This window comes from Arachis hypogaea, chromosome 20 (genome assembly GCF_003086295.3).
Source record: "Arachis hypogaea cultivar Tifrunner chromosome 20, arahy.Tifrunner.gnm2.J5K5, whole genome shotgun sequence".
Classification (NCBI taxonomy): Eukaryota; Viridiplantae; Streptophyta; class Magnoliopsida; order Fabales; family Fabaceae; genus Arachis; species Arachis hypogaea.
The window spans coordinates 127,887,593-127,959,681 of record NC_092055.1 but is presented as its reverse complement, the minus strand read 5'-3'; the positions used below and the strand labels follow the sequence as shown (position 1 = coordinate 127,959,681).

At 34.7% G+C, this 72,089-nt stretch overlaps 3 protein-coding genes, 1 long non-coding RNA gene and 2 pseudogenes across 6 annotated transcripts; 1 reads left to right on the top strand and 5 right to left on the bottom strand.

The window, feature by feature from the left end:
* The first annotated feature begins 9,830 nt into the window (after window positions 1-9,830).
* LOC112786334 (epimerase family protein SDR39U1 homolog, chloroplastic-like) lies at window positions 9,831-12,242 on the top strand (annotated as a pseudogene).
* A 12,973-nt stretch (window positions 12,243-25,215) lies between these two features.
* On the bottom strand, window positions 25,216-29,200 carry LOC112786333 (cyclin-A3-4-like; annotated as a pseudogene). The gene is made up of 10 exons (XR_011879028.1): window positions 29,002-29,200; window positions 28,656-28,878; window positions 27,805-27,964; window positions 27,567-27,606; window positions 27,268-27,345; window positions 26,487-26,563; window positions 26,339-26,372; window positions 26,035-26,184; window positions 25,823-25,956; window positions 25,216-25,635 (listed from the first exon to the last, which is right to left on the bottom strand). The product of XR_011879028.1 is annotated as a cyclin-A3-4-like (transcript).
* A 2,786-nt stretch (window positions 29,201-31,986) lies between these two features.
* LOC112782389 (uncharacterized) lies at window positions 31,987-34,903 on the bottom strand. Of its 2 annotated transcripts, none has more exons than XR_011878680.1 (4): window positions 34,183-34,903; window positions 32,977-33,140; window positions 32,364-32,875; window positions 31,987-32,244 (listed from the first exon to the last, which is right to left on the bottom strand). It is a non-coding gene; the product is annotated as an uncharacterized lncRNA (long non-coding RNA). The 2 variants fall into 2 exon arrangements; XR_011878681.1 differs by having other exon boundaries at window positions 32,977-33,137.
* A 13,850-nt stretch (window positions 34,904-48,753) lies between these two features.
* Window positions 48,754-50,455, bottom strand: LOC112782746 (omega-hydroxypalmitate O-feruloyl transferase). Its single transcript, XM_025825302.3, has one exon. It carries the CDS (start codon window positions 50,255-50,257, stop codon window positions 48,833-48,835), a length of 1,425 nt encoding a protein of 474 aa, XP_025681087.1. The 5' UTR covers window positions 50,258-50,455; the 3' UTR covers window positions 48,754-48,832.
* Window positions 50,456-50,621: 166 nt separating this feature from the next.
* Window positions 50,622-54,131, bottom strand: LOC112782747 (uncharacterized). The gene is made up of 3 exons (XM_025825303.3): window positions 53,520-54,131; window positions 51,983-52,241; window positions 50,622-51,462 (listed from the first exon to the last, which is right to left on the bottom strand). The coding sequence occupies exons 1-3, from the start codon at window positions 53,841-53,843 to the stop codon at window positions 51,095-51,097; spliced, it is 951 nt and encodes a 316-aa protein (XP_025681088.1). The 5' UTR covers window positions 53,844-54,131; the 3' UTR covers window positions 50,622-51,094.
* A 3,509-nt stretch (window positions 54,132-57,640) lies between these two features.
* LOC112786332 (uncharacterized mitochondrial protein AtMg00810-like) lies at window positions 57,641-58,069 on the bottom strand. Its single transcript, XM_025829721.1, has one exon. It carries the CDS (start codon window positions 58,067-58,069, stop codon window positions 57,641-57,643), a length of 429 nt encoding a protein of 142 aa, XP_025685506.1.
* Between the last annotated feature and the right edge of the window lie 14,020 nt (window positions 58,070-72,089).

Genomic DNA, 72,089 nt, shown 5'->3' with positions numbered 1-72,089 from the left:
CATGGAGAAACTTTCTTGATTCTCCCTTTTAACTGTAGTGATTGTCAACCCATCTTCACATATTGCATAAGAATGCTCTGTATTCTTTTTTGCTAATGATCTTGCAAGACCTTCCCAACCTTCTTCGATCTCATCCACCCCCATAAAGTATTTGCAGTCTCTTGTCTGGAAAATCAAAATATCCATGCCCATCCAACTATCAACAAAAATTCAAAAAATAAAAAAATTGGAACCTTCACAAAAAGAAAAAGAAAAAAGAAATATGCTAACCCATTACCTTCCAAAGAGGACATCGGATGAACCATCTATATTGGTTTGTTACCATGCCAGATTCCATTAACACAACCTCCAGTCCACAGAAGCATCTCCCATCAAGCTTCTTTTCCTTTTTCTTTCTCGAACTCGAAGTATTGCTGCAACTTACATTACTTATAGCAGAGTTAAATCTGCACAGAAGCATGGCCAGGGGTTAGAGGATTTTTCTTTGTCAGTGTTCGTGTTTGAGAAAGAAACAAAAATAAAATGGTTTTAATTTCTAGGTTAGGGTAAACATTGGAGAAGAAAGGAAGAAGAAAGGCATGCTAGGGTTTCAATTTTCGTAAAGGTATACATTGGATTACACGTAGATAGGTTTGGAGTGGTTTTGTTGCCACGTAGGTTCGGATATTAACGGATCAATTGTGTAACCAACGTCAGGATACTTTTGACCCACAGAGGTCATCTTCTGTGGTTACAAGGTGAGTTTCCTTCTTTTATGGGTACATTTGTCAACGTTTATATCTTTTATGGATACAAATGATCATTTACTCTTCGAAAAATTTGTTCTATAATATTGTGAACGGTGCTTATGATTCTATTTTTTTTTATTCTTTTTCAAGCTTTTAAGATAGTGCTGCATACAATTATATAATTTTTTTCTTTGCTTGCAAATCCTGTTTCTTATTTTTCAAGACTTACTTATTCAAGGACAACTTTGTTATTTTTTTTATTTATGTTTATGATTCAAATTATCTTAGCATTATCAAACATAGGGCTCCACATGGATCGAATAATATCCGCATATTCATGGTAATTATCCACATCCGATCCGAATTTTGCAGATATTATCCGATCTGCACTATGGTAGGATCGGATTGCGAATTTAGCAATGATATCCGCGGATCCGATCCGCAAATCCGCATATTCGCACGTCTCATATAAATAGCATAGTTTAAGAAAGTAAACCCTAATGTGATATGAATTTTAGTGTGTTGTTTTATGAATTTTATGATATCTTGTTTTTAATTTTTTATGTTATACTTCAATTTAGAATAATTAAACTTAAATCTTGTGTTATTATTTTTTTTTATTGTTAAAGAAAATTTTTATTGATAATATTATAAGAGTAAATAGGCTCAAATAGGTGAAAAATGAATTTTATGGATATTTTTTTGTAAAAATAGCCAAATAGAATCTTAAAATAGTTTTTTTTTTAATTATGCGAATATACACGATATCCGATATGCGGATCGGATCGAATCTGGCCTAAAAAAATGCGGATATCGTATCCGATCCGATCCGATGAGTACAGTACGAATCGGATAAAATTTTAGACTATATCCAATCCGATCCTATTCGTGTGCAGCCCTAATCAAACAAGAATGACATAAAATTATATAACTCATTTTAAAAAAATCGCCATAATATCAAATCTTCATCCAAAAGACCAATTGCATGCTTTGAAAAGTGATTTGTACTGGGGAAAATTCCAAAAAACAATTACAGTAGCTAAGTCCAAAACTTTGAGAATGCTAAAGGATAAATAGAAGGGTTATGTTAGATAACCAATGATTTTCTTGAACAACATGAACAACGGGTTCTAAAATTGACCCAATTAAAGTAAAACACACTACACTCCAAAATATTTATCTAAATCTAAATATTAGAATAACCATCCGCACACCTAATAAATTAAACATCCAATATATCAATTGTTCATATTATTTAATATTTTTATTATCTACTTATACTTTTCCTAAATAAAAATCGAAAAATTTCAAAAAAACTCGTCGTTTCGAGAAGTCTGCCAATAACAAGGAAGATGATTGCAATTGTGACAACAAGAAGAGGCTTTGTCATTTAACCCCACATTATGAGTCCAAATTTGAACTTAATCACGTTCCTTCCATCATTTTCTTTAAGGGCCTTCTTCTTCCTTGTGTCGGTCTCCGAATTGTATTTGACACACGATTTATAATTTTTAATCTCTTCTATATTATCTTTTTATTTATTTTTAATTTCTCATATTCACAGTGTACCTAAAAACAAAGGTACGTACGTCATACATGTCAATTTAAAAAGCACGACATGAAAGACATCGAGCATTAATTTCTCATTATTATTATTATTATTAAACAAGGCAAAACATGCATTATCTACTAGTGTCTGTAAATACGACAACTTAACGAAACTTTCCTTTACTTCATAGAGGTGGTTACGTTGCATTTATTTTTCTTGTGATCACTAACAAGATATATGGAAATACTACTGCTTATTAGCTTTTAGACGGTTACCGACTTTTGTGCTTTATATACATATCTATATAGATGATTAATCACGTAAAATTATCTTTATAAAAAAAATTAAAAATTATTAAATAATTTAATATATTTAACCAATCGGTGTCGCTAAAAAACTAGTTAAAAAGTTAATTAACTAAACCCAACTAGTTAAAAAAAAAACAAGAAGTCTGTTATATGTAAAAAAAATAACAAAACTCTACTATTTTAATTTTTAAAATTTTAAAATAAAAAAAAATGACTTATGTTATAATTGATTTTTGGAATTTATTCTTAACTAAATTATAATTTAAGAGTTTTTAATTAATTTTTTTATTAAAGATAGAAAGACTCAAATTCACAACTTGCTTAAATGAGTATTTTTTTTTAATGTCTCCCACTTAGATAAGTATGGAGAGACATGCCATGGCTAAGAGTTTTTAACTATTATTTGCATATAAAAATAGTTTTATATGAATAATCATCGTATATATATACGATAATATTTGTATCGGAATGCATATCAAAATCAAACACGGTTACCCTTACACCCACATTCATGTGCTAATAAAAATTTTTTGACGTTGACTCAAATAATTTGCCAAACCTGTCTCTGTTACAACTTTTTTATTTATATTTATTGTGTATGTTAGGTTCGAATTCTGATTACGATTGAAAGTAGTGTCCATGTTCCTAATTGGGAAATGGCAAAGCCACTAAAAATCTATTTATTTTTCTTCTTTAATTTTGTTTTGGGGCCTGGCATGCATGCAATGCAAATGCATATGAGAATTAGAAATCAACACTTGTCTCTATAATTAAATTATTTCGGTGGAGTGTATACCAGATAACGTGCAATCATTAACTAACATACCCTCTTTTTTATTTCTTTTAATATTTAATTTAATTAATTTAACTATCTGATTTACTTTTCTTGAGTGATTGATTACTTTACCTTGTAGTGTTTAATTTCTTTTGTTTATGTGGTTGACAACGAAGAATTACTTATGATTAAAGAGGAAGTTATCCTAGTCCAATGGTTATATATAGTTCAATTGCGATACAATTAGTTTTTTTAATACATATGTATTAAAAAATAAAAAGAGAAATGTTTAATTTGGTGATTGAAGTTAACCCTAAATATCATAAGCAAGTTAAATGAATTTCACTCACTAAACCAACCTCGTTCAATTGACATCACATTATTATCAACGTTATATGCATATATTATATTATTTAACTATACTAATTTATATACTAAAATCAACTATCAATCTAAAAATATATATTAAAATATAAAATATATATTAAAAATAAATTAAATTATATATATTTATTATATATAAATATATAATAACTGATTTTAATCTTTAATTTTGAGTACAAATAATATTTTTATATATTATTTTCTATCACACTCACAAAGATAATAAATTAAAGCACGTAACGACAAAATAAGGATATATAATTTTAGTTTTATGGGTTGATTAGAGGCAAATCTTAATCTGTTTCGAAGAAAGTGAAGAACACTACTACTGCGCTTTTTTATTTGAATTATAAAGTTTAAGTTTTAAATATTAAATTTTAAATAATAAATTTTAAATTCTAAATCTTAAATTTTAATTTTAGATAAATACTCTTTTCGATTTTTTATATTTTTTTCGTGAGATATATCGTATCTTAATCATCCTTAAACTTTAACTAGGTTTTGATCTATTAATAAAATTGGACAAATCGACTTTCTGGTCGGAGTTGACACCTAAACACTTGACATTGACATTGACATATCATACTCCACTTGACATGTCAGACGAGCAATCTGTTGCTAACCGATTACAGAGTCAATTTGTCCAATTTTACTTATAGATGAAAATTTGGTAGAGATAGCAATGGGGCAGGTAGAGATAGATTTTTGTCCTATCCGACCTTGTCCCACCCTACAATAATCCGCATCGAACCCGCCTCCACTTCTACCCATGGGTAGTAAAAAGTTAAACTGTAATATACTCCTATAATTATTAAAATCCAACAAATAAAGTTAAATTTTAAAATTTATATAATTATCATTACATACATAACACAAATAAAAATAAAAAATTTAAATATAATATAACATTATTAATAATTTTACTAATATATATATATATATATATATATATATATATATATATATATATATATATATATATATATATATATATATATAACCTAAACGCAATCTCGCTCCGCCTAAGAACCCGTCCTGTTATCCGCCCCAAGCGGGTAGGGACAGAATAGATACCCACATGTATAGATACCCACATGTTTAAATAGCGTTATCACACCTAAAATCTGATAGATGATTAGAGACGATATGTCTTACAAAAATAAAAATTAAAGATCAAAAAAAATATTTAACCTTTAATTTTTTATTTTGGATTCTAAGCCATTATAAAAAATTAAAATTTATTTAAATAACAGTGTAACACCCTTTATTTATTACATTCCTTATTATTAATAATAAGCGTTTAGAAATGAGTCTTGATTAAACAATAATTATTTGAATAGTAGAAAATTATTTTAATTCCTCAATCTAAAACAAGATCTAATGCTGCCACATAATCCTCCAACCCTAAAAATAAATAAGTCAATGCCATGCACTGAATGCCTATAAAACCCCTGGCCTTCGATTCTGGTGGCAGATGGAAATATAGAGGCATATCAACATCATTCATTTCTGAAATGTTGGGTATCATATTAAATAATTTAATTAAATATATTTAATTACTTAATGATTTTTAACTATCATTTTTATATATAAATATATTAATATGAGTAATTATGTTTTGAAATAGAATGCATATTTTCTAATAGAATAATTTAAATGTTCAAATTCTATTATTAAAAATTTAATTAATATAACTCAATTCAATGGAAGTCTTATTAAAACATAAGAAATTCTATCATTATTATTATTTGAATTAATCAAATAATTATTACCAATTTATATATAATTATAATAATTACTAAAAAATATTTTAGTCAAATATACTAAAATATATGTTATTTTAATCTAATAAAAAATATATATTTCATAAATAATTCAAAAAAAAATATCATTTAAATATTTAGTAAGAAAAAGATATCATTTTTTTAATTTTAATTCATACGATTTAAATTTATTTTTTTAAAAGACCAAAGTGACCTACATTGACCAATGAACTATAATTCAAATGGCATAATCTCTTTATACTTACCTAAAAATCGCAAATTCGAGTCTCACTCTTAATTTTAGAAAAAAAAAATACCCACATTGTTAAGCAGTAATACAATTACAAAATGAATAACATTAGTGAAATAATAATTTAGAGATATCTTATTTAATTTAATACTTATAATTTTATATATATAATATCTAAAGTTACTGATTTATTATATTTAATATTATGTATTTATTTTAGGAATAATTAATAAATATAAAATAAAATAATTTTAAACTGATTTGAATTAATTTTTATTGTGTTCAACTCATTTGTTCTATGACATATACGGTACCATATACTTGTATGTAGTTGCATTAATGCAAGACAGTTGAGAGAATGAAACAACAAAAAATGAATAAAAATACATAAAAATCCAAATCATGTGGCACATAGCAAAAGTGACAGATAATGGTCCGCAACTAATTTAGCTTCTCATTGAATATTCATGTATCATGCCATCATCCATCAATTCCAACTCAATATTTTTCAAAAAAGCAATACTATGCCAATATATACAGGAGTATAAATAATTAAAAGATAAAGTATATTTTTTATTTTTAATATTTATAATTTTTAAAAAAATATTTTTAATATTTAATTTATATATTATTATTTTAAACATTTTTATTCATTCAAGTTTTTTAATATTTTTTATTTGTGTTAAAATTATCTTTTAGATATTTTTAATTTTGTCTCTAATATTTTAAATAGAAATAATATTTAAAGATAATTTTGATATAAATTAAAAATATAAAAAATAAAATTAAACTTTACAAGTATTTTTGAAAAATATCACAAATATTAGTAATAAAGAAACGTAATTTATTCATAATTAAAAATATAAATTAAAAAAAAAGAATGTCTTTTTTTCTTATGGGGCTCCATGCATCAAGCTAAGGAGGGTAGGTATTAATTTGTTGAACCATATAGCCCACAAAGGATACTATTTAATTAAGATGATGATCTAACTTGGCTATATATAGTGTGTTCATCTTCCTCATTAAGCCACCTCTCACTTTCAATTGTTCATACCGACAAGTCTTGACTATTGCGAAATTGACTCTTACTTTTCAATTAATTAGTATTAGTTTATGGATAGAACTAATAAATAGTTATTTTATTACATTTTTATTTTAGAAGACCATGATATAATATATAGTTTGAATTTTTTTTCCATCAACCAAATTGGTAGCTAATTATGTAATTGATAGTGCTGTGTCAAAGATGCATGGTCACGCCAGAACTTTTTTTTTTGTTTTATCTAGAATAAACATAAGGTCAAGTATGTGTGTATGGTGTATATATATATCAATTATTGAACAAGCAAAGTTAGAAAAGGTCGTGGCATGTGGCATGTAGAATGTAGCATGTTCTTAAACGAACTTGTAATTATATTTAGGATTTTGTTATTCTGTATTTTAATTTTTAAGGGTATTGGTTAAACATATTATAAAAAAATATTTTAATATTATTTATTGCAAAAATAAATTTTTTTATAATATGCTTATTGCTTAACTAATGTTTTTAGAATATATGATAACAAAACCCTTATATTTATACTAATTAACTTGGAAGTTGGAACATTCTAATTTGTCTTTTGGCATACATGTGAATGATGTGATGATATGTCTTTAATAATTTGGTCCATTGTTATTTAGTTAACCTGATAATAAACTGATCTCTATTTACCTTGCAATTAAGTGATTTAATTTGTATATATGTGCGTATTTTTTTTATCTTCAAAATAATTTATTTCATGATTTTTTATATAGCTAAAAAATTGAAAATTTATTTTTCTTATTAAATATTACTCTGTTTGATTAACTTTTTCAAAATAACTGAAAATAGAAAAATTTAAACTTTAGTTATTTTATGAAATTTATACTCACATGTAAAAAAAAAGTAATTTGTAACCTAACATACATAGGAATTTGATGATAAAATAACACACAGCAAAATCAATATCGAAGATCTTAAATAAATATGAAATGAAGCAAGTTGATCCGGTCACAACAATTATGCAATCCCAAATACATCCTCAATGACGAAATGAAAATAGAGAAATATCTAAGCAAATTAAGAGTACTAGCTCCAATCTTAGTTAGGTATATAATTATTTATGTATTTTTTTTATTAATTTAAATTTAAAAAAAAAATAATTTTATGATATAATAGAAGAATTTCTATGATTCAAAAATCTAAATTTTAATTTTTGTTGACTCTAAAAAAATTTTAATATAAAAAAATTAAAAAAAGTCTATGAAAATAAATTACATAAATCCAAAAAAATTCTTATATAAGAATATTATATATATATATTTGGATAAAATATATTTTTATTCTTAAAGTTTATTAAAATTTTTAAAAATATCCCTAAGTTTTATTTTGTTATAATTTTGTATCAAAAGTTTTTTCATTTGCATCAAATATTCTCCTAGCAATTAATTTTTTAAAAAACTTTGGACAAATTCAACAATAATTTCACAAAAACAATTTCAACACAAACAAACCAGACATAGTTGTTATGTATTATTGCTAGATTGACTCTAAACTTTTTGAAAACTTACCTATCAAGAATATATTTGATGTAAATAAAAATTTTTTAAAATAAAATTAAAATAAAATAAAACTTAAAGATATTTTTAAATTTTTTGACAAATTTTAAAAATAAAAATTATATTTTATCCTTTATTTTTTTATTAGTGTAAGTTTTTAGAAACAGCATAGGCTGCGTATAGCTTCTGCTTCAAATTTTTTGCTCATCTTTTAAATAAAAATAATTTTAATCTTGCCGGAAGAAAGTGATGAAGAGAGAAAAAATAAATAAATAAATAAGGGAGAAGGAGAGAAAAGAGAGGGGGTTGCCTTTGATTGCTTGGAAATGGTTAATTGGTTATGCAACAAGTTATGATATTGCTGCGTTAGGAATTGAACAAATCCATGCATAGTGCATGCATATGTTGGGTTGCTATATTTTTCATCATTACCAAAAATATTTACAAATATTCCCGACAACTGATTTTATTAATTCTGGCCTCCTAGAGACATGGATATTGAAACATGAATATACTGATATATGTTGATCATTATTTGTTTATTTATTGAGACACATTTTTTATAAATATATTAGTACATAAATGTACATATAATATATATATTTTGTATTCCTCTAAAATAATGAAATACAAATATACAATTAATTAGACATAATATTTTATATTTTTATTTTTTATTAATTTTTAAAATATTAATTTTATTTTTAATAACTCTAATTCCTCTTTCTTTTTCTTCTTTTTTCATGTATTTTTTGTTATGCTAACCATCCTCCTTCTTCTTTTTTCTATCTTTCTTCCGTCACTCCCTTTCTCTCCATTATTGCTCTCTCTGTCATTGTTACTGTCCTCGTCGTTACCGCCGTGTCTTCTCCTCTTTCCACTATAAGAAAAATATCCATTCATCCACATTTTTTTAAGCTACATTTGAAAAGCGTAGCCTACGCTTTTCTCCGTGTTGCCTTTTCATGAGAGAAAAAGATACACAATTGTGACATCATTTAAAAAGTGTAGCCTTAGGTATTATAGAAATCACTTATAAAACGTAGCCCTAGATTGATATATACGGGTTCACTTTTCATATCAAAGAGAACGCTTTTAGAGGGTAGCCTATTTGTTAAGTTGTGGGTGCACTTAAAAAGTGATGCCTAATGTATCTAGAGCAAAAAACTTGACACTTGGTAACTTTTTTTCCCCTCTTTTTCCCGAAAGAAAACTTACACTTAGTGAAATTTTTGTAAATTCCCTCTGAAGTCATCACTCACCTCCACAGCGCTTTCATCCCTGCACTGATCGTGAAGAAACCCTCTCACCACTCACCATCGCCACTGACCACTCACCATCGCGCAGAAACCCTCTCACCACCGTGAAGAAACCCACTCATCACCACTCACCACTCACCACTGACTGTCACTCCTGTTCGCCCTCATCTCTGCGCTTCTCACCTTCGCCAACCCTGTTGCGCACAACCCTCACCTTCGCCATTCTCACTGTCGCTGATGACCGTCGCTATTGCTGCACTGACCATCGCTCTTCTTCTCCGTGCCCTAATCACTGATGATCGTCGCTGTTCTGACCATTGCTGTTGCTGCGCCATCGCCACCATCGTCATCTCCGTGCTTCTCATCATCGTCTTCTCTGTGCTCACATCGTTGAATATGTATGTATTGATTTCTATTTGGTTTTGAAATTTTAGAGGTTTAGGGTTCCGATTTTAGGGATTTTAATTTGGGAATTTTAATCTGTGAAACTATAGGTTTGTGAACTGTGATTTGATAACATGCATGCTGTTGTTGATGAAGATGTGTGATATTTTAGGGTTCTCAGTTAAAATCTTTTTCAGTTAGATATCAAAAAGCTCAAGAAAAAAATTGGCATGTAAATGATGGTTATAGAAAATATGAACTAACTTCAATAATTTGAAATTGAGGATTGGATTTTGACGATGGAACACTTAGACACTGTTAGAATTTTTTTCTGTAGAGACAGAGAAAGAACATAATATTTCCTGGCCTCACTTTTAGGAAGTACAAGAAAATACAAGAATTTTCTGTCTTGGAGGATAAATTTTATAAATTTGAATAGTACAACTCAACTTGTAAACTTTTAAGAATTTGGTGGTAATGCCGTAAGCTCAATTTGGGGACTAAATTTGTAAATTTCAGTGTGACAACCTTTAACCAAAAGGAATAGAACGTGATAAATAAATTTCATGTGTTTTGATGTGAGAATGCATACAGTAATTTAGGTTTTACTGAGATTTGATTAATAGTATCATAACAAGTTGGGGTTGGGGTTGAGTACCCATTAAATATAAGTTATATAACTCTACCATGTGAAGTGCTACTTCATAAATCATACTCATTCTTAAGCTTATTATGCGGCATTTGGTTTAAATTCATACCTAATTCAGATCCCTTCACTATTAAAAGTCTACATTTATCTTCCTTTTAAAAAAATAAAAAGGTAGACAGATCATGCACTTTGGATTCATTGGTTAACTTTGCCTTGTCCTTCCAGTGAAAGACTTTTCAGGAATTAAGATTGCAGAGGAGTCGGAATGGAAGAATAGCATTTAGGGCTCAACAGGGGTGGTTAACTTGGCTGGAATGCCCATAAGTACCAGATGCTCTTCGGAGGTTATTGCCTTGTTTCTATCACTGTCATTATTGAATTGTATTGACTTAAAGATTCATAGAGTTTTGGTTATTTCCAAAGCTCATCTTAATTCTACAGATAAAAATAAAAATCAAGCAAAGCAGGATTAGAGTAACATCAAAAGTAAGCATATGATTCCTGATGGTACAAATTGAAAATGAACCTTTTTATATGTATATTTTTCTTGACAAATATATGTGTATCAAGTTAAGCAAGTTTTACTTACAAGAAATTGCTTATTCTTCTTCTGACCTATCCATTTAATAGCAAAGGTTGTAGAATTGATAAACAGTACGCCAGAGGATATTCAACCTAAAGTTTTCGTTAGTGCAACAACTGTTGGTTACTATAGTATATTCATATGCCAAATCTTCTTCTCTACTGGTCGATTATTTTCTTGCTTATTGGTTGTTAACTGCTTTGGTGCACTCTTTAGAATCACTTGAATTGATAGAGAAGTATGCATGATTTTACATATAAAATGTCTTTAACTTCTTTTCACTGTTCAGGCACCAGTGAAACACAAGTGTTTAATGAACAAATTCCATCAAAAAATGATTACTTGGCCGAGGTAAGAACATATGTTTGTTGATACTGTTGCAGAGAATGCAAAATATTAAAATTATAGAACCTCAAAAGAATATTCTGAGTGTTACTCAGCAGGTTTTATGAAGATATACAGTCATTTACATTTTCACCTGAAATACTATTAAACTTGAATACTAACTGATTAGCACATCAGTTGTTATTCAAATTAATGGAGCATTTCGCGATATATACCATCTCTTACGTTATAGGTCACATTGACGGATGCTGTCTTATCTTTTCAGGTATGTCGAAAATGGGAATCAACAGCCTTAAAAGTAAACGGGGATGTTAGAGTAGCTCTAATTCGCATTGGTGTTGTTCTTGGTAAAGATGGTGAAGCACTAAGTATTAGCCTGTAACTACTTGAATTTATGATTTAATATCAAATATTATCTGAAGTTCCTAAAATTCATTATATTTTTGTGTTTAATCTTCTACAGCTAAAATGATACCTCTCTTCAAGATGTTTGCTGGTGGACTTATAGGCTCTGAAAAACAATGGCATGTCCCACATCTTCTAGCTATTATTGATTGGTTCCCGGCTGCATCTTAATTTTAGAAAGGCGCTATAATTAAGTTATTTTTCTTTCTTTTTGTACAGGTTTTCCTAGATTCATTTGGATGACATTGTTAATTTAATATATGAAACACTGATAAATCCCTCCTATAAAGGTGAACTCTTAACTCTCATATCTCCAAAGCGAAATTTATTGAAATTTTGAAAAAAAAAAATTAGTGGATATAGAACATTGGCTAGCATAGATAGTTTGGATGGTGCAATTCTCGATTCTGACTTGTGTGATTTGATTACCATGTTCATATATATCTTTGCAAGTGTGGCCAGCATTTAGTAAAGAACAAAGAAGGCAGAGGTAAATTAATGATATTAGTCATTGATAGTTTTGAGTTTGATTTTTAATTTTTATAATTGCGAATGTCATTATGAATATTTTTCTAATAATTTCTTTTCTATATAATTATGCAGGATAATGTTGAGGATGATAATGAAGATTAAGCTGATTATTATTGTGGTTTATTGGCAAAGATAGAGTAGTGTTGGTCTGTTGGAAATGGATACATGTATAGTTGACTACTAATGACTTTTATTAGAAGATACTTATGTAGGATATGTTTTTCGTAGAGTATTAGTAGTAAATTTTAAGTGGTATTATGGTTATTTTGATATTACTATACTTACTTTAGTGTGAGATGTATGAATACTCACAATTAACTTCATTCTAGTACTTTTGGATCATTATTATAAATATATTTTGGTTAGAGATAATTTTTATTATTTAAAAAAATTATTTAGTATAATTATGTATTTATTATTATTTTATAATATTTAACTCATTTAATTAAAAATACAGAATTATTATACATGTAATCATATTACTAAATATTATGTTGTATTAATAATTATTATAATATTATATATATATATATATATATATATATATATATATATATATATATATATATATATATATATATATATATATATATACAGAAAAAAAAATAATAAGGGACCTAAGGCTACACTTATATATAGTAGCTAAAGAATACAAAAAAAATAAGAGGGATCTAAGGCTACACTTATAAACGGTAGCCATGGTATACAATGTGGCTATGCTTCAAAGGTGATGCATTAGCACTGAAAAGCGTAGCCTATTCTAGTAAAAATAGAAGCTGAAAAACGTAGCCTTTGATCCTAGACAGCATCACTTGAAAAACGCACCCTATTCCCAAACATCAAAAGCGTAGCCCTTGGTGTAAAAAACCGTAGCCTTTGAGAATAGGCAACGGCCGAATAGGCATCCCCCACTAAAGCGTCTCCGTAGCCCGAGAAAAGTGTAGCCTTAGCCTAAGGCATCATTTTTTTCACTTTTAGCTACATTTTTCAAGTGTACCTGAATGGGTGTTTTTCTTGTAGTGCTCGTCTAGATCCGTCGTTGTGCGCAGTGTCCCCTCCTCCTTCGTCCAGATTCGTCGTCGTCATGGCGTCTCCTCTTTATTCGTCTAGATCCGCCGACTTTTTCTCTTCCTCCTTCACGTTCGCCTCTCTCCTTCTTCCTCTTCGAGTTTGTCACGGCCGTCTCTCTCCTTGGTTTTGGCTCCACCTCCATCTCTGTCGTCTTTTATCTCTGCCACTTTCTTCTTTTGTTGCCTTCTTTTTTCACTTTCGCAATTCTGTTTCTCTGTCGCCTTCTTTTCTCTTTTCTTTTTTCTTTCTTTTTTTTTTGAAAATAAATAGTGTTCTTACTTATTCTTGTGAAATCATTACTGACTGATTTATGGTGGTGAAGTGTTTGTGATGATGAATCTATGGTAGTGAAAGTGGTGGCAGCAGTAGTGAATGATTTATTTATTTTTTTAAAAAAATTATTATGAAAATAATAATATGTACTTTTTAAATTTTATTTTATCTTGTCCAATATTTTATCAAACACAATATATACATACTAATAATTTGTGTCTATATCTCTAACGTCCTTGTCTTTGTGTTTCTGTTTAAAGGCATATATAAACCAAATGCTGCCTATATATACATAGGTGTACTATATTTTAGTAACATGACTCTTAGATCCTTATTATATATATGTCCATGTATACATTATATTAACAGTTCTTCTACACATATAAATATTTTTGTAACTAAATCCAACTAAGTTAATAGAAATTTAATAAAAACTAATATTCCTGTGCATTTTCTTTTTTTCTGTGTTTCTTATTGATATAGTGCAGGAATTTTTGTTGGAAAATAAAGAAACTTATTGATATAGAAAACAAAATTATGCACATAGCACAAAAATTTTTATACATAACGCATAAACTTGATGATATAGTATAGAATTTTTTGCATATAATTAACATAGAAAATTTTATATATAGCACATAAACTTATTGATATAGCACAAAATTTTACACACATAGCCTAAAAAATTTTGCTACATAACTAAAAAATTTCCTTCTATTGCTATTGTTCTGAGTTCTGTGTTGTGCATGAAAACTTCTGTGCTGAATAGTTTTATTTTGTAGTTCTGGGTTATGTATTGTGCACCCAAATTTTTTTGTTCAATAGTTTTGCTAAAAACATATACACACGCACGCGCACACACACACGAAGTAGATGATGATGATAGAGGAGAAAAAAATTAAGAAGAGGAATGATGGATTTTTTCCAAAATTTGGCAAGGACATCGAATTGTATCAAGTAACACATATCACAGTGAGTGAGTTATCGTTCCCATGAGAATTAATGGACTAAGCAAGCAATGGTTAACTAATTAATCTAGTTTGACAATTGAAAATTAAATTTTAGAGGTAATCAATATAATAAATAGAGAATTAGATGAAAGCAAATTGTAAACGGTTAAGAAAGTAATATGAATAAAAGTGTTAAGGTTTCGAAGATGTTTAAATTTTAGGAGGAATGCTTTTCACTATCTACTTTGATCATGTAAAGATGTATCCATGAAAAATTATAGTTAATCAAACCCCAATTCTTTGGTGATCACTACAAGAAATGCACTGATTACTATTGGATTTATCGTCAGATTCATCAAATAAATCTGCCGGTAAAAAAGTTACTCTCAGATTTACTGTCGTCCTTGAGTTGACGGTATAAATGTCGCCGAAAACTGCTTACCATCGGATTCTTTCGTTCGACACTAATTACCAGCGGATTTTTCATCGGCTTTTTCAATGGATTTGGCAAGATTGTGTTGGTAAATTTGACAGTAATATTTTTTATTTTTATTTTTTTGGCATAGTTAAGCCACAATTAGTAGACTCTTGTTAACAAAATTATTGGTAGAAATATAAAGTTAGCAGAAATCAACAAATTATTTTATTAAAAAATAAATTGCTTGAATACAATAAAATATCATAGATGTAGAATACAATGAAGTAGACAAATAAAAATGCAGACAACCCTAACCCATACAGATCCTGAAATCTTCGTTGTCGTCAGCGTCATGGTCCCCCTACTGAGGCGGCGGAGTAGGTGCTGCCGTTGGTGCCCCACTAGCATCATTGCCGTCGGAACCAGCAGTGTCGTTGCCTCTAGTACGCATCTGCTGGCTGTACTCCTACATTTGCTATCGCAACCGATCGAGCTACTCCAACTTCTCCGTCAGGTCCGAGCTAACGGCAATGCGTGTAAGAAGGTCTCGATACCTCTGCTCAAATTGCTCCGCTTACTAGTGAAGCTCTTGTGTTAACTTCTACACCTCCTCCCTTAAGTCAACAACTTCTTAGGAATTAGCAAGGCTGGTGACAAAAGAAGCTTCCAACGCGGAGGAGCGGAGGCCATTGGCGAAGAACAACCCCAACCCGAAGCAGCGATTCTTGTGGTGTTCAAAGGCGGTCTCGCGCTAAACCCTACCAGGATCTACCACTGAGGTCTCAAATCCGATTTCGTCTTCCCCACTAGGCGGTTGAGATTGCTGGGTCACGACCTCCAACCTCTGCGTGTACTCCTCCTATGTCACACATGTTTGTTGTGATTACGATAATAGTTAAATAATTAATTTTAAACCAATTAAAGTAGAAACTTAGGATTAATTTAAACTCACATAATGGGCCACAAACTGCTCGTTAACAAATCTCTCCTTGTTTACCTTCAAAATATGGGTATACTTGAAAGTCTCCGCCAGTATCGCCATAAGATCCAACGACTTAGACTACAAATTAATATATCAACCAAAAAAATAAATGACAAATTAAACAATGACAGATAAATATATATGATAATCCAAAATCATCATCCTTAGTCCTAGATATGTTAATCATCATCCTTGTTTATTATAATGATAATCCAAAATTTAACAACTAAGATCATCAGCATATAATTCCTAAGCTACTGGCTATATATGGTTATAATAAATATCATTATCAAACTCACTAAATATTTCAAACCCTTAACATACTTATAGATAGATATACACAATATTGCTCATGATGTCACATTAACAACACCATATAGTACCTAATAAATTAATGATATATGAAATTAAACAAGTTAAAAGGATATTAAGCTACTAGAAATTAAAATTAAAAGAAGTAGATGAAGTAAGAAAAAGAACAATAAGAAGCTTGGAGTGACAAATACCTTTTTATCTTTAATTTTAGATATGGAGTAGTGTTTTCTTTTCTTAACTATTATTCTAGTCTTCATCATCATCACCCCCATCATTATCACAAAATTCAGTTTAATGACAACAAATTTTGGTAAATGAATTCAAGTTAGGAAGTTAGGATGCTATAATACAAATGCTAAATGTTTTGGGTAAAACACTTTTCTATTACAATTCCAGAGACATCAAGCATCCTACATGCTTACAACCTAGTTTAACCATTCTAAATTAAAATAAACCAATATATTTTTACACATTATAAACTAGTCAAGCCGTATCAGAACCAGTTCAACTATGAACCCACTTTGTATATGGTTCAAACATTCTCTCATCATCAACCACACAAATCAACCAATTAAACCAACGTAACAGTTCTATATCAGCTCAGCTCAGTTCAGTTCATACAGGACTATATAAGTATATATCAATAGAGCAAGGATAACACCAAAGATCATATTCAAAACAAGAATGCTTATAAATCAATTACATGCTTATAAAATAAATGAACAAATTAAAAAAACTAATTCAAGTAACTACTAAAATATTAAACAATGCCAAATTTCTTACCAGTCTTCTCTTCGTCTTTGTAACACCCTACCACACAGAGCTTTACACTTAAGTTCATAAAACAGAGGTGGTGAGGTATTACGACCTCTAAAATAATATATATATATATATATATATATATATATATATATATATATATATATATATATATATATATATATATATATATAGTTGAAGAAAGTTGTACCTAGGAGCCTTGAAGACAAGTTTAAACAAAAACGTAAAAAATAAAAGCCCAACGTAAAGAAAACGTAAAACGGTAAACAGATAAGGGTAAGACATGAAATATATAAACGAAAGAGTACCAAAATACAGGATAGCAAGCTCCGGACTCGACCTGTGAAGCCAAGGCCGGCCGGAGAATATTTACATACATAAGTATATAAGTATAACCCAAATACCCCGACATACATAAGTTAAGTACCTAGTTCTCCAAAAGCCTCTAAGAGGATTAAACATAAGTAATATATACATGTAGGAGAGTCTATAAACCTATAAACAGTGCATAAACAAAATACATCAATCCCAAAAATATCCATCTTTGCTTGCAGAGAAAACTCCAGGTGCTCAACGAGGTGCTTCTCGACCTGCATATGAAAACAACAACATATATATAGTATGAGAATCGGAGGTTCTCAGCATGATAATGGTGCCTACATAAATAAGATATAAGGTCCCGGGAAAGCCAGAGCAATCCTAGAACTTCGACACTTAGATTTAAATCCTAAAGTTTATAAATTGAAGACCATAAATAGGGTAGTTTGTCTAAGGTTCTTAATCCTAACTCAATTCTACTTAATTCTAACTTATTCCCTCAGCTTCTTGCCTTCCTCCTATCCTCCAAAACTCCGGTACATAAACAAGTAATACAGACAAAGCAAACACAAGTAGGATACAAATACTGCAAGTAGCAAATATAGCAGGTAAGCAGAATAATCACATAGGCAACCCAATTAATGCACAATCAAATAAAACACACATATGCATATGATGTATGCCTTTCCTACTAGCTGTGAGCTCATGTGTCGGTTACTTTGCCAGAACCTAACACACTCGGTAGATAACTCGGATATCGTCTCTCTGACATGCCTCCACACTCTTGGGATATAGTGTCCGTCACACTCTCAGAATATAGTATTCGTCACCCTCATGGGATAAGTGTCCGTTGCATTTCTTGGGTTAAAGTGTTTCCACACTCTTGGGATATAGCACCCGCCACGCTCTTCGAATATAGTGCCCGTCACACTCATGGGATATAGTGCCCGACACACTTATCAGGGTAAAGTGCTCTCACACTCTTGGGATATAGTGCCCACCACGCTCTTGGGATATAGGTCCCGCCACGCTCTTGGGATATAGTGCCCGACACACTTTACAAACAGAAAGAAAACTTAAACATACTAAACATCGACAATCTCAATTAGGCCTCAATTATCAAATTCATTCATTAACTCATATATGCATCTCTGGCATACTCGCAACATTTTCGCACTTCCTCAATTAATCATAATCATTTAATCATCAATCATATTTCAATAATAATTCTTCATTTTCAATTAATCGGCATCATTTCAACCTCATACATCTCATACTCAACCTTCCACACTTCCTCAGCTCATTCAATATCAACTTAACTGTTATTCATCTCATATACATATTTATTTACAACTTTCTAACTCAATTTCTTCTTTTTTCAACTTCCTCTACGGGTCTAAAATCCTTCCTAAGTTCAAAAGCTAGGTATCGGACCAAAAAAGATAGGTAAAAGAGGTTGGGAAGCTAGAGGATTGGTAAAACATAAAAAAATCACATGTGTTGCAAAAACAGGGGCCCGCGTACGCACTTCATATAGCCGCATACGTGGACTTGAAAATCTCCCATCCCGCGTATGCGTCACTTGCCCACATACGCAGGGGTGCAAACCCGAAATGAAATCCTGCATCGCGTGCGTGTGTCTCACGTACGCAGGGGGTGTAAAAAGCGAGGGTCCGCATACGCGGGATTGCTCCGCATACATGAGACATCTGGGCAGTGGCCACCGTTCACGTCGCGTGTGCCAGTCGCATACGCATGCCTCTATTTTCCCCCCAAAACCACCAAAGTTGCAAAATTCACTTTTCGCACACCAAACTTCAAACGCACATAACTCTTTCGTTTTAAAATATTTTTCATCTATTCTTTGAACGGCATAAACTTTACGGATCCAATTTTAATTTAAATCAAGTTTGAAAAAATTTGAGGGTTCAGAAGCCGTGTTATGGCTCGCCGAAGTTGGTCAAAAATTAGATTTTCAAAAACAACACAAATCCTTATTTCCTACCAAAACCTCAAAACACATAACCTCTTTTCACAACCATTACAACCCCATACCCATAATCGTTATTCGCTATCAATAACTCCTAACCAAATTACTCTCAACCATTTTCAACACAAACCATATATAAACTTCTCTATGTAACATCATTTTCATAATTCATTATCATCACACAATCTCATCATCATTATTACTCAACATTTACCATCATCAATTATTCAATATACATTTCAACTGCCAAAACAATAATTATCAACACAAGTTATTAATCCTCAACCATACATACCATACAACCTTTCTTAGGGTCATCTAGCCTAAGTTTTCACGACACATTATATATTACATACGAGAAACCAAAACCATACCTTAGCCGATTTCTCCCCTAAGCCAAAGACACCTCAAATTTGCATAAAACTCAGCCCCAAGGTTCTCAACCTCCAAGATCGTAGCACCCAAAGCTCCACCAAGCTTCTAATCTCCTCAAACGTGTTCCAATTTCACATATACACAACCTATTACATACTACCACATTCATATACACAAACTTGATGCTCAACCACAATTAATCAAGGAATTCACTAGGATTTGAGAATCCTTACCTTACCGTGCCTTAATCAAACAAAAGTTTGCTAATTCCTCAAGCTAATTTGACCCTAAAACATCAAATAAACCAAAAATCTCAACACCCAAAATATTGAATTTTTGAAATTGGGGAAGAGAAAATCGAAACTGAAAATATGACTTCCTTATCAAATCAATTATTGGGCTTTGTAGAGCTCGACGCAGTGGACGCGTGGATGCAAACGGTGCGGTGATTGGAGGTCAGAGTTAGAAGATATAAGAGATTAAAATTGGATGGAAATTTGAGTTAGGGTTCCATGAACTCCTTTCCCTCTTTAGCGTTTCTTGCTGAATGAATGAGGAAGAAGGAGAGTTCATTAAGGCCCAGTTTGGGTAAACAGCTTAATTAAGCTCCTTTTAAAAAAATAACTTAAACAATAAATACTTATATTAAAAGTAGCTTATAAATAAGTTATTTTGTGTTTGGTTTTTTAGTTCTAAAAGTGTTTATTTTAAAAGAAATATGATAAAAAAAACTTTTTATTACGAGAGAAGTCATTTTTTTTAACTTCTCCATAAGCACTTAAATAGCTTCTTAGAAAGCTCCAATTTAGTTTTGAAAATTGCACCAGACATTAATATTCCTACTTTTCATAAGTCAAATGCTCAAAAAAGTATCTTTTGAAGCTTTCTAAACGGGCCCTATATGTATTGGGTTTTGTTGGTTGGGCCTTGGGCCCAATTTAGGCCTGGTTTGGCCCGTTCGACCCTATTTTGGGCTAAAACCTTTAAAATTAGTGTCAAAATTCATATTTTAATTTGTTCAAACTCATTGAACTATAAAATTCCATTTTTTCTAATTTATTTGATTAATAATTAATTTATTATCTAACTATTCGTAATTTTATGCGGGGTTTACAGTCTTCATGAAGGTCGCAGACCCACTCGTATACCTCGACGACTTGGGCGAAGCCTTGTTAGCAACGTTCATCAGACGGCGACACTTGAACCCCTCGTTATCTCTAAATTAAGCCTCCAGTTCTTTCTTGATGTTTGGACAATTTTACGATGTTAGGCGATCTTTCTCCTGACAAATGTCGCTCATCATCTACTGAAGTTGTTCAGCTGCCCGGTGGTCATAGATCTTCCGGATCATGCGATTGTGTTCTGCATCCCATATGAATTTCTACTACACAAAGTGATTTACCAAGTTTAGTTAGCAGAATAAAATACAGTTTAAATACAGTTAATTAATTCAAACAAAATTGGGTTCTTTCCGCCCACTTTTGAAAACCATCGCTCTCTGGTCTCAACCGAGATCTGCGTGTAGGTCGGCCATGGGCTATCGTACATGGACTTAATGACCTTGTTGATCTCCTGTGTGCAAGCATTGGAGTTTGGTGCAAACCTGTCAGAGAAGAAACCTCACATTAACAAACACATAGAAACACATAAACTTAAGATAAACAAACTTAAGATTAAAAAATTGAACAATGACTGCAAGCCATCAGGCCAAATCCCTAGCCGGATGATGAACGGTGGTGGAGGGGCATCCTGCTGGGGGCACTGGAGGAATCACCCACCACAGGCTCTGTTGACGTCGTCGCTGCATTTGCAGGGGGCATAGCAGAAGGAGGCACCCAGTCCGGTTTGGGACCATGATGAATTGCTGGTCCTTGATCAATTAATTATGAAAAGAGGTGAGGCACGTTCACTGATTTAAAGCCACACAATTGTTAAGAACTAAACCTAGTTGATTTAATGTCACTTATCAAAACTAGTTTTAAAACTTAAAGAATTATGAGAAGAAGTTTTCAAGCTTAGTTCCAATAACCAACTTTTCCAAGTTAATAATAGAATTCAATTTGGATTAGAACTATTTTCCTATACATTCAAATCCTTGTGATGAAGAATGAAAACTTGTTTCTTAAGAAAACATCAATGCATTATTAAAAATTAGAAAATTTATAACATTAGTCCATTAGAATTAACAGAGCTCCTAACCTTAATAAAGGAGATTAGTCGCTCATGGTGCAAAGGAAACAAAAACAATGAATTAAAAACGACTGAAAGAAGAGAGCTCACGTGTGTGTCTCTCACTCCTTTTAAATGATAACCCTAAACCTAAAATTCAGAATTCAAAACTCAATCAAATAAAACAGAATCAAATCTAATCTAATTAATGCTTCTCACATAGTTTTCTCTCTCAAGTTAAGCCATTGGTGATTCTCTTCATAATTGGTAATTAAGGCTTGATAACATGGGCTTGTGCTTAACCTTGGATCATCCAATCAAGTGCTTGAGATTTGGAGAGATTAGTGAATAATTTGGAAGGCTCTGGGAGCTGGCTGATGTGGTGCGTCTAACGCATGGCTTGTGTGTTGAATGCCTGGCCCAAAATTTGGGATCCTGGAGCCTCTGTGCATAGTGTGTTAGATGCATAGAACCGTGCATTGAACGTAAGGCTTGTTGGGCAGCTATTAGAGGTGCATTTGAAGGGTGCGTTGAACGAAGGGGAGATTGGAGCTACTGGAGGTTCCCCTCAATGGTGCATTGGACGCACAGAACTCTGATGTATCTTCTGATATATATATATATAACTTATTTACTTTACTTACTACTTTGTATATCTTGGAGCTTTTGCAAGGTTTTATATATTTTGTTCTTATTCGTGCCAACGTGCTTTTGTTATCGGGTGTGAATGCTTCGCGCTTTATATCTCTGTTTTATATGTCCTTGATCTTCTATCCCTTTCATTGGGCTTTTAGTTATATTATTTTGTGATTATATACTATTTTATGGAGCTTTAGAACTGTCGTGATGCTTTATCGCCTTTGCTTCACGGCTATAAGGTGAAACTTAGTGTGATAGGGTGTTACACATTGCATACTAGGGGAGGAAAATGTCTCTGACCACCTCATCATATCTTAGATCATTATTCAGCCTATCTTTGTAAGTCACTGCCGATGATGAAGAGGCCAAGACTCTCAAGCGGAGAATTCTCTGGGTGCTTTCCAGACTAAAGTCAATCACCTTCCCTCTCACATAGCTCTTGTAACTCAAATTTTCTATGTTATGAGTTTCCTCATTAGTGAGCCATGCATTGGCATAGAATTATTGAACCAACAGTTGTCCTACTTTTACATGTGGGTCACAGAGAGTTTGTCATCTTGTTTTTATGATTTGTTCTTGAATTTCTAGGTACTGTCCTTGTTTCAAATTAAAAGGCACTTCGGAAATGACCTTCTTTTTGCTCATTGCCTTGTAAAAGTGGTCCTCATAAAATTTGGAGAGGAACCGTGTTGCATCATGTGAAGAAGCAGCCGGTTCCTTTCCTTTTCTCTTTGTTGATGAGGAAGCTTGAGACTTGGGTGTCATTCCTTTTGTGTAGAGCTTGCTCAATCAAAAGTAACACCAAAATTAAAATTTTTGCTTGTCTCTAAGCAAAGAAGGAAAAAAATAGTGGGGAAGAGAAGGATAAAGAAAGGAAATGTGGTATGAATGTGAATGGAGGAAGAGTAGAAGGATGATTAAGAATGAGGGGAGGGGGCTTCGGTTGTATGTTCACGAAAATGAGAAATGGTAATGAGTGATGGTGGTGGAGGTGTATATGTTAGATATTTTATAAAATCAGTAATTTACGTACCTCCAGTCATTGCCAATAAATTCTTTGATTTAATTTGGAACTTCCAATTCTTGAATCACAGAACGAGATGGAATCAAAGTGTGTTTGTTTGTTATATCTGTAATCAGAATTGGGGACCCAAACTTTATAAAGTTTATGAACAGTCGTGTTCTTTCCATCAAAGAACAGATCAACTGCCAATATAATTAATCAATAATTACAACACCACCCAAACTAATTTCTATATTAACAAATTGGACCACAATTAGAATAAAAATTCTAACATTCTCCCACTTGGTCCAACATTTGTTACGTATAGTTTATAATTACATACTATGCTTAAACAATTAAGATAAATTACACGAATTATAGCGGTAGGTTCTCATTAATCAAGTATTACCTTATATGTATTACAATGTAACATCTCCTAATTGAATAAAATCTTTATGTGGTATTTCTGTAGGAATAAGCCCAATGCTTATTCTAGGTCCTTCACTGAATTTTATTTGTCATTCTCAATCATGTATGCGCATATATACTAACCAAATGAGAAACAAATAATAATAAGAATTTCATATCCAAATATGTCATATGATATAACATAAGTCATACAAGTGACGTTACAGAGCATAAACCCATACTAGTAACATGATCCTTAAACAATTCTGGTGGCATGCCTTTTGTCAAAGGATCAGATATCATCTGTTTAGTACTAATATGCTCTATCTGTACCTCATTAGACCTAACTCGATCTTTAATGGCTAAGTACTTAATATCGATGTGCTTACTTCGACTACTACTTATATTATTCTTAGCCATAAATACAGCAGCTGAATTGTCACAATATATTCTCAATGGCCTAGAGATACAATCCATAATCTTAAGCCTAGAGATAAAATTCTTTAACCAAACACCTTGTGATGTAGCCTCAAAACAAGCAATAAACTCGGCTTCCATGATAGAAGTGGCACTACAAAAAAAGGGGTTAAAATGGCGGTTTTTTATGAAAATTACGGCGGTTACAACCTCCATTATTACCAAAAACGGCGCCTCCAAGAAACGCCGGTATTCTGGGCGCCATTCTGGTTATTACGGCGGTTTTGTTATTGTTTAAAATAGCGGTTTGTAACCGCCGTTTTTACCAGGATTTAATGGCATTCTTCTCGTTTAAAATGGCGGTTTCTAACTGCCGTTTTTACCTGTGTTTAATGGCATCCTCCTAGTTTAAAATGGCAGTTTCTAACCGCTGTTTTTACCTGGGTTTAATGGCATCCTTTTCGTTTAAAATGGCAGTTTATAACCGTCATTTTTACCAGAATATAATGGCACCGTTTTCGTTTAAAATGGCGATTTTTAATCATTGTTTTTACCTAAGTTTGATGACAATTTTATACTCTTTAAAATGAAATTGAAACTACCTATTTGAAGTGACATTTTTGGAATTCAAACTTTAAAATCTATTAATAATCAAAAGGCATAGCCTTAAATCAAACATTATAACAAGATTTTTAATTCATACATAATCTCCGAAAATCAAGAGTCATAATCCAAAAACAAAGTATCAAAGATAACATTTTTCAATAATTCGTCTTACTATCTATATATATATCCTTAATACATAAAATATTTATCATGCAAGATCATGCTTCTTTGTTGCTCACTCCAGAAGACCTACTTCCTAACTTTTCTAACTCTTCTAGTGATGGAATTTCGACTATGTTGGTGGGCCTGATGTTTATTATGTTGAGAATCTCAGCTTTTGCTAGGTCATGGCTTTTAACACTTTCCAAGAACTCATTGGTGCACTCTCTTGTTTGATCACGAGCAGCAGTATCAATAAGATAATCATAAACCTGATGGAGATGCATCACGGTCATAACTCATACACAGATAAAAAAATGTACTATAACCATCTATTGAAGTTACCAGAAATAAATAACTAAGGATATTTTCACAAACTAACAGTGTCAAGTACAATTCAAACAGATCTATTCATGTGGCGATATAAATTCAGGTTCCTAATTAGTGGAAAACAACTACCTTATGTTGTTTGTATTTCTCCCTCACAGCTTGCAAAGAGCCACCTCTCCTGCTGAGGTACAGATCATGTATATTTGAGCACATTCCTTTAATTCGGCAGGTTTATATCTAGTGAGTTGATAAAGTGCTGCATTCTGTAAACAAAACGTTTAATTTAGTAATTGAATCCAACTTGGATATTGAATCTGTGATTTAGAAGAATGAAACATTACCCAAGGATGTGTCTTTGGACTTGGCATAAATCTTGCTAGAAATACAACAGATGCTGCCACCAAAGAAGGCAAGAATTTTACACAATTATAATCCAACAAACTGAGCTCTGCGAGGTAGCTAGTGAGAAACTCAAATTGCAAGTCTGATGTCTGCACCAGGAAACAGGAATAATGTTAGTCAACTGATAAACTAGAAACAATATTTTTGGCAATTTCATTAGTATAGAGTAAATTACTATCACTAACATACTAACATGCTTTCTAAAAATTAGCAACTAGTATATTGAAACAAGAGTTCACTTACATCTTTGCTCTCTTGAGCAACTTTAGAGAATCTTCTGCACATACAAATGAAATGCAAAGCGAGCCAACATGTCAATGAAAAAAGTATAGCTAAGAAAAGATGATTCAATACGTCGATGAAAGATTTCATGAATTACATGTGCATGCACCTTAGAAAGGTCTTTACTGTTGGACCACCCAATTCAAACTTCAAAGACTTCAATATATCAGCTTCCATCTCCACAACCTTCGAAAATAACCAAAAGTAAACTAAATTTAACAAGAGCCAGGAATAAGCAAAAGCATTGAGAAGCTTATAACAAACCAATTTGCTTAATTTAACATCTAAAAATACAATGCTACTTCTAAGTATCTTGACAAATTTGTCAGATTATATATTTTGAATTTCCTTCTAAGGGCTCATTGCCATTTGTTTCACGTGAATTGCATCAAACACTTGAAACCATAACATTATGGAAGCACTAATGCACTATCTAGTATATAGACTCCATTATTAAAACTAACGTTCAATCTATCTCAATTTATGAGTAAAATTAGCTAAATAATGCACATACTGTTCTTCTTTGTTTAATTATTCTACTATAGTAAAAAAGCAAGCATAATTGAATGAATTGATTATAAATATACTTAATGTAGAATTTGGTCCAAATAGTAAAGCAAGTCACCCCCGACCCCTTAATTAGTTGGTCTCTTTATTATAATGTATAGTCAACTGCATCATATTTTATCAATCCGGAGTTTCTGACACTTGCTATCCTCGGTGTCTCAAAATAAGAAATTAAATTAGTGATCGAGGCTCAATTACTTTAATTTAAACAAGTAGTTGTGTATATGCAATGGAGGATGTGGTTATGTGATAAAATCAATAAAAATAAGTCTTCTTCTAATAGTTACAACCCAATAAACTTAGTGGGAAATTGGAAAACTTACGTGATAGACCAATTCTGGCCAACAGACCCTCACTCTTCATCAATCCCATAATCTTCTAGTAAATCCTTGCTTTGCTCTCTGCAAATCAAGTTCTGAATTGGTTCAATTTATCAGAAAAAGATACTTCAGCCAGAGACGATGTCTTTGTACTTATCACTGTCTTTTGTTCACTTAAATTGAAGAAAACAACATACAGTTCACCTAAACACGTATATAAAGTAAGGAATTAAGACTCTATTAAATGCTTGAATGATATATTGATTATTGAGATTCATCTAAAGTGTTGGTTGGCAATTCACCTCTTAATCCAAGAGCGAATCCCACCAGGACTAATACCATCTGCATGAACGACCAATTTGGATTATGAATAACAAAGAGGCACTGTAAAGACTTATAAAGGTGGTATCCAACTTTCAATAGAATCTATATATATCAATCAACAAAATACAAATTGGGCCAATGCAGGCTTCTATACTTATTTCTAGAGATTAAGGGCCACATGCAAATCTTGTATGTGAAATATGGAGTAAAGCATACCTGATTTGCATCCCATCTGCAAGGAGAAAATGTACCTCTCTTGAACTCCTTAGAAATAAGCTTTTGTTTTGGGGAAGCATCCAAGTAGAATTTCATTTCGTTGGTTGCAACCAAATGATGTTTACCCCGATAGTCCTCTTGATGCGTACTCTCGCCATCTCTGTATCGGTAATATAACAAGCTATATTGTCAATGATGAAAAATAAATAATAGAATAAGTATTATATGGAACAGAGAAGGATAAAGTATGATTACAATCTGAACTAAAATTCTCTACTCTTGTGTACACAGAAAGGAGGCTAAAGCTGGTTTGCAGACCAAGCTTATTCCTGGAACATACTTAGCTAAGTCTAACTATTCATCTAGTATAACTAACTAACTAAACAGCTTCTAACTACTTCTAATTCTAACTGACTGAGCTGGCAGCTGAGTAAACTACAATCCCTCAAACTAGCATGAAATTATGATATAAATTGAAAAAAGGTTCTGGCTCAGTATAATAACAACCATAGTAATAGCTATAATTGAACCCTGTCATTTTATCAAACACAACAAAAGCATTCATTCACACAGCAACGAGAATACATTTATTTTTTAAATAAAGAAAATCTAAATAATTACAGTTAGACAGTTAGTTGACTTAGCATTATATATGTCAATCTTCATATTTAAAACTGCCATTCTCATAAGCAACAAATCAGCAATGCAGTCATTGTGAAAGAGAAACAAACGTATAGAGCAATCAACGTTAAAGAGAAAGCGAGCAAAAAACGAAAAGATCGACAGAGAAGTCACAAAAAAGAAAAGATCTATCTAATATAAGAGCTTATTAGAGCGAGGATCGCGAGTACCTAGTACCGAAGAAATCATAGAGTTAGTGCTGGAAAAGATCATAACTCCAAACTCAGCATCGCACAAAATCGCAAGCTCCTTCGTCTTCTTCAACAAACCATTCCTTCACTTCGAGAACGTCACTTGCCTGCTTGTGGAATCGTCGATCCTCCTTATCGCGATCTTCCCTCTCTTCATCGCTCTCAATCAAAACCCTAACTCCTCGATCCAGAATCACCGTTTCTGTTCATCACAGATCAACAACCAAAACTTCAATTTCACCAAGAGTGAAGAAAAAGAAAAGTCAAAAATAGAAAAAATGAACTAAAAAGATAGCTCAAGGAACAGCAAGAAGAAAGTGAAAACTGAAAGTATCGATTCGTCGGAGAACGGCGCTGAGAAGATCGTCACTGGAGCAGCGCTGGAGAAGATCGTCACCGGAGCAGCACTGGAGAAGATCGTCATTTCGGGTTTCAGTCGCTGGAGAGCGCTGCTAAGAAGATCACTGGAGCAGCTTCACTTTTGTAGGGTTTCACTTTCACCAGATCAGTGTTAAGGTTTTTCTTCGGTTTGGGCCTTTTTATTTTTTAAGTAATGGCTTGGATAATGGCGGTTGAAAACCGCCGAAATCCCAAAAAAAAACTGCAATTTTAAAACTTAATTATGGCAGCATCATAAAATGCCATAATATCTAAATATTATGGCAGTTTTTTAAAACCCCCATAATATAAATGCCATTTTAAACACTTTTTTTTGTAGTGTGGCTACAAGTGATTGTTTTGCACTCTTCCAAGATACTGCTCCATCAGCAAGCATAAAGATGTATCCTGACGTTGACTTCCTAGAATCAACACATCCCGCCAAGTCTGAATCTGAGTATCCAACAATTTCCAAATTTTCGATTCGTCTATATGTAAGCATGAAGTCCTTGGTCCCTTGAAGGTACCTTAAGACCTTCTTTGTATCTCTCCAATGGATAATTCTTGGATTACTTTGATATCTTCCTAACATGCTAACAGCAAAAGCAATGTCAGGTCTTGTACATACCTGAGCATACATTAGGCTTCCAACGGCTGAAGCATAAGGAATATTTTGCATCTGTTTCTTTTCAAGTTCATTTTGGGACATTGATCTAAGCAGAATTTGTCACCTTTCACAATAGGTGCAACACTTGGTGAACAATTTTGCATTTTAAACCTCTCAAGAACTTTATTAATATAGGCTTCTTGAGATAAACCTAAAATTCCTTTGTGTTTATCTCTATGAATCTTTATGCCAATGACATAAGATGCATCACCCATATCTTTCATATCAAAATGTCTAGAGAGAAATTGTTTCACTTCATATAACAACCCTAAATCATTTGTTGCAAGCAAAATATCATCTACATATAAGATGAGAAATATGATCTTACTCCCACTAACCTTGTGATATATACATTGATCAGAAATATTCTTAATGAACCCAAATGAAGAAATCACATTGTGAAACTTCAAATACCACTGTCAGAAAGCCTACTTAAGACCATACATTGCTCTCTTAAACTTCTAAACTAACTCCTTACCAGCACTTGAGATGAACCCTTCGGGTTGTCTCATATAAACCTCTTCTTCCAAATCTCCATTAAGGAATGCCATTTTCACATCCATTTGATGCAATTCCATGTCAAAAGTGTGCTACCAATGCTATAATGATACGAAAAGAGTCTTTCTTTGAAACAGGAGAAAAGGTTTTCCTGTAGTCAACTCCTTCCCTTTGAGTAAATCCTTTGGCAACAAGTCGAGCCTTATAGTGCTCAATATTGCCTGATGAATCCTTCTTGGTTTTAAAGACCCAGTTACAGCTAATGGCCTTTTCCCTATCAGGCAATTCTACAAGATCCCAAACTTGGTTATCCGCCATAGAATTCATTTCATCCTTCATATCATCTAGCCGTAAATTGGAATTACGACTTTTCATTGCTTGTGAAAACGTCGTTGGGTCATTTTCATAACAAACATCATAGTCAGACTCAGCAAGATACACTACATAGTCACTAAAAATTGCAGGCTTTCTGATTCTTGTTGATCTTCTTAATGTTGTATCATCAACCTCTTGTAAAGGTGGTGGCATAATAGATTCTCCCTTTTCTTGAAGTTACTCTTGAACAATATGTTCTTGAACAACATTTTCATTATGAAGAGTTTGATCCTTCACCATATGATCTGCTTGAACATTATCTTCATGATGTGGATCATTAGTAATAGGTTGTTCTACATTGACCCTATCTGTATGGGCATTGTATTGAACAACTACTTTTGTACATGGAGAGGTTTGACAAACATTATCATTCTCAACAACTTTAAGAGGATGATTTCTCGCACTTTCCACATCATGCTCTAAAAACCTTGCATTTCTAGATTCAACTATTTTACTTGAATGGGAGGGACAATAAAATCTATAACCCTTAGACTTTTCTGCATAGCCAATAAAATAGGCACTTATCGTCCTTGGGTCTAACTTCCTTTCTTGTGGATTATAAACCTGAACTTCAGCAGGACAACCCCAAATGCGTATATGATTCAAACTAGGTTTCCAACCTTTCCATAGCTCAAATGGCGTTTTAGAAACTGCCTTTATTGGAACTCTATTTAATATATATATGCAGTTGTCTTAAGAGCTTCACTCCACAAGGATAAAGGAAGATTGGAGTTGCTAAACATACTCCGCACAATATCCAGCAAAGTCCTATTTCTTCTTTCAGCTACACCATTTTATCTGGTGTGCCAGGCATGGTGTATTGTGCCACAATACCATGCTCTTGAAGATACTTTGCAAATGGACTAGGTACTTGTCCACTTCCAGTATATCTCCCATAGAATACTCCACCTCTATCTGATCTCACGATCTTAATTTTCTTTCCGCATTGTTTCTCTACTTCAACTTTATAAACTTTAAAAGCGTCCAATGCCTCATATTTATTATGAAGCATATAGAGATACATATATCGTGAATAATCATCAATAAAGGAGATGAAGTATTTCTGACCACTTAAGGACATATCAGGACAACATATGTCAGTGTGAATTATTTCTAATATGTCAGAATTCCTCTTAACACCTTTTAGAGATTTTTTAGTTTGTTTTTCCTTAATGCAATCCACACAAGTATCAAAATCAGTAAAGTTTAGAGGTTCAAGAACTCCATCACTTACTAATTTCTTTATTCTCTCAATGGGGATGTGTCCCAACTTTCGGTATCACAACATGGAGAATTTTTCATTCATACCTTTACCATGCATAACTATAAGACTAGATGGAACATTATTAGCTAAATGGATTTTAAATAAATCACACCAATTAAAGTACCGCGTCCAATAATATTAAAATTTTTAATAATGTCAATAGAATCATCATAAAAATTTATACATAATCCTTGTTTTACAAGCTTAGATAAAGAAATCAAATTTTTAGAAAAATCTGGAATATAAAAGGTTTTTTCTAAATCTAAAATACAACCAGTACTTAATACAAGCCTAAATGTTCCAACAGCTTTCACACGTGAACGCATCCGATTGCTCATATAGATGCTTAGTTCACTTCCTATCAGTTTCATTTTCCTTATGAAATCCTGCATGGTATTTGAAATATGAATTTCAGTACCAGAATCAATCCACCAAGTGTCATGACATATTTCAACAAAATTAGATTCAAAACACACTGAAGGAATAAGATCAGAAAGGTTAATACCTTTCTTTTCAAGCCAAACTTTAAATTTTGGGCACTCCTTCTTCATGTGTCCTTTCTTTTCACAAAAGAAACACCGTGCACCTTCTTTCTTCATAGAATGGGATACAATACCCTTTCCTTTCTTCTTATGAGCTTGCTTTTTACCACCCTCATTTGTCACTAATAGTGCACTTTCACCAAAGTCCTGAATTAGACTTCCTTTCTCTTGCACACACATCACTAGTAATTCGTTAATGGACCATTTTTTCTAATGTGTGTTATAAGAAATCTTAAATGGTCCGTACTGGACAGGAAGAAAATTTAGAATAAGATGCACTAGAAATGAATCAGAGATCTCAACCTCTAAAGCTTTTAGTTGTGCTGCAATGTCTCTCAACCTCATGATGTGTTCACGCACATCTCTTACACCGGTAAGCCTCATAGATGACAGTTGTGCCATTAGGGTTCTTGCAAGTGCCTTACTAGAAGACTCAAACTGTTCATCAATAGCCTTCATATAATCGTTGACATTCCTACAATCAGGAATTGAACCTCAGATACTAGCTGAAATACGAGACTTAATGAACATCATACTTAAACGGTTGGATTTCTCCCACCGTTCGTATAATGCTACCTCGGCTTGAGAACTAGCATCAGTAGGTGTCGGAGGCTCTTCCCTACGAAGAGCATAGTCAAGGTTTGCACACCCTAAGTGAAAGAGAATCTTATCTTTCCTTTCTTTATAGTTGTCACCACTTAACAAATGAATTTCAGATACAGTTTCAGATATCATTACTGCTGCAAATAATAAATCATGCTAACATTACTCAATTTTAAATAGACACATCAAAATTCATAATATATGATAATACATGCCAATGAAAGTCATATCAAAATAAATATGAATCATAGTGTCATTAAAATCTACCTGTGGGCAAAGATTTTAACACACATAATATTCACTATATTAACTAAAGTATTGAAACTAGAAAATAAAATACTATTTCTTAATACCTGTAGGCTAATTAAGAAGTAAGAAATATTTTCTATTTCAATCTAATTATATGTGAATAACATAATAAATTCCTGTGGGTAAGTTTATTATATAGTTCACAACAATTACAAATATATCATATTAATATTTATGTGATTTCTTTAAATATAATTATTATCAAGGATGCTGTGGCTACTCCTCAATAAATCATATATTAATCACAATATGATATGCAGCGGAAGAATTTATATTGCATGCAAATATAATCATTAAATAAATAAATTCAATAACATGATTAATATCAAAAGTGAAGATGATCTAGTGGACAACTATTTTGCCAATATTTAGAAGATCCAAATTCAAACCTCACTGCAACCAAAATTTGAATTTTTATAACAAATTTAAATTTTGAAACCCAACGACTTCAACGTAAAAGTAGCAAGCATTTAATGTTATATAACAAACAAAATCCATCCATTGAAACAAGTTCTTTCTGTCTTCTCTCTTCCACTGTCTTCCCTTTCTTCTTCTCTCCTTTTTTTTTATATTCAAGAATAAGAAAACTTATAGGAATCATGGAAAATTATACTATTATGAAGAACAACTACGACACAAATTTAGAAGATTCTTTATGGGAATATTATTTATTATTCCCTCTTCTTATGGTACGTCAACTTTAATTTCAATGATTTTTCTTACTTATTTCAAAATTCATACTATACATTTTTCTTTGAAAATAATTTATCAAAATAATGCACAGTAATTAAATTTTGAAATGGCAAGACAGGGACAATTTGACTCTGATACCACATGTTAGATATTTTATAAAATCAGTAATTTACGTACCTCCGACCATTGCCAATAAATCCTTTGATTTAATTTGGAACTTCCAATTCTTGAATCATAGAATGAGATGAAATCAAAGTGTGTTTATTTGTTATATCTGTAATCAGAATTGGGGACCCAAACTTTATAAAGTTTATGAACAATCGTGTTCTTTTCATCAAAGAACAGATCAACTGCCAATATAATTAATCAAAAATTACAACACCACCTAAACTAATTTTTATATTAACAAATTAGACTACGATTAGAATAAAAATTCTAACAGTATATTTATAGGAAAAAAGAGGGAATTGAATGGAGGGTGGAGTTTGAAAGTTAAGATCTAGTGGTGGGCATGGGGGGATATGATTCGAAGCTAGTAAAGGAAAAAGGACAAACAAAATTCAAACAAAAATAAAGGAGAAAAAACAAAAATTGAAAACTAAATAGTATGAAAGCATGCATGCATGGAATTAAAGAAAAATGTAATTGCAAAAGAAAAAGAGGGAGGTGTGCATTGGACGCATCTTCCCCTCCGTTAGACGCACATCCACACTAAACTTGTGTTTGGTTGTGGTGCGTTGAATGCACCTCCTCATGCGTGACGCAGGGGGTAGAATTGAGAGTTGAGACCCAAATTGGCTCTGTTTGGGGTACGTTAGACGCAGCCCCCATGCGTTAGACGCAAGGCCAAAATGGAGGGTCATTTTGGTTCTGTTTGGGTGTGTTAGACGCACCATGCCCTGCGTTAGATGCATGGGCCAATATCATAAGACATATAATAAATACACAGACTCTTTCCCTCAAGTATCTTCTCTTAGTCTATTCTTAATCAAATTTTTACTAAAATTAGTCTCCTAAATTTATCAACATCAATCATGCATGTTGGTCTCCCGAATCATTCTGCATAAAGACGTATGTTATTGATGTTGGTAAATTTAAAAATCCAATTTAATTTAATGAAATTTTTAAGAATTAACTTTTAATCAATAAATAAATTTTGAAAATCAATTTGACTATTTACTCGCAAATTACATAATATTTTGTACTATAAAGATACGTGCGAAGCATGATCATACATTATTAATAGTTATTACTAGAATTATTAGAAAGTGAGGATCTCATCACCATTCATTGCCACTGTCTCAATCAGGGTCTTTTATTCACAATTCACACTCATCACTATAGAGAAATGAGAACTGCAAAATCTGATTAATACGTGGTTTTAATTTGCGGTACACCGTAGTCCGTACCTTATTGATTTTGAGTGATGTTGGCATCGTTAGAATTTGTGGTTACTAATTACCTAATTTTACTATTGGATAATGTACTTCAAATACAGAAATAGAAATATGAAGAAAGACAGATGAACATTCATAAATTGGCGTAATCCAAGCACCATACACGTGTCCCGTTAATTTTAGTTTTTAAACACTTTTTAATTATATTTTAAAATTTGATATCAATCATATCGGTTGAAACACAAAATGATCGATTGTTGAAAAATTATTTAATTTTTTAATTTATTTGCGAATAATATATATGTTAATTATAATTATAAATTATGTTATTTTAAATTAAATAATTTATATAATGGTGATCTTATTTATTGTTATAAATAATAAATTGAATAACTCATAATTATTTTTTATTTAGAATTAAATAAAAATAAAATCAATTATCTTTATTTGGACTTTAGATATTATTTTTATTTAGGTTTTAGGGTTTAATGAGTGTCATCCTTAAATATAAATAGTAATTTTACGATTTTGGTCTCTAACATATTAAAGCCTCTTCCGTAGCTCTTTTTCTATTAGATGACAATTCAACCCTATTAAGAGTAAAGAAGGCTTTGATTGAAAAAGATAAAAAAATTAAATTCTTCTAATTATGTTCATAAATTTAGGTACGCTTTTACATTCGAGTATTTCTTTCTTAGTAATTGGTCTTGCGGTTTAAGAAATTCTAAAAATTTCTAATATCAATAGTTCTATAAAAATAAACAGAATTATGTTATATGTTGTTCATACCCTAACCCAACGCTAAGATCCAGGACCCAATGAGAGGCCCAATTCAAAGGATTGACCCTCACTCTGCACCGACCTTCCCCCCAAAGAAGTCGGTTCTTACCACGACTTGCTCTAAAGAAGTCAGGGACGAAGATTAGCTGGCAGATAGCACTCATTCAAATAAGTAACTGCCCCTAAAATCTCTCAACCCACTTCCAAGAGCCATATCCCAACTTCCCTAAGATAAATGGACGGTTATCCTCCTTTAAAGGTGGAACTACCTCAACGGTGGTTATTGGCTCTCCACTATAAATACACTGATACCCCTCATGTATTACTAAGTCCCAATACTCTCTAGACCTGCTTACACCCTTGCTGACTAGGCATCGGAGTGTCTTTGCAGGTACCACCCCCCATTCCCTCACACACACAAATCGGACGGAGGCCCTGGAACGCAAACCTGCTCGGAGGTTTCCTTCCTCAAACGATTGGGCCAACCCAGCGAGTCCAGCCCATTAATCTCCGGTTACCTACCGTAACATTGGCGCCGTTGCCGGGGACCCGAGAGATCAACCAATAATGGCGGACAATTCACCAGTAGATGGTCATACGACGTCCGATTCAGAACAAAAAAATCTGGACACCGGATGACGCGGACCTGACCCTCCACCAGGGAGTCAACGACCAACATAGAGAAGGCACCTCTGGGTTAAAAAACCCAAAGGTAAACTCCTCGGAGGGACGCGAATCAGGAAAAGAAGGACCACCCCATGCGACTGAGCTAATGGGATTGGTCCACCGCCACCAAGGTCGTTTGGAACAGCTGGAACAGGAGCTAGAACGACAAAGGGAAGCGGAGAGGAATCTAAGAGAGGAAATAGAGCGGCGAAAAGAGTTAGAGGAAAAACTCTTAAAACAAGAATCCTCCCTTAGAAATCGAAACTCCCGCGGTGACCGAAAAGAGTCGCCCTTGGGAGGAGAGGATCCGTTCAGTGAGGACATAATGAGGGCAAAAGTTCCAAGAAACTTCAAAAGTCCTGATATGAACCTCTATGATGGAACCACAGACCCGAAGCATCATTTAAGCAACTTCAAAAGTCGGATGTATCTGGCTAATGCTTCCGAGGCTACTCGTTGCAAAGCTTTCTCGACCACCTTGTTAAAAGCAGCAATGAAGTAGTTTGACAGCCTCCCTCCACTATCGGTCACCAGTTTCGAGGACCTCTTGCAAAAGTTCTTAACGCGATTTTCCATTCAGAAGGATAAGGTAAAGCACGCACCAAGCCTCCTGGGAGTAAAACAGGAGCTTGGAGAACCTTTACGAGATTACATGGAAAGGTTCAATAAAGCGTGCTTGGAGATTCAAGACCTGCCCACGGAGGCAGTCATCATAGGGCTAGTAAATGGACTTAGAGAATGTCTCTTCTCCCAGTCCATATCAAAAAAGGCACCCCACCTTCTTGAGTGATGTACAAGAGAGAGCAGAAAAGTACATCAACATGGAGGAGAATGCCAGATTACGAGAGCCGAGTTGGCGACCTGGGCACCCTCACTCAGCAAAAGAGAAAGAAAGGGAGCCCAAGAAAAAAGAAGAGGTCGGTTCTGACAGGCCGAGGAGATATCACTCTTATACTCCTCTAAAAGTTTCCATAGTGGATGTATACAGAGAAATCTGCAATACTGAAAGACTGCCGCCCCCTAGGCCCATCAAAAACAAAAAGGGAGGAAGCCGCAGTGATTACTGTGAGTACTATAAGATGTATGGTCACTCAACAAATGATTGCTACGACCTCAAAAATGTGATAGGAAAGTTGGCCAGGGAAGGCTGACTTGACAGATATCTCATGGAAAGGTCGGACAATCGTGGGAAAATAAAATGAGATGACGGGGACAGAAGTGACCCACCACCACAAACCCCCGAGAGACACATACATATGATCTCAGGAGGATTTGCGGGAGGGGGACTTACTAAGTCATCTCGCAAGAGACACCTCAAGCGAGTTTACCAGGTCGGGAGCGAAGCACCCAACCTCCCCACCATCTCATTTACAAAAGAAGATGGGCAAGGAGTAACCATGATCCTGGCAAACGCCCATCTCCACAGAACTTTAGTAGACCAGGGGAGTTCGGCCGACATTCTTTTCAAACCCGCGTTCGACAAGTTGGGATTGGATGAAAAGGAGTTGAGGGCTTACCCTGATACACTGTACGGGTTAGGCGACACGCCAATAAAACCACTAGGATTCCTACCCCTCCACACTACCTTTGGAAAGGGAGAAAAATCCAAAACTCTGAGCATAGACTTTATAGTCATCAATGTCGGGTCAGCATATAATGCCTTGATTGGCAGAACTACCCTAAATTGGCTCGGGGCGGTGGTGTCCACCCCTCACCTTTGCATGAAATTCCCAACATATGCGGGGATAGCAACGGTACGGGGAGACCAGAAATTGGCAAGAAACTGCTACAACGAAAACCTGAACCTGAGAGGAAAAGGCAAGAAAGTTCACACCATAGAGCTCGGCGGAGCAAGAGCCAAAAAAGAGCTATGGCCGCAACCAGGGGGAAAAACTGAAGAAATACAGGTCGGCAAGGAGGAAGGAAAAATACCAACATAGGAGCCAGCCTAGATAAAAACCTAAAACAAAGGTTGACAAAGCTCTTGCGAGATAATTCCGACCTCTTTGCTTGGAAAGCTTCCGACATGCCAGGGATAAACCCCGAGCTTATGTCCCACAGGCTCTCAGTACATCCCGGATCGCGACCTGTACAGCAGCGAAGGCGTAAGCTCGGTCCAGAAAGGGCTCAAGCGGTGGAAGAACAGGTACAAGCACTCCTAGAGGCCGGCTTCATCAGGGAGGTCAAGTATCCGACATGGCTAGCAAACATAGTACTAGTCAAAAAGCAAAACGGCAAGTGGAGGATATGTGTTGACTATACCGACCTGAACAAGGCATGTCCTAAAGACCCATATCCGCTTCCGAGTATTGATACTCTAGTAGACTCCAGCTCGGGGTATCAATACTTATCGTTTATGGATGCTTACTCGGGATACAACCAAATCCCGATGTACAAGTCGGACCAAGAAAAAATATCATTCATCACGCCAAGAGTGAACTACTGCTATGTGGTCATGCCGTTCGGATTAAAGAATGCTGGGGCCACATACCAAAGGCTGATGAATAAGGTGTTTGCTCCCCATCTCGGGAACTTAATGGAAGTCTATGTAGACGACATGCTGGTGAAAACCAAGGATGAAACTGACCTCTTGACAGACCTATCACAAGTTTTCAACACCATAAGGGTACACGGGATGAGACTAAATCCCGCAAAATGCACCTTCGCGGTAGAGGCTAGAAAATTTCTAGGGTTTATGCTAACCCAAAGGGGGATCGAAGCAAATTCTGACAAGTGCAAAGCCATCCTAGAAATGAAAAGCCCAACTTGCTTAAGAGAGGTTCAATAATTGAATGGCCGACTTGCAGCCCTCTCCAAGTTCTTGGCAGGATCAGCATTAAGATCCCTTCCATTGTTCTCTCTACTAAGAAAAGGATGTCAGTTCGAATGGACTCCAAAATGCGAAGAAGCATTCCAAGAGTTCAAAAGGTTCTTGAGCCAACCTCCAATCTTGACCCGACCTCTAGTTGGGGAAGAACTCATCCTATATTTATCTGTGGCAGACAAAGCTGTGGCATCAGCCCTAATACGAGAAGATGAAGTCGGGCAGCATCCTGTGTACTTCACCAGCAAAGTTCTACAAGGCCCTGAACTAAGGTACCATAAACTAGAGAAGTTCGCTTACTCCTTAGTAATAGCCTCACGAAGGTTACGACCTTACTTCCAAGCTCACACAATAAAAGTTCGAACGAACCAACCCATGAAGCAGATCCTCCAAAAGACAGATGTTGCGGGAAGAATGGTTCAGTGGGCGATAGAGCTCTCCGAGTTTGACTTGAAGTACGAAACCCAGACGGCAATTAAAGCCCAATGCCTCACCGACTTCATAGCAGAATATGCAGGAGATCAAGAGGAAAAACCAACTACATGGGAACTATACGTAGATGGATCCTCAAACAAGACAGGAAGCGGTACGGGCATAATACTGGTCAATGAAGGGGGAACACAAATAGAGGTTTCCCTCAAATTTGAATTTCCAGCTTCCAACAATCAGGCAGAATATGAAGCCCTGATCGCAGGTTTAAGGTTAGCTGAAGAACTCGGTGTAACAAAAGTGATAATATTCAGCGACTTTCAAGTGGTGACCTCCCAAATAAATGGAGAATATCAGGCCAAAGACCCAAATATGAAGAGATACTTGGACAAAACTTTGGAGTACCTCAGGCACTTTACAGAAACCGAGATCAGACATATAACTCAGGATCTTAACAGCAGAGCAGACGCCCTCTCTAAATTAGCAAGTACCAAACCAGGGAGAAATAATAGAAGCTTGATCTAGGAAACTCTCCAAGAACCCTCTGTAGTTAAAACAGAGGCCAAACAAGATGCCCTTGAAGTAACCGGGCTAAACCTTGGATGGATGAATCCCTTGGTCGAATACTTAAAATTCGACATCCTCCCCAAAGAGGAAAAAGAGGCCAAGAAAATCCGAAGGGAAGCACAACACTACACTCTGGTAAAAAATATCTTCTATAAAAGAGGAATATCAACACCATTGCTAAAGTGCGTCCCTACCTCAAGGACAACTGAAGTGTTAAAGGAGGTTTATAATGGAATCTGCGAAAATCATCTCGGAGCTAGGTCGCTAGCCAGAAAGGTAATCCGAGCTGGGTTCTACTGGCCGACCTTACAAAAGGATACAACAGAATTTGTGAAGAAGTGTCAGCCATGCCAAATGCATGCGAACTTCCACGTGGCTCCCCCCGAGGAGCTCATTAGCATAACTTCTCCATGGCCTTTCGCAAAGTGGGGGATGGATCTGTTAGGACCTTTTCCCCAAGCCCTAGGACAAGTAAAATACCTAATAGTGGGAATAGACTACTTCACAAAGTGGATAGAAGCGGAACCATTAGCCACCATCACTGCCCAGAGAAGTCGGAAGTTCCTATACAAAAACATTATCACAAGGTATGGGATACCTCATTCCATCACCACGGATAATGAAACTCAGTTCACCGACTCAACCTTCAGAAGCCTGGTAGCCAGTATGAAGATTAAACACCAGTTCACCTCGGTGGAACATCCACATGCAAATGGACAAGCTGAGGTAGCTAACAAGGTCATACTGGCAGGATTGAAGAAAAGGTTGCAAGATGCAAAAGGAGCTTGGGCTGAAGAGCTCCCACAAGTATTATGGGCTTATCGGACGACACCACAATCTGCCACAGGGAAAACACCTTTCCGACTTGCCTATGGTGTGGAAGCCATGATACCAGTAGAAATCGGCGAGCAAAGTCCAAGGGTGATCATCTATGATGAGGTCGGAAACATACAGGAGCACAAAGAGGAACTTGAACTGCTCCTTGAGATCCGAGAGCAAGCCCAGATAAGGGAAGCAGCATTGAAACAAAGAATGACCACCAAAAATAACAAAAAAGTTATTCGAAAGAGTTTCACCCCAGACGACTTGGTTCTAATCAGAAACGACATTGGAGTCAACAAATCTGAGGAGGGAAAGCTCACTGCTAATTGGAAGGGACCATACAAAATTAGTGAGGTCTTAGGAAAAGGTTATTATAAGGTGACCGACTTGAACGGCACCGAGCTACCTAGGTCGTGGCATGCTTGTAATATGAAAAGGTACTACAGTTAAAAGCGAACTCTACTCCCTGATGTACTCTTTTCCCAACTTCATGGTTTTCTCCCAAAAGAAAGGGTTTTTCCTGGAGGGGAGTTTTTAACGAGGCATCAAAGTAGAGGCTAAGGGTCTACAAACTGTCAAAAAACCCTTAGTAGCAATAAAGTACCTTTGCAAATAAACAAAGATCTTTTATAATATCTCTTATAAGTTCCTTTTTGCTTTTTACTCTTTCTACGAAACGCGCCGACTTAAGCTCGACAAAGCGTGAAAATCTCATGAACCGACCTAGATGGTCGTTAGGATAAAACGACGAGGTACAAGTCGGCGTAAAGAGGTTATATAAGCAGATCATAAAAAGAACACGGATATTAATTGACCTCAAAGTCAGAAAATCGTGAACGAATGAAATGCATCACAAAAATAACCTAAGTTATGAAACTCAATGAAACCCAAAATTGGGTATAAGGAACAATCCAAAAAGAGATAAGAAAATACACCAAAAACCAAAGGCCGAATACTATCCCAAAAATTTTGGAAAAAGTTCAAGCAAATTTAAACAAAGGATGGTCAGCCTAGGTCAGAGCCTTTTTAAAATGGCAAAAGGTTTTTGGAAATAAGAAAGATCGAAAGAGGTTCCCAAAAGAACCGAAGCAAAAAGGCATGCACACCAGCATAAAAAGATAACCTAAAACCTTTATCCAAAAAAGGGTATTTTTGATTTTGTTTATGGCCAAAGAAGGCCATAAAATTGTCAGAGAGTAACCACCACAAACTAAACATAAAGATAAATTGTTTAAAAAAAAGGGGGGACCCACAGGCCGGGCCCCCATATAGCCAGAATAATTTAACTTGAAGAAGGAAGGTCACCACCGGGAGTCGGAGCGGCATCAGTAGGAGCGGCGTCAGCAGAAGTCGGAGCAGGTTGAACAAGGACCTCAGGAGGGACCCCCGAAGAACTCAGAATATCACCCCGATGAGGAGGCTCAATTATCCTCTGCCCTTGAGTCTTTAACTCGAAGTCCATCTCAGGTCGGGAAGGGGAGACAATTGCACCATCCACCACAATCTTGTCGGGATCCAAAGGAGAGAGATCCAAGTCGGGAGCAATGACTCCGACTTGCTCCCTAAAGATCCTCCATGCCTCCTCTGATCCCTCAGCAATCGAATCCTCCAAGTCCTGATAGGCGTCCCGACACCCAGAGAGATCCTTTTTCAGGTCCAAGTTCTCTATAAAAAGCCTGATGTAATTCTGCTCCGCTTTCTCCTTAAGGCCCTCCGCCATGGCACACTGGCCCATCAGTTTCTTTTCCCTCTCCCAAACCTTATCCTTCTCCTCCTTTAACTTGGTAATCTCCTTCCTCAACCTCTTCTCCTCCTCCTGATATAAAGAAATCCTCCCCTCAAGTTCCTCGACTCTTGGGGTGGAACCCAAAGAACTGAGGGGAGTATGTTCAAAAATATCCAGGAGTTTGATACAAATCCCAGCCGCCCGTACGCTTCCCTGAACTATGAGGTTTAGATGGTTCCAAACCATAGCATAATCCATACTAATGGTTGAATGAGAAAAAAGGTGGGTTCGGACAAATTGAGGACCATCAAACGCAGCCCGGGAAGAAGAACCATAGGTCTTCCGTTTCTTCTTCTCAGGTTCAGGGAAAGGTCGGGGTGGAGGGGGAGGAGAAGGAAGAGAAGAAGTAGAGGAGGAGGATACCCTAATAGGAAGGGAGGAAGTTCCCAAATTATGAGGAGGAGGAGGAGGAGGAAGATCGCCAGAGGCCCTTGCCGCGTCCACCTGCGCCCGAGATCTTTTCTTAGCATCCTGGACTTTCTGATAAGAGGAGGCAGAAGCTTTCTTCACCATTTCTGAAAAAGAAAAAGACAAATGATCAATTCACAAAGAAGTTAGAATCCCAGAATTAGAAAGTCAAAAACAAGTCGGAATAATTAAGGAACAATTTTATCTACCTATCTGGGCCCGAACATAACTCGGGGACCCTTGGAGAAATTTCTTTGTATCCAAATAAAGGGCCCTCCCCCAAACTTCTCAGAGGAATCCCACGACAGCCTCCTCGACCTCATCTAGGTCGTCCAAACCATACTTCTCCACAGGAGAAGCCTCTAGCCAGTATAAAGGAAAGCGAGGAACATAATTTTCATCCAAGAAAAAGGGGTGGTGACCCTCTACAGCTTGAACTTTAAAAAAAAAAAATTTTGAAATCATGGAAGGATTCGTCAAAAAGATTAAAGACTCTCCGACCTTGAATAGCCCAGAAAGATATCCACTGTTGTTTATTATTTTACCCACTAAAGGGCTTAGTCATATGGAAAAGATAAAAAAAATCCTCAAAGAGGTCGAAAAATCTAAAGTCTGGCTAATAAGTTGGTAAACCTTCAAAAAACTCCAAGAATTGGGATGAAGCTGAGTAGGAGCGACACGGCAGTGGTGTAAAACAGAAATTTCAAAAGAAGAAAAGGGTAGAAAAACTCCTAGTCGAGTGAAGAGACTCTCATACATAAAAAAAGAAATGAGGGTCCTCGTCAGAAACCCTTCCAAAACAAACCCGGTCTTCCAGACCCGGGGCAACCAGTTCGTATTTTGACTCATCCTCATCAGAAGCACAAATTTTATGATGAGTGCGAAGATTGGTGATAAAGTCAGTATCTACAAAAGGTTCTTCCCCCAGAACTGTGACATCCACCCACTAAGCGAGAAGTTCTATAGAAGACATATTTCTAGAAAAAAAGGGGGATAGCGAAACCTACAAAGGAAAAAGAAAAAGGATCAAAAACAGGGTCTCTAAAGAAGCCTGGGACCAAATCCTCAAACAAAACAGAGTCACTAGAAGCCTATAAGTCAACCCTCCTCTCAAAATAAAAACATGCAAACGAAAACATTTCGTAAAAAGAGAGTAGAGAAAAGAACTAACATTTGCTTGAAAAAAGGATAGGGCAGTAAAAGGCTCAGAGAAAGGAGGAATCCCTTCCAACAAGAGCTTCTTTCGAATAAGAGGAGACGAAGTACGAAAGTTTTCAGAAACGAAACAAAGAAAAAGAAGGAAAGTATTTATAAATACGTTAGGGGCATAATGGTAAAAACGGAGGCCGTCATTTAAAGAGGTGCACCGTTCCCAATGTAACTGATCCCCGCGTATGAATACGCAAATTTCTAACGGACGCGACGTTTTGATTAGACGCGACTGTTGAGAATTTTTAAAACACGTCGGTTCTGAAAAATCACGTCAATTTCTTATCAGGTCAGCTACGATCCCGAGTTAAAATACTCGACCCCAACTCTTAAAAGAAATTGGGCTCGAGTAGGGGCACTGTTCATACCCTGACCCAACGCTAAGGCCCAGGACCCAACGAGAGGCCCAATCCAAAGGATTGACCCTCACTCTGCACCGACCTTCCCCTAAAGAAGTCGGTTCTTACCACGACTTGCTCTAAAGAAGTCGGGGACGAAGATTAGCTGGTAGATAGCACTCATTCAAATAAGTAACTGCCCCTAAAATCTCTCAACCCACTTTTAAGAGTCATATCCCAACTTCCCTAATATAAAGGGACGGTTATCCTCCTTTAAAGGTGGAACTACCTCAACGGTGATTATTGGCTCTCCACTATAAATACACTGGCATCTCTCAGGTATTACTAAATCCCAATACTCTCTAACCCTTGCTGACTTAGGCATCGGAGTGTCTTTGCAGGTACCACCCCCATTCCCTCACACACACAAATCGAACGGAGACCCTGGAACGCAAACTTGCTCGGAGACTTCCTTCCTCAGACGATTGGGCCAACCCAACGAGTCCAGCCCATTAATCTCCGGTTACCCACCGTAATATATGTATAAAAAAATTAGTCACTAAATTAACTATTTATATAAAATATATATTAAAATATAAAATATATATTAAAAATAAATTAAATAATATATATTTATATACAAATATATAATTATTTAGTAACTAATTAATTTTTTAAATACACATAATATTTTTGTAATATCTCTAATTATTATATTACGTTTCTAAGAACATGAGGAACACATATATGGATTGGTGGAAGTGATCCAATCAACTATTTACTGAATCAACTTTCATCATTGTTGGCATTTTCATTTTTCAATGTTAATACACAAGAAAAAGTGTGGCCTAAATATGATTAACTTAATTAAAGATCATAGTCATAGCCCATGTTTAGTGTTATTAGGGTGGGTAATCTTGGAAGAGGAGCTTGAGCTAGTTTATATGATCAAAGAGTTCATCACATCAGATAGCATACCCATTGAGTAATGAGTAGTAAGAAATTTTTTTGGAAAAGTATACGTAAATAATGAAAATACTAAATAATATGAATAATAAATATATTAGATATTTAATTTATTAGTTGTGTAGATGATTATTCTAATATTAAAATCTAAGTGGATAATCTGAAGATGTAGTGTGTTTTTATTTTATTGAGTCAATTTTAGAACTCATTATTCAAATTATTCACAAAAACTATTACTTACTTAGCAAAGTTTTTTTTTTTTTTAAAAATAAAACGTTCGAAACTTATGTCTGAAATCTAATCATGATTATAGATATACCAGAAGTGATTGAAATTATTATTTTTATATTTCAAATATATGAAATATATATAAAAAAAATAAATAGAAACAATTTATTGCTATACCCTTAGACAAATGTGCTAAATTCTATTTATTTTGATGGATGCCAACATAAAGATATTTTGGTAGACTACTGAAATTTGCATCTATTAATCTATTTTCTTAATTAGTGACATTTATTGGTACATAATTAGGCTTCTAAGCAACATCATCTATGAATTCGGCATCATTAATGGGAAAGGGAAAGTTATTAGAAGGTGGGGATTCACTGACTTGTAAATGGAGGTTGGTTTTGCAATCAATGAGTTATGTTTAAAGTGGTACCTTATCTTATTCAAGAATTGATTGATGCTAATTTCTTGTCCGGAATAGACTTAGTCTTCTTTATCTTGACCAAATCCATGAATGGTTATTCCAATCTCCAAAATATTCAGTGTTTTTATTATCTTATTCTTAGCAATGGCTTCTTTGGCATCAGTTTTATTGTAGAATTGATAATTTTTTTTGGAAAGATTTTTAATATACCAAACTTGTATTATTTTTTAATTTTTGATCCGCAAAAATTATTTATTTTGATTTTCATTTTTATGCCAGTTTCATTTTCAATTAACAAGATTGAAGCCATTTTATCGGATTTTTTTAAAATTCTTTTTAATAAAAAATAGTACACCCTCCCCTCTCCTCCCTCTCTCTTTTCCCCTCAAAAAAGAAAAAAAATAAAAATAAAAATAAACCACGTAACAAAATTTAAATTAATTATATATGTTTAATTTATTGTTTATGAGAACCCTTGTATTACTACTTGATTTTAAGGGTTCACGACGATTTTATCTTAATTCTATTTAATCTCTTCAACAAATTTGGTAATAAGCATAAGATTTTAGTGCTCTGATAGAAAGAAAAATCTAAAATTATTTTTTAAAAAAAATTAAATTAACAATTTCAACAAAAATTTTTAATTTATTATGTTCAGCAATATGTATTTCTCTAATTGTGAGTACATTGAATGTACACAATTAAAATGGCTCTAACATAGTTATTCGTATTAATAATTACTCTAGATAAAATATTTTTATATGGTCGTAACAATTTAATAACTATTTTTGTGGCTTCAAAATATTTTAGTCTATACTTCTATCTACTCTTTGAATTTACCAAAAAAGATATATGGTCTAACGAGGCTATTATGAAATATTTACTAATGATGGGGTAAGCTCTTACTTATTATAGAGCTTTTGAATTTAATCAGGTGGTTTAATTTTCACAAACTTCTCATTTTCTCTCTTTTTTTTTTTCCCCTCCTCCAACCGGCTCCATTAGCAAAAGGCTAAAACTCATTTAGAAATAAAAATAAAAATAAAAAGAAGATTGGTGTCTTATATGGTACTTATTAATTTAAGTTTTCTTGCATAAGTTGAAGATCTAATGTTAAGATAGACATCTCTTTTATGTATAATTGGATCAAGTTTTTTTTCTTATGGTATCTTTATTTCAATAAGTGAAGAATTAATTCACCATAGATTTAAGTTTTATTTAAGAATCTTATCAAAAAAATTTTTTTTATTTAAGAATGTCACTGACCAATGAATTGCTGCATACACTTGCTTAAATAAATTAGTAAATCAACTATTAGACCAACTCAAATTGATTGTATAATTAAATTATGAGAATTTTGAATTAACATGAGTTTAGCCTAACTAATTGATTTTCAAATTAATCTAAATTAATTAGAAGATAACGGTTAACTTTTCTACTTAATTGGACATTAATTAATTTTAGCGATGTTTAGAATTTACTAGAATCAGAAAGTATGAATGTCTCATATTAGTCATATAAGATTTTTTTTTTTTGTTGACATATTAGTCATATAAGATCTATCATTTATATGTTACATAAGGACAATAAAATTAAGGAAAAGTATAGGTAGACAATGAAAATACTAAACAATGTGAATAATGGATACATCGAATGTTCATTTTATTAGGTATGCGGATGGTTATTCTAATATTAAGATTTAGGTGGGTAATTTGGAGGTGTAATGTATTTTAATTTGATTGGTGGTTGTTCAAGTTGTTCAAAAAAATTATTGATTACCTAGTATAACCCATTAATTAAATTTAAAATCTCATATGTGTTCTAACTATATCTCTAAATTTTATTTATTTATTCGTTTAGTGTTTTGAATACTTTTCAAGAAAATAATTACTCTTCATACGTAACCAAAACACATCAAAGCCAATGTTTTATTGAAAACACCTTTAATCAACTAAATCCAACAGCCATTAAGTAACCAAGCTAATGTGTGAATTTTGAGTCATCCAACAACATGAATGCTTGAGTAAACTTATGAGCAGCAGATTCTGGCAAACATATACACACAATCATAGAACCACCACCGGAACAAGAATCACCACCACTACCATCTTGTCCTTCGGGCAAAAAAACACAAACTTGAGGCGTAGGAGTCAAGTCTATAGGACCAGCATATAGTGGCCTTCCCCACCCGAAATCTGCACACCTGTATATTGAAAACCTTGTCCACTGAGTTATTGTTAGCTTCCCTCCAAACTCTAGTTGCTTTGGCCTCTCCAAGTCAACGAAATCCACCGTTGACCTCAAATATTCCTCCGACACGCTTAGCCTTGCTTCTCGAACCAACCTCGTTGTCTCTGAAAGCCGTTCAGGGTTCACAAGCTCTGAAACTTTGCTTGTTGTGCAAGGTACACACACTACATTGCCGTAGAACCCTTCCTTCAAGGGTGGGTTCCGGAGCTTTTGTCTTGCATTGACAGAAAATGTCAACCTTAAGTCGTAGGTCAATGGTCTCACATCGAGGGCGTTGACCCACGACCTCCACACATGTGCAGCCATTGCGTCGAATGTTGTGCAGCCATAACCGTCACGTGGCATGGCAAGGGATTTTATAAGGTTTTGGAACTCGCGCGTGATGCGATAGCACTTTTGTAACGGTTTAGTTTCCCATAACGACATTGTGAGATTTGAGCCTTCTTGAATTTTCATAAACTCCATGTGGGGAAATTGTATATGAGGAGGGTCACGGGGTTTGAAAACCTCTCTATCCCAAATTGGCCTTGGATTTGTTACCAAAGTCCTAGCCTTTGCAGTTGCAGCCCATGCGCCTAGAAACTGCATGGCTCCTAGGCCGTCACAGATGCAATGACAGAGTCGCAACCCAAGGCTAAATCCGCCGCAGCGGAAGATTGTGATTTGTGCTATTACAAGCGGCATATCAAGGACTTTGTATGGCTCTTCATCAGGGAACTTGAAGATTAATGGCTCCCAAGTTGGGTTTGGTGCAGTGAGGTCTCCTAATTCGGATAAAGCCACATCGGAATGTGCCTCAACCATGAGTGCACCTTGGCTTGGACCAAAGAACACTTCTAATTTCCCATTGCTGGTTTCCCTTAGCCTCCCTGAGAGAGGGTAGTAAGGGACCAAGACATCAGCAAGGGCATCTTGAAGTGTTTTGACTATGGGTTTTTGTGAATTGGCACAACTGTTGGCGGTGGTTTGTTGGTAAAAGTACACGGTGGGTGTGAAGACACGAGCTCCGATCATGTCGTCGAGGTTGGAGAGGTAGAGGGTGTCTCCATATTGGACGGGTATAGGGTGCGATGGCATGACAGGGTACATGGCGTCGATGGTAACGGGAACGGTGAGATGAGGCAGATGGAGCTCTTGGACCCACGGAGGAGCCATGAGGGAAGTGCTGAGAGTAGAGATATAGAAGAGTGAGGCATTTGTAGGGATGTGATTTACTGAAGCATGCAAAGATTGGGGTTCTGGCTTCAATGGGAGAAGGTAATAATAAAGGGGAAAGAGAAGAGGGATGGATCACAAAGATTCGCAGGTATGAATCTGGTGAAGAAGTAATAGATTAATCTTCCTTAATGACTTGTCATCTTTGTATGACTGAAAACATAAGCTGGTTATTATTATATGATGCAGTCGTTGGTGCATCAACCTTTTTGATATGGAGTTTAAATATCAACATTGCCATTTCTTAACATATAAAAAAATGTGATGACACAACAAATGGCATTATGGACACAATGACACCATGTAAGCCAAATATGAAAAAGTTTATTTTAAACTTGCAGAAAAGTAAAAATAAAATAAAGTAAATGAAAAGACCATAAAGTTATATGTGATTAAAAAGGGTCAAATAATTGCAAATAGCAGAAGTTGGACTTTAAGGCAAACTAGCCCCTTTATTCTTGCAATTTTACCTGCTTCAGCTTTAAACATTTTTCAATATATTTAAATTTTAAGTTTTTAACAGTACACATGCCATGATGTTCAGATTTTAGTTTCCAAACCATGCAGTGTAAATTAGTTATAAAACTTTTGAAAATTGTTGAGTGTTTAAAGCTCAATCAGAGTAAATTACAAAGATCAAAACTTTAAGGAGTGATTTGCCCAAAAGTCTAAAGTTGTGGTGGTGGGTGATTTGCATTTAACCAGAAAAGAGAATGAATAGAAGAAGACAAAAGTTTACAACAAGAGAAAAGATACAATACTTTGCCACTACTCTGTTTACCGCACTGGCTGCTGATTGTAATGAGCCTTCTCTTTTTTCTTGGCCGCAGTAAGCTTTGCATTTCTTGCAGCAGCCTCGCTTGCAGCAGCGCGTGCAGCAGCATCCATCTCCTTACTTGACTTTTTCTTCTTCATGGAAGCAACTTTCTTGAGCCGCTCTTTAACATCACCTGCATTTGCATCTTCTACCTTTTCTGGGCCAGTAGTTTCAGATGTTGTATTTCCAGCATCCGTTTGATCTTCCAATTCTTTCTGCTCCTTTGAAGATTTCTCCTTCTTCTTCTTCTTTCTTGCACTTTTGCTTTCCCCAGTAGCATTCTCCTTCTTTTCCAAGGCACCATTGTAGTCCTCTTTCTTCTCTGCACCTGCATTTTAAGAGGGCCATGTGAAACAAAAATCCAAGTAAAACCTGAACAAATAACCAGTTACTTCTGCAAGACTTCGATGATACAGGTTGTATGTATGAGGTTTAAGTGTAGATATGTTTACTCGAGCTTTTAGGGCTACTATCCAATGGTTGAAAAATCAAAATAATAAGATACAGCAATCTATTATCCGGCAATCAGGATACAACAATGCGAGCAGCAATCTATTCATGACATTTTTAAGGATGATAGAAGTCATTGTTAATGAAAATGAGACAAATAGAGCTTCCATATACATATATTGTGTGACAGTATGACAGCTAAGCAACAAATATAGACATAAAACTTGTTCACTTTCATACAATAACCAACTAATTTTCTATCAGGGAATCGTTTACAAGGAATCAGTAATCAAAATTCATTACATATTATACTCCATTTGAAAGAACTAAACATTAGACATAGTCTTATCCGCTTGACCAAAAAATGGTCATATGCATGATTAATAGCATTATATTACCGTGGGAATCATCCTGGCCAGTGGACTCTCTTGGTGTATATCCTAGCTCAGCCAGAACAGCTTCAAGCTCTTCAAGCCCTTTTTTCTTTAATTCCTTTTTAGAAAGCTGTCTTTCTGTTTCTTTGGTAGCCAATGAGGGTTCAGGAAGCTTCTTAACAACGGCTTCAGCTTCTGTTGGTACTTCTGCATCATTTTTGTGTTCCTCTTCTGCATCATCTTCCACGTTATAGATACCTTCTTCTTCATCACTCTCACTTTCCTGATATTCACCAAGTCTACAAGTTAGTTGAAGTGCAAAGCAATCATGATTTAATAGAATGATAATCAACATCATGAGAGACACCAGACATTCAGATCAATCAAACTGTAGTATACATTGGTTAGTTAATTGACTATAAAAATGGATCATAGTATTAAGAATTTTGATCTATATGAGCATGCAACAACAAACTTTTCATCCAAATGTCAGATTTTGTTCAGTGATATATTTCACTTAACCACTATTTTTTTACATAAACAATTCCATGAATATAACTTCTTTTGATTAGCAGCACATTTTCCAAAAGTAGAAACCCATCTGGCTTAAGCACAAGCTTCATATTTACATTTAATTGATACCATCAATATGCAATGCTTGATGCAATTTTTGCAAATTAACTTTATTATGCCCCATTTTGTTTCATATTTGACATCTTGATGATAATAATTTTTAAATGCTCATGTCACATACAAGACCGTTCCTTGATGATTACAGAGCACACGACTTCCTTGTGCCTTGTATTTATGTTAGTTAAGTTCATTGGAACGACACAAACATGACTCAGATAGAAGAATAAAGGTAGATATATCCCCGGCACCAGTGATATTATATAGAACACAGCAAGCAAACGAACCTAAGGCCATTATATTCATGCAGACCAAATGGAGTACCAAGAAAAGAGAAGACTAACATTAGTTGTATAAAGTATAAACTATAAACAATAACTAGGAAAGATAATACTATGGATATTACATAGAACAGTATCAAGACGTGGTATCACAATTTTTGTTAACTTGGAAGTATTAATAATGATAAATTATTCCCATGTAGCTAGACAACATAAAAAGCAGATACTCTTAGTAGTTCACTGAAATTAACAAAGGCAATAGCCAATCATATCGAGAATCAAATGAAAAACTATTAGTAGTTCACTTTCACTGTCATGATAAGAGATTAGGAGTAGCCATACTATATATAAGCACACTATTTATGGAAGATTCTTATTAGAGGGGGCAAAAAATCCATCCCGTAGAATCCTTCCAATATATCAGAGATGGTTTTAACCGGTTTTATGTCTGAAAAACACCAACACCAACCAACACCCACATCCTCATGAACTTACCTACCATCCCTAAAAGAAAAATCAAATTGATTTTCGTAGAAAGTAAAATCAAACAGAACTCTACTCTGGTAATCAACATCAATATATCACCATTCAATTCAATTTAAAAAATAAAAAAAATTGAACCAAGAATGCAGAATATTGCGAGTTCCCACCACATCTGCGGCAGCATCACTGTCATTGGCTTTCTCGGAACTCACGGCGGCGCCCCAAGATGAGTCAGGAGGAGCCGTGGTGGCGTAGTAATCGTCGTCATCTTCATCGTCAACGTCCGCCCATGACTTCGCCGTCAGAGGAGCCGGAGCCCAGAATACTTCCTTCTTCTCCGGCGTCACTTCGCCTCCTCCTCTTCTCTGCTCCTTGATCTTGCTGCTGCTTGTGCTCTTCTTCTTCTTCAAGCTACTAAGGGCGGCGAAGACGTTGGTGCTGTTCAGTGATGGTGGTGCATCCTCCCTCCTGCTCCCTCCTGCTCCCACCATTTTCGGAGCTTCAAGGTTATACTCCCCTCTCTTAATTCCAATTTTTTGTTATCGATTGCGGGATTAGGGGGCGAAATTGGGAGTTTGAGAATTGGGAGAAAGGAATCTAGGGTTTTCAGAGGCGGAATGAAAGAAAAGGATACAAACCGATGTGCAGTGCAGGGAAGGGTTTGGGAACGGAGAAGTTACGGTCCCAAAACGGAGCGTTTAAAACTTTTAAGTCACTAAAGAGAGTGTTAGGTGAGTAAACGGAAACGTTGCTGAAAATAGCTGAATCTTTTATCAAATAAAATTTATTTATGCGACATAATAATATTTTTAATTATGTATGTTATTCGGCAAAGGATTCGATCCTAAAACGTTTGGACCATTAAATGGTTACATAACGAGACATATCTTTTAAGTTTTTTAATAACGGCTAAATAGTCTTTATCTAATTTTAATTACAAATTAATTCTTTATATATTATTTAATTATAAAATCTATTTTTTATTTTATAAGTCATTATTTTATCATTTATCTATCATAATCAAAAACAAAAATAATAACGAATTAGATCTTCCATTAATCGTAATAATCTTTTGACAATTCTAATCGATTAAAATTTTATTTTTAATCCGTTACATCCATATAGGGTTGTAAAGCATGTTTCTTATAAAATTAATTGATTGGATTAATAAAACAATCGATTGAATTTCAGATTTTCCATAATTCAATCGATTGGAATTCATGTTTCCACAAAACAATTGATTGAATGTTGGACGATAGTATGGTTTTCTCAAAAATAAATCGATTGTAACTTTTACACAATCGATTGAACGATGATTAGCATGTGGGTTTTTTCTAATTCAGTCAATTGTTCATGTTACCCAATCAATTTAAGTCTTCAAAGCAATATGAATTTCACAATTCAATCAATTGGTTGTGTTATCCAATCGATTGAATTGTGCACTATGTTATGTGTTACACCGTTCTCAATTTTTCTACTCGTGTTTATAAATTATTATTTTATTATCCATCTATCTTATCTTTAAAATTCTATCTTCAATTTTTAAGTTTTTATTTTGATTTAGATACTCTAATCTTATCTCTTCTTTAATATTAAGATTATAAATTGGTGAATGTAGAACTTTCACCCTCAACCCTAGCTCTTTTTGTGTTTTTAGTTCTAGCCATTTTGGGGATATTGGTTCGGTAGGTTTTGTAAGAATTTGGATGAGGATTAATAATATGTATGTAGTTTGGAGTGGATGTTGATGAAATCGGAGAAGAAGAAGAGAGAAATTTTCTGGATTTAAAGAGAGGAGAGAGGTTATGCAAAAACGGAGTTGTAAAATTTAAAAAGGAGAGGGAGGCTGAACACGGATGGTTATCATGCTTAATATATAGCGCATATCAAAATTCAATCGATTGTATTATCGTACCAATCGATTGAATGCAGAAAAAAACCTTATTCACGTCACTTTTAAATCAATTGAATGCTCATACCAATCGATTGAATTGGAAAATACCATTAGTCACCTACAAACTTCAATCGATTGTATTATCATACCAATCGATTAAACTTTCATATATCATTCTAATAGCGTAAGTCAATCGATTGGGTAACAGAACCAATCGATTGAATGAACTAAACCCATATTGCTTTGATGATTTCAATCGATTGGGTAATATGATCAATCGATTGAATAAGAAAAATCTCACATGCCTTGCAAAATTCAATCGATTGTGTATCAATTCCAATTGATTGAATTTCTAACAAACACGATTTTTTCAATCCAATACGTATGTAACGGATCAATGATAAAATTATGATCGATTAAGATTGTAAATATTTATTACGATTAATGGAAGATCTAATTTGTTATTGTTTTAGTTTTTGATTATTAATAAACATGATAGATGAATAATAAAATGATGATTTATAAAATAAAAAAATAAATTTTATAATTAAATAATATATAGGGGACTAATTTATAATTAAAACTAGATAAGGACTATTTAGCAGTTATTAAAAAACTTCAAAAACATATTTTGTTATGGGACCATTTAATGGTCCAAACGTTCTGCAACCATCGAATCCAGTGCCATGTTATTCCTTAAAAATATCAGGTATGTTGTTAAGATGGACCAAATCTCTGAAGTGATACTCCAAATTGGACATTTGTATTAATTTTATCTTTAAAATTCCAATTATATTAATTTGATCTTACAAATTGAGTTTCAGACTATATATAAATCATTTAGCCTATTTTCAATGTGTCAGGAAACGAACTATGGATGTAGTACAGTTATTATCACGTTGTCAATTATAACAACTAGTTAATATAGCTAGGAGTGTATAATTCCATAATTTAATCTCTGTTCCCATTTATAAACCTTAAAGCTTCTTTTTTTTTTCGTTTTCTACTTCTTTGTTAATCATTGGTGGTGGTGATAGCGGTAATGGTGACCATTTGAGTCGTCTAGAGGAAAAAAAAAAGGGTAAAAATATAAAGCAACTCACCTGGATTCTTCTTCTTAAAGCACACAAAGTCGTCAATTGTTTAACTTCCATAGTCCTCGCATTGTATGGTCTGAACTCTGCTGTGAAATGGCGCATGGCCTCCGAAAGAATGGACGAGGACGCAGACTCCAACAGCAGGGAGAACGAGAACCCAACGATGAAGAACAGATTTTACTCTTCCATCAAGGTTTTTCTATAGCTTTTGGTGGCACTGTTGTGTTTTGAAATTGCCACTTACTTAAAAGGATGGCATTTGGGCTCTCCAATCTTCTGTTGGAATTTTATTTGCTTTAGACACCTTACTTTGGGGTAAAGGATGTCTTCAATTGGGTTAATTCTTAGTGGGTTTTAGTTCATGTGAATTACTTTGCTCCACTTTTTCAGTTTCGTGTCAATACGTGTATTATTCTCTTTATCATTCAGGGTTTGGATAAGCTTCTCATTTGCTTTGTTTCTAGATCCGATTTAAGAGGATCAAACCTATACCTATGAGAAGGTATCAGAAAACTCTGTTAGATCTAAAAAAGAGAGCTAAGAGCGAGAGAGAAAAGGAGTAGAGAACAGAGAGAAGAGAAGAGGACGAGAAACTGAGTTCATTGATTCTAAAAAACTTTTTTACAGAGTAGGTTTACTCTTATATTTTTAGTCACAGCTGAAACAGATTTTTCTAACAACTAATTACCCTTCTAACAAACTTGACAACTCAGCATAACTAACTCCTAATCACATGCCTCACACTACGGCTAGTTTCATCTCTTATCTCTATTTATCCTCAACTTGAGCTTGGGTTGGTCAACTAGTCTTAGTTTGCATCTAATCTTCAAGAAGGCATCATGACTCACTGGCTTGGTAAGAACATCTGCAATTTGATCTTGAGATGGAATATGGACTACATATGCCTGCTTGTCCTCAACTCTATGTCAAACAAAGTGGAGATCAATTTCAAAATGTTTGGATCGACTGTGCAGAATTGGATTCTGTCTCATGAGCACTGTGCTTTAATTGTCACAAAACAATGTTGGAGGAAGTCCAGTCTGTATGTGCATTTCATGGAGGAGTTTCTGCAGCCACATAGTGTCTGTCATGGCATTAGCCAGGAATCTAAACTCAGGTTCGGCGCTTGATCTGGCTATAGCCGTTTGCTTTATACTTGATCAATTTATGAGATTCACCCCCAAAGAATATGCAATACCCTGTTGTTGACCGTCTATCCACAGTATCTGCTGCCCAATTTGAGTTACAAAATGCTAAGATTCTGAAGTTACTGCTTCTGTGAATTTCAAGCCCAAAATCAATTGTCCCAGCCAGGTAGCGAAGGATTCTCTTTACTGCCTTCCAGTGCTGTTCCAGGGGAGCATGCATAAATTGGGACACTTTTGTTCACAGAGAAGGCAATATCAGGCCTAGTGATGGTGGCGTATTGCAGCCTACCCACTATGGATCTGTACAAAAAAGGCTTATCAAATGTTGTACCTATTGTATCAAGCTTTAAGGTACTAGCCATTGGTGTGGTAACGGGTCTAGCCTCTAACATTTCAGCTCTCTTCAACAGATCCTTGACATATTTAGACTGTTTCAGCACTAGAGTACCAGCTTTAGGTCTTTTAACTTCAATTCCAAGAAAAAAATTCATTTCCCCCAAGTCCTTTAGAGTGAACACTTTATTTAATTGTTGGATCAGACCATCAACTTCAGTTTTATTAGTGCCAGTCATCAGCATGTTATCGACATATACTAGAAAATAGATTGTTGAAGCTTTACTGTGTCGAACAAAGAGACAAGGATCTGAGGTTGTACTTGCAAAACCAAAGCCTCTAAGTGTGCTGCTTAGCTTCAAAAACCAGACTCTTGGAGCCTGTTTTAAGCCATATAAGGCCTTCTCCAATTTTCACACAAGGCCAGAACCAAGTGCTTAACCCTCAGGTTGCACCATGTACACTTTCTCATGTAAATTCCCATTGAAAAATGCGTTGTTGAAATCAAACTGCCTCACTCTCCATCCTTTTGAAACAACAATAGACAGCAATGTGCATACTGTTGTAGGCTTGGCAACCAGACTAAAGACTTGATCATAGTCCAAACCTTCTCGCTGATGAAATTCCTTTGCGACCAACCTCACTTTGTACTTCTGAATTGTTCCGTCTAGCTGTCTTTTGATGCGAAATACCCAACGACATCCAATTGGTTCAACTGTTGGTGACTCTTCAACCAAGTTCCATGTCTTGCACTTCAAAAGTGCTGCATACTCCTCATCCATTGCGGCTTTCTAATGCGGAGAGGTTAGTGCTTGTACCACTGAAGAAGGTTCAACTTGTGTGAGGTCTAAAACATTATCCGAAACCAGTGTAGTGAACAGTTTCGGCTTACAAATTCCAGCCTGATTTCTAGTAACCATAGGATGCATTCTAGGGGTGTAATCGGCTCGATTCGGTTTGGTTTTGGACCGAAAACCAACCGAACCGATTTGATCGGTTCTACAAAGAGGCCAACCATTCGGTTAGCTGCTGTTTGAGCAACCGAACCGAACTGAACCGAACCAACAGCGGTTTAGTTTGGTCGGTTTTTTCAGTTTTTTTACACCTAATTATCAGAATTTAAAATGCCATAAAATAAAATTTAAAACCTTCAATAAACTAGAATAACAAGAGTATATCACATCCAAATCCAATACAAATTCAACTTAATTAAACATAAAACAAAGACAATTAAAAATGTCTAGCAAAACAACAAAAATAAACACAGTTTAAACCAAAACATTCACTTTAAAACAAATAAAAACCAAACAGCCACCATGTTTAATCTGAATCCACACCAGACTCATCCTCATCTTCTCCGGTTGGTGCAATTTCTACAAAAATAAAACAAGAAAATCAATATAGATTATAAACATAATATAGATTATAAATTATAAACATAAACCATGAAAGGAACTACAAATTTCTTTTTTGCATACCTAATTCAAGTTTCTCAAACTCTCCAATAAGCTCCTCAAAATCAGTTGTCATTGGAGAAGCACGAAGCCAATTTTGTGTGCATATCAATGCCTCAACTTATGATAACGCATATTAGTTGTACCATTTCTATGAGAGTCACATGCATATGATGCACCACACCAATTACATTTAGCCCTAGGATGTGATGGCTTGGACTTAGGATCCTTTGTAAAGTGTTCCCAAGTCCAAGATCTAGGTCTAGAAGGTTTTCTGTTACCTTCATTAGCTTCATCCTTGCCATCCTCTTCATCGGTGTCCACATTGCTTGGAGCTGGATTTGTAGGAGTTGCTCCCGAAGTTGCACCCACATTAGTTGAATCAACCTTCCTCTTCTTTGATCTAGGATGGGGCGGGGGTTTGGTAAGCGCGCCGCTGTCCGTTGAAGAACGTACCACGGACTCGACATTTTCACCCCCAACTTCAGGCGTCCGTTCATTGGGCACCTCATTACTTGTTGGCTGCATACATAACCACAATAGCTCATAAGCAGCCAATCAACAATTAATTATATATTAACAAAGAAAATAAATTTGGTTGATAACAATACTGAAGTCAAAGTAAGCATGTTCATTAATAAACAAAAATGAAACTAGACTTCTATAAAAAAGGTGCAGACAATCTCTATATAAAATAAACCAATACCTTCCACCAGAACAAGAATTTTCTATCCTAATTCCTGTCCAAGCATACAGTAAACACTGATATATTGAACATTGAATGGCCATCAGTTTGAATTATCATATGCATTTAGTGCAAAGCTTGTAAAGTAAGGCAAAACCAATTTGATTAATGGCTGTTGATGTCTGTACAGAATTAGATTTAATTGGCTTAGTACATGTGCATATTAAATTTCATGGTGTTTCATAGCTTAATTGTCCATATCCTTTCTCTGTGATTGGCTGCTGTTGACTTGTAAAGTTGAAATTCTTTTTATGGGATCCCTAGGAAGTTCAAAGTAGTAAAAAAATGCCTTAACCAGGGGATTGGAAGTATTTTTTATTAAAAAAATTGAGGATTCGAAGTAATATTTGTGTTGTTTAGCAAGGAGTTACTATTACATAAATTTTTCTAAGGCTTCAGCAATGATCAGTATCACAAGAACAAGAAAGAGTAATCAAAGAGACTCATTAGTAGTTAACAAAAACAACACAGCAACATTAACTAAAAAACAAAAGTTGCAAAGTTTTTCTCATATCTAACAACTCTAGAACTTCATTTTTTCTGTTCATTAACTCTGTATATTTTTAAATAAGTCTTCCAATTCACTTAACATACAATCAGAAACTCACATAACAGTACAAATATCACTAAAAGTCCCACTAAATCAAGTACCAATATCACTGAAAATATTGCAGACTAGGATTTTGTTGACAATATATACATTAATTACTTAATTACTGTAAAAAAAATTATAACCAAGCACAAAATCTAACCTCCGAGGAAGACATCGTTCTGTTGCGTTTTGGGTTTTTGCAGGAGAGGGACTGGTTGTTCGGTGGCTCGGGCACTGGAGTCTTGCTCGGCAACTAGATTGCTGCTCGACGACGGACTGCTGCTCGGCGAATCGTTTTCTGCTCGGCGACGGACTGATTGGACGTTGGAGTGCTGCTCGGCTTTGGCTTTGTTGTGGGCGACCCTGCGACGGCGACCCTGCGACGGCGATGAATGAACGACTTCGAGCGACGACTGGCGAGTTCTCTGTCTCCCTCAGCCTCTCCTTCTCTCAAGCATGTAGGTCGGAGGTGGAACCTTTGAAGAATGGGGGAGAGAAGTGTGGGTGACTGGCAGACTGGGTACCGGGTAGTGGGTATAGGGTTCGCGGCGTAAAAGGGGAAGAAGAAAGCTAGGTTATGTGGCTGAGTTGCCCTTTTATACCTAGGTTAAAGGGCAACTTAGTAAAATCACACTCCACTGAACCCTCATTCTTTGGTTCGGTCCGGTTCGGTTCGGTTTTAGTAAAGGCAACCAAAAACCGAACCGAACCGATCGGTTTAGTTCGAAAAAAACAAAAAAAACTGGTTTTTTCGGTTTTTCAATCGGTTGTTGTAGAATTCGGTTCGGTTCTGCGATAATTTTCGGTCCGGTTCGGTAACTTACACCCCTAATGCATTCAAGTAAGCGCTGTAGTGGGCAGAGCTGCGTGTCCTCTTTCTAGCTACTCAGCTAACCCTGCATTACTTGAGGAAAACACTGAAGTAGAAGTAGTCATAGCAGTATCATGAGTTAATGGATAGTTATGAGCAGCACTAATATTGGCAGAAGACTCAGGTTGAGCTAAGGGTGTGGAGGACGGTGGAGATGGTTGGGAAAGGGATTGTTGTGCAGGGTCTAGTATTTGTCGGTGTAGAGTGGCGTCTGAGTTAGGGACAGGTGTTTCATGCTAGTGGTGTTGGAAGTACTAACTGAAGATGTGGCTTGTGTGTTGAGATGGTTTTGTTGGACAATGGTGTGGACTGGAATGAGGTGCAATAGTGCAGATGTGATAGTTTGGAGGTGTGGGACAACAGATTTCAGTTTTGGAGTTTGATTGAAGAAGAAAGATTGATAAGGAAACTCAGATTCATCAAATAAGACATGTTTGGAAATGTAGAGTTTGCCAGAAGGTGAGAAACATTTGTATCCTTTATGATGAGAGGAGTAACCTAAAAAGAGACATTTGTGAGTTTTAAAATCAAATTTATGAGTGTTGTAGGGTTTAAGTTGTGGATAACATGCACATCCGAAGGTTTTGAGAAACAAATAGTCTGGTTCTTTGTGATTGAGGAGCTCAAATGGTGTTTTCTTATCTGTGGTGTATGAGGGTAGTAGATTAATGAGATGAGTGGCTGTCAAGAAGGCTTGATCCCAAAACCTTAGGGGCAAGGAGGCTTGAGAGAGTAGTGTTAGGCCCATTTTAGTTATGTGTTGGTGTTTTCGTTCAACTCTACCGTTTTGTTGGTGAGTGTGAGGACAACTAAGCCTATGAGTAATGCCATGCTGAATGAGGAATTCTGTGAAACTATGAGAGAGGAATTCACCTCCATTGTCAGTTTGAAGACTTTTAATCTTGTGTCCAGTCTTATTTTTAAGTAGCAATTTGTTTTGGGTAAAGGCTTGGAGAGTTTGAGCTTTGTTTTGCAGCAGGTATAGACATGTGTATCTGGTTTTCGCATCAATGAAAATTATATAATATCTAAAACTTGAACTACTGATGATTGGTGCTGGCCTCCAAATGTCAGAGTAGACTAACTCTAGGGTTGTGTTATAGTCAGTAAGTGAGTCAGAAAAAGGCAAATTATGATGTTTTCCTTGACAATATGCATTGCACAAAGGAGTAATAGCTGTTGTGTCTCTTTTATTCTTATCATCATCCACAATTTTACAACGCTGCATTACTTTTGCTACTGTTTTTGCAGCTGGATGTCCTAACCTTCTATGCCATACTTCAAACTGCGACACAGACGCAACTTTACAATGTGCATTTCCTTCTTCTTTTCTTTTCTATTTTTGTTCACTTTCTTTTTCTTTTTCATTTTCTTTTTCTTCTTGGTCTTGCTCATTTTTTTTCTTTTTCTTTGCTTTTCTGTTCATGCTCGACACTACCTGTTCTAGACTCTTGTACACTAAAATGAGATTCCTGGTCACTACTAGCAGATGCAGTGGCTTTTATTGCTTGCAAAGCTTCTCTTCTTCCTTCGAATGAAGGTAAACCACTTGATGGTGCTGCCATGGCCAATATATCAATGTTGTCAAATTGATAAAGTCCTCCTCTAAGAGACCCTCTGAGAAGCAGTTCGTTGGTCTCCTGAGCCTTAACAAAACAATCAAAAGGATGGAATTCATAGAACATGTGATTATCTTGCACAAATTTTGCTACACTAATGAGGTTCTTTGTGATTGAGGGAACATGTAGTAGGTTTAGTAGTTTAAAGTAGTGTGTGTTGGGCTGATAAGGTGGGTTAGATATAGGAAATAATATAGTTCTACCAATATTATTAATGCACATACCTTGACCATTACCTGTGAACACCTGCTCTGAGCCTTCATACTCTGAGCCTGTAACTAGATTGTTGCCATCAAATGTAAGGTGATGTGATGCTTCTGTGTCCAGATACCACGCTCTATCTATCAAAGGTATGGTTGACGGCACAACTACAACCAATGCTCGTGGTTGTGAGTCTGTTTGTGACTGTGGTTGATGAAAGGATGAAGACGGTGGAGCTGGTGGATTTGATGCTGCTTCATAAGGTCTTTGATAGTTCTGATTAAACCTGTGATAACAATCCCATACAATGTGTCCAATCCTTCCACATAGCTGACATTGCGGCCTTGAATTGCCATAATGGAAGGATCTGCCACCTCTAAATCCTCGATCACAAGCTCGTCCTCGAAACTCCTAACCTGTTCCTTGAGAGTTATGTTGTTGATTTTCTGAATATGTAGAGTAATTGTGGTGGTGTTCTTGTAGTTTTGATTCTGAACCTTGAGCCAAATTTACATGCATAATGCCAAGTACATTCTTCTTAAATCTCTCAACTAATTCTTCTTGTCCTACTAATAATGCCTCCACCTCACTCTCAGTTATTTCATCAGCCTTTGAATTTATCATAGTAATAAAAACATTATAATCCTCATTTAAGCCTTAAGTTACTGTTTCGACAAATTCCTCACTAGTAAGATGTGCACCTAATGCAGAAAGTGAGTTTGTTACCTTTTTTATCCTGGACATATATTCAGTTACAGATCCTTGAAGTTTGATGGTCTTAATTTGTGTTTTCAGCTGTTTTACTTTTGATTTCATCCTTTTTGTAAAATAATCTTCCAGTAAGAAAATTCACACTCATCCAACTGATGAGTAAATTCTGGATCCATTGAGGCAAAAAACCACAAGACTAAGAATTGATCCTCTTGCTCCCAAGCTTCAAACTCCTTCGTTTTAGTGTTTGTCAATCCATCTTGTTCAGATCCATATCTCCTCGGTACTTTTCTTGGATCGAGATGCTCCTTGAGTTTATTCGATTTTATGAAGGCCAATGCTTGACATCTCCATGGAACGAAGTTATTTTTATCGAGCTTGAATGCGATGGTGTTGATCGTTGTTCTAGGTTTCACAATTGCGGAAGCTGGAATCTCACTTGGTAGCGCCATGGATCAGAACCTAGAGCTCTGATACCATGAGAAGGTATCAGAAAACTCTGTTAGATCTGAAAGAGAGAGATAAGAGAGAGAGAGAAAGGGAGTAGAGAGCAGAGAGAAGAGAAGAGAACGAGAAACTGAGTTCATTGATTCTAAAAAACTTCTTTACAGAGTACTCTTGTATTTGTAGTCACAGCTGAAACAGATTTTTCTAACAAGTAATTACCCTTCTAACAAACTTGACAACTGAGCATAACTAACTCCTAATCACATGCCCCACACTACAACTAGTTTCATCTCTTATCTTTATTTATCCTCAACAACCTAAACCTAAAGATGGTGCTCGTTTATTTTTCCATGGTGCTCGTTTAGATCCACGTGTACAATGAGAAACAGGTAACACTCTTAACACGCGCACCATGTGTTTGAACATTTATCATATAAAGAATTACTTGTGTTAAATGTGTGGTTTCTTTTTTGTTTGTTTATGTTTACCAGCAGTCTATTGCCGCCATGTGCAATTTAGATTGGCCAAAGCATAACTTGTTATTCAAGTGCTTGATGATGCTGATGACCCAACAACGTAGTTGCTGATCAATGAGGAGGTGCAAAAATGACAACATGAGAGTGCCAACATTTTGTACTATCATCGCGTTATTAGAGACGGTTACATAAAGATATTCTAGGACAAGCGTGTAACGAAAATTGATTTAGGACATCTGCATAATTTTAAATTTCATTCAATATGTTAGTGTAAATTACCCTAAAAAATAATAAGAGAATAAAGTAAATTAAATTAATTCATGTATTTCGTTGTCTTATATATTATTTATTAAATAATTTAATATTTATCTTTGTCAAATCAAATAATTGATTAGTTATAATTAATATGATTAATGAATCAAACAAAATATTAAATAATTTTATATTATCCAAATCAAATAAAAGTAAATAATTGATTAGTTATAATCAATGTATTTAAATGAATTAAATAAATTAAATACAAAATATTTTCAAAAATTAATTAAATTAATTAGTTAATACAAATAATTAGTATAATTAATTTAATTTCATAAATTAAAAAAATAAAAAAAATAAAAAAAAGTGAATGGATAAAAAAATATAACCATCAAAAAAGAAAAAAAGTCATTTTAATCTTTTTATTTATTAATTATTAATTTATTATAATTGACTTCACAACATCAATTATGTGTTATTTTTCTTACAAATTAATCTAATCAATTAACTGATATAATTAATTATAAATAATTATAATTTTGTAACTCATTTCACTATTTTCTCTAAATAAATAATTAAAAAAGACCGTCTCAATCTTCTAGATAAAGTAGAATAATATATATATATATAAATTGAGCGGATATAAATTTTAAAATAATAAAATTTTATTGACAATCTCATTTACAAAATTGTTATTTATAAGACAATATTAATAATTCTAACAAATTTTACCGTAAAATTAAATTTCATGCCTATTTGAAAATAATGACTAACTTTCTATTCTACTAAGTATTAACAATTTAAATAAAATAATATTCTATAACTTATTTCGTTACTTATTTTAATAATTACTAACCTTTTATTTTTTTAATTATTTTATTATCTTATTTATCGTTTATATGTTTTCCATCAACTATATTAATATTATAACCAAGTAAAACTAAATTAATCCTTGTAATACTTGGACTAATCAACATAATATTTTTAATTTAGGATTAACTTATATTTAATTTAATATTATTTTCTGTTCAAAAAAAGGATATTGTTTCACTCTATTTTGAATTATATATAATTAATGTTTTAGAACTCTTTTGATAGAATCTTTTCTATTTTATTTTTTATTATTTTCTCCATAAAAATTATAATTTACATCATTATATATATTTGATATATATCACTAAATTTATAGTATGCATGCTTTAATTGATTTAATGTTATAATAAATGATAATTCCAAACCATAAATAAATTAGAAGATATATGCCTAGAAAAATTAATAAAAAATATGCCACACTATAATATTTATGATGAATTCGTGATGATCATAAAGCTAAAACAAAAGGCATTATTAGTAATAATACAAACAAAGAGATCCTTTTAATCTACTTAGCTCAAAAGTAAAAATAAAACCACAATAAATAAACACATTTAGAGATGAAAAAATAAATAGGAAATATGAAAAGAATGTTACCTATAAATTATAACATTTAGAACAATGGATGAAGTAGACCTGTGATTAAAAAATAAAAATAAAAAATTAATCAAAGAATATAAAATATAAAGAATAAAAAACAAAGCAATATGAATGGATATTTAGCAGCGGTTTTGTTCAACCGCTGCTAAATAGAGTTTGCCAGTGGTTCTTGTGGCGAATTTGGAGAGGGTTACAAATGATCTCATTTTGCAGCGGTTTTGCTGTAACCGCCGCAAAATGTCGAGCAGGTGAATACTTAGATACTCGTTTTGCAGCGGTTCTTGTGGCGGATTTAGAGGAGGCTACCAAATGATCTCATTTTGCAGCGGTATTTTTGTAACCGCCGCAAAATGTGGAGTTGGTGAATACTTATATACTTGTTTTGCAGCGGTTTTCTACTAACCGCTACAATATTATTTTTAACTTTAATTTTTTTTGTTTAAACATTGCCTTGTTAAAACTATTCTAGTCCTCACTATTTTTTTTACTGAAAAACATGTTTCAAACACTGCAACTTAATGCATTAAATAAATTTTTAATTTTGTGTTACATAAAAAATAATTCATTAATTAAAAAAATATTTATAAATGAATAACAAAAAAGAAATTTACGAATCAGGTTTTCTCTTGTATTATCAGTGCATTTTGAGTTTGTATTCAAGCATAAATGGTAACAAAAAAATCAAGTGAACGTCCGAATTCATAAAGTCAAAACAAAGTTCAATAGAGCATAAAAATCAGAATTACTAAAGTAGACAAACAAGTATTGAGTCAAAATTTCTCATCAACATCATATTGACCTGGCCAGAAATACTCTGTCAAAAATCTACTGCAGTCACGTGATAACGGATCTGATAAGTCATCTCCAAACCATGGCAACTTATTCAGATCGAAACCCCTTTTTACAGCATGTACGTCATCTTCTCTATGTTGGGTTTTTAAAGTTTCATTGTCTTCTTCTAGAACCTTATTGAGCTCAACATTCCTGGAGATGTCATATCCACCGGAGGAGATAGCATCTAAATCGTCTTCTGAATCAGTGTCTGCTCCATCTAGAGTGTCATCAACTATTTCGTCTGAATATTCAGCTGACACTGAATATATGAACATGCAACCAACAACATAAATCTACTTAAAAGAAAATGATAACTTCCAGGTCATTACCTAGTTATTAAGAAAAAAATTGCAGAATTATGGGAAGATGACTTTCAAAATTAACAAATACAAAATTAACTATTACCATCTCCTTCGTCGGTAGTTTGGATAGATTTCTTGGAAAGAAGCTCTCTAATAGCACGTTTTATATACTTTAATTCCTCTTTTGAAGCAATCTCCAACTCAACAACATGCGAGTTATTAAAGTGCGTCTGTATCATAATAAAATGTATATTTGATGGTCTTTTTTGTAAAGTATATTGTGTCTCTGTGATTCACTTTCTATGCTAGAAATTTATTTCTAACCTTTAAATCAGCAAGTATGTCTTCAGAGGTCCTACCAGCTACAAATGTCACAAAAACATATCCAAATTTCTCCTCGTACATTGATCCCCATTCATGAAGTTCCTAAAAATTTTAGCATGAACGTTACAATTATCATTGGTTAAATGTTGTAAGCATATATCAACTTAAAATACTTATTACTCAAATAATGTTTAACTCAAGTTTTTAAGGGTATGGCTAATGAACAGAACTGCATAGTAGCTTCGTTCGCCGTTTCTAAGTATTCATTAGAACAAGATCGTCCTGATATAGCCTCCAACCAAGACCTAACATTCAACTTACGGGACCATATGTCTCTGGCAACCGTAATTGCATGTTCCAATGAAAAGAATGGAGAGGCCATAGCCATTTCGTTAGCGAATGTTGTGCTTGCATAGCATGATGAGAAATCCTTCGTTTTCATTTCTCCTGTTACAACACCATTTTATGTTAACTATATTGGTCAACGATAACAATATTGTAATTCAATGCAATTTACTCGATATCATAATTTTCTTTGTTAGAAATTAAGAACAACAACAATGATGATGATAATAACAAAGCCTTGAAAACTAACTTTTGCTAGCAAAAATCGTTGGAAGAAATGAGGAACTAGTGGTATTCATGAAAATCAACAATAAATGAAAACTTAATTCAAATATGAAAACACAAATAGTAATGTAACCAGCAAACTGCATACATCATAAACACTGTTAAACTTATTAAACACACACAGATACTCTATAAATGATGTACATATTTTCCATATTTTCACTATGCCACATCATCAATGTTATCAGAAACATCTTCTATTGGGTCTTCTATATCATCATCCCTTATCAACTGTAAATCACTGATGTCACCTGCTGCTGACATGTTCAATCCGGGCTGTAGAGAAAAACCAGCTTCAAATTCTTCATTCTCTCCTCCCATGTCATACAAGTCTCGTGGTTTTACATGAACCACTTCAATCCATTCTTGATCTACTTCATCACGTACATAGTACACGAGATAAGCTTCTGATGCCAATATGTACGGTTCATCCTCTTCTCGATCACCGGTGTGAATTGGACGAGTGAAATTAACGCCGGTAAGGCTCAGATGGTCTTGTTTGATGCCTCTGATCGTAGTTGTATCAGCCCAAATACATCTGAACAAAACCACTGTGAAATGGCAGCTGTAGTTCAATTCGATTATGTCCACAATTTTTCCATAATATGGAACACTACCAACAACCACTCTATTGTCACGCATGCTTGCATAACTTCTTGTATTGGATGAGACATAAACTCCACTATTTTGGATTTTCAGCCCATCTTCCTTTGTGATAGTTCTAAACTTGTACTCATTGACGTTGTATGCCCCAAAACGTCTTGCCTGAAGCATGGGACCACATGCCATCAACTTCATTTCTTTCAAATGTATAGTACTGTCCATTGGAACCTGGCACCATAAATTAGAGTTTGTTCGTATAAAACATTGGAATTCGTAATTTATAATTCTAGGGCACAAATAAGTTGTTGAGATTAAATTTCTACGAACCTCACGCTTGAACCAGCGAGAAAATTCTGCATGCACAACACGGTCTATCTTAGATTGCGACCTTGTTTGATGCCATAATTTTCGCTTCGTTTCTACCCTAAATGTACTTTACGACATAACAAGAAATTAGTCCAACGACTGAAGGTTTTAAATGGGTTATAATCATGCTTAATGATTACATGTTCATACTTACTCAATAAATGGAACGACGGCCTCGCAATTGACAGGCACATGATCTTTTTCCATGACGATGTGCCTGATCTTTTTCCATCGGGGTCAGTCCAAAATGTGAAACAGCCCCTGAAGCTTTTCCAATTTCTAGGAACATAGTTTTTCTTGTATTGTTTGTAATATCAACAGGTTGATCATCAACTCGCGCTGGTCGGTTGATTCTAGTCTCAATATTATCCAAATATCTGGAGCAGAATGTCAAAATCTCCTCGGATAAATAGCCCTCCGCAATTGAGCCTTCTACTTGTGCCCTGTTACGCACGTATTGCTTCAATCGTCCTAAGTACCTTTTATATAAATACGACATAACGCTTAGTATATACGTAACGAGACAAAATAAATGTTTTAAAGGTGTTTAGTAGCAAGCTAACATTTCTATTGGATACATCCACCGATAATGTATCGGGCCACCAAGTTTTAGTTCATCAACGAGATGCACTGTAAGGTGAACCTTAACAGCGAAGAAGGATAGAGGAAAAATCATTTCCATCTAACACAGAGTTTGCACAACATGATTCTGAAGGCCACCAAGCTGCATAGGGTTTACAGCTTTCCCACATAGTTCTCAAAAAAATGAAGACAGATTCACAATCACAGTCGACATCGGACTCGGCAATGCATTCTTCACCAAAATCAGATGTAATTGTTCTATTAGAATATGGCAGTCGTGACTTTTCAACCCATACAACTTGCGTTGTCGGATGTCAACACAACGAGCAATATTCCTCGAGTAATCATCTGGAAAGACCACGTTCTGTGGAATCTTCAGAAATACATTCTTCTGTGGATTCGACATTGTGAAGATTGCTGAAGGATATTTACCACCTTCGTCCGGCCACAATTCAGGCCTTATGCCCATGCTTTGTAAATCTTTGCGAGCTTTAAGATTGTTTTTTGATTTGACGCTATCGTTTAAGATAGTGAAGACCACATTGTCACAAATATTTTTCTCTATATGCATCACGTCAAGGTTATGACGCAACATGTGATCCTTCCAGTACGGGAGTTCAAAGAACACACTCATCTTTTTCCAATACGAGTCATCTTGATCTGCATCTTCACCAATGCGTCTTCTTTTTGCAGTCAAAGTTGAGTTCTTCCCAAATGATACTTGCATGTTACACTGCTGCCTTAAGACATCTGTCTCAGAATACTTCTTCGGTGGATCTTTGCTTTCACCTTGTCCGTCAAATCTACTTCGGTCTAGTCTATATTTATGGCCCTGAGTCAAGAAGCGTCGATGGCCCATGTAACACCATTTTCGACTGAATGTTAGTCGCTGAGCCTTAGCGTCCATGTTACACGTTGGACATGCTAACCCACTATACGTGTTCCATCCAGATAAATTTACTAATAGTCCACATTAGCGTCGCATGCATCTTGAAAGTGGTCCCCTTATTAGCATCATAAGTTTCAACGCCATCCCAGAGTTGCTTTAACTCATCCACCAAGGGCTCCAAATAAACATCTATGTCATTACCCGGTATTTTAGGACTGGAAATAATCATAGATAGTATAAAAGATGCCTGTTTCATGCAAAGCCAAGGAGGAAGATTGTACGAAAAAAGAATGACAGGCCAAATGGAATACTTCATACTCATATTTCCGAAAGGATTAAATCCGTCACTAGCTAAAGATAAACGAACACTGCGCGGATCGTTAGAAAAAAAAAAGGATACTTTGCATCAAAATCTTTCCATGCTTCAGTGTCCGTTGGATGCCTCAAGTACCCATCATTATTATTAGCCTCTTTATAACATAACATGTCAGTTGAAGTTTTGCAACACATGAATAACCGTTGCAGCCGTGGTATAAGAGGAAAGTAACGGAGAGTCTTTGCTGGGAGAGGCTTTCCATTTTTTCTTACAGGTATTTTGAGTTTCGTAACGGAACCCTTTCGCGTCTTTTGCTTCCATCGTGAAGTCCCACACTGCTTGCATTTGGTCGCGTCCTCATCATCACCCCGATATAACATGCAATCATTCGGGAATGCATCTATCTTTTTGTATTCAATCCCTAACTTTCGAAAAGTTTTTTTTGGCTTCATACAAAGTGGACGGGAGTTTGGCTTGCTCAAATGCATCCCGCAATAAGTCCAGAATCATCGACATAGCCTTGTCACTCACACCGCACATACACTTAATGTGATAAAGCTTAATTAGGAAAGACA

Excerpts from the sequence above, each read along its gene's own strand:
- LOC112782747 (XM_025825303.3), bottom strand. The coding sequence starts at position 53,843 with ATGGTGGGAGCAGGAGGGAGCAGGAGGGAGGATGCACCACCATCACTG. Across the intron at positions 52,242-53,519 it reads GTGATGCTGCCGCAGATGTG|GAAAGTGAGAGTGATGAAGA; the intron begins GTGGGAACTCGC and ends GGTGAATATCAG. Across the intron at positions 51,463-51,982 it reads TGGCCAGGATGATTCCCACG|GTGCAGAGAAGAAAGAGGAC; the intron begins GTAATATAATGC and ends CTTAAAATGCAG.
- LOC112782746 (XM_025825302.3), bottom strand. The coding sequence starts at position 50,257 with ATGGCTCCTCCGTGGGTCCAAGAGCTCCATCTGCCTCATCTCACCGTT.
- LOC112786332 (XM_025829721.1), bottom strand. The coding sequence starts at position 58,069 with ATGCTGATGACTGGCACTAATAAAACTGAAGTTGATGGTCTGATCCAA.